General features: G+C 39.5%; 5 protein-coding genes across 11 annotated transcripts in view; 4 read left to right on the forward strand and 1 right to left on the reverse strand.

The window, feature by feature from the left end:
* LOC113357931 (F-box/LRR-repeat protein At3g59190-like) overlaps nt 1–1152 on the forward strand; it is a 2534-nt gene extending 1382 nt beyond the window's left edge. For all 4 annotated transcript variants that reach the window (XM_026601424.1, XM_026601425.1, XM_026601426.1 and 1 more), the window contains 3 exons: nt 1–264; nt 447–611; nt 705–1152. The exon at nt 1–264 is cut by the window's left edge. Coding sequence is in view for 2 of the 4 variants with exons in the window: in XM_026601425.1 (XP_026457210.1) it covers nt 1–264; nt 447–611; nt 705–989 (714 nt within the window). In the remaining 2 variants the exon portion in view is untranslated. The remainder of the gene's footprint in view (nt 265–446; nt 612–704) is intronic.
* Nucleotides 1153–1918: 766 nt separating this feature from the next.
* Nucleotides 1919–4569, forward strand: LOC113361857 (F-box/LRR-repeat protein At4g14103-like). 3 transcript variants are annotated; one of them, XM_026604951.1, is made up of 4 exons: nt 1919–2484; nt 2614–3620; nt 3795–3962; nt 4058–4569. In XM_026604951.1, the coding sequence occupies exons 1-4, from the start codon at nt 2352–2354 to the stop codon at nt 4343–4345; spliced, it is 1596 nt and encodes a 531-aa protein (XP_026460736.1). In that variant the 5' UTR covers nt 1919–2351; the 3' UTR covers nt 4346–4569. The 3 variants fall into 3 exon arrangements, with proteins under 3 accessions (XP_026460736.1, XP_026460735.1, XP_026460737.1); XM_026604950.1 differs by having other exon boundaries at nt 1919–3620; XM_026604952.1 differs by having other exon boundaries at nt 1919–3620; nt 4062–4151.
* A 9821-nt stretch (nt 4570–14390) lies between these two features.
* Nucleotides 14391–16924, forward strand: LOC113357932 (F-box/LRR-repeat protein At4g14103-like). The gene is made up of 4 exons (XM_026601428.1): nt 14391–14631; nt 14954–16011; nt 16187–16354; nt 16461–16924. Exons 2-4 carry the CDS (start codon nt 15016–15018, stop codon nt 16743–16745), a joined length of 1449 nt encoding a protein of 482 aa, XP_026457213.1. The 5' UTR covers nt 14391–14631; nt 14954–15015; the 3' UTR covers nt 16746–16924.
* Nucleotides 16925–17777: 853 nt separating this feature from the next.
* Nucleotides 17778–26048, reverse strand: LOC113357933. Of its 2 annotated transcripts, XM_026601429.1 has the most exons (20): nt 25906–26048; nt 25278–25603; nt 25047–25167; nt 24874–24956; nt 24558–24781; nt 24298–24430; nt 23948–24030; nt 23540–23752; nt 22974–23333; nt 22392–22563; nt 22001–22192; nt 21448–21657; nt 21223–21315; nt 20762–20970; nt 20058–20621; nt 19843–19923; nt 19645–19730; nt 18795–19511; nt 18290–18443; nt 17778–18179 (listed from the first exon to the last, which is right to left on the reverse strand). In XM_026601429.1, the coding sequence occupies exons 1-20, from the start codon at nt 26012–26014 to the stop codon at nt 18113–18115; spliced, it is 4197 nt and encodes a 1398-aa protein (XP_026457214.1). In that variant the 5' UTR covers nt 26015–26048; the 3' UTR covers nt 17778–18112. The 2 variants fall into 2 exon arrangements, with proteins under 2 accessions (XP_026457214.1, XP_026457215.1); XM_026601430.1 differs by lacking the exon at nt 25906–26048 and having other exon boundaries at nt 25047–25170; nt 25278–25388.
* Nucleotides 26049–27021: 973 nt separating this feature from the next.
* On the forward strand, nt 27022–33831 carry LOC113360290. The gene is made up of 3 exons (XM_026603814.1): nt 27022–27044; nt 27129–27197; nt 33126–33831. Exons 1-3 carry the CDS (start codon nt 27022–27024, stop codon nt 33829–33831), a joined length of 798 nt encoding a protein of 265 aa, XP_026459599.1.
* Nucleotides 33832–70948: the final 37117 nt, after the last annotated feature.

Here is a 70948-nt window from a genome sequence, read left to right on the forward strand (position 1 = left end):
ACTGTTAAGTTATCCGCTCCAAATCTGACATCCCTTATCTGCAAAGATTATATGTCACAAGATTATTCTCTAGAGAACCTTTCTTCTCTAGTCACTGCTGATATTGGAATGAAAGCGAGTGATGATTATAGAGTGGATTTACCAAAAACTGTTTCAGAGCTCGCTACAGAGGTTAAAGAGTTGTATGGTGCTCAAATGGTAAAATTTATAAGAGCAGTCAGCAACGTAAGAGATCTTACATTGTCCTCACCTGGGTTCCTCGAGGTATGGCTCTTTATAAAGTTATAATTATTTGGTTCTGACATATAAAAAGTATTTTGAATAATTTGTGATTTTCTTAATATGCACTGGCCTGCTATATTTCACTATATGAATTTATGGTGCGTGATATTTACGATGCTATCTAACTTTTTAACTTTTGTTTTGCTACCTGTCTATGTTCCAAGGTTGTCTCGGAATCTCTCGACTTGCTAGGTGACCCCTACTTGCAGTTCAGTAATCTACGGTTTTTGAAGGTTGAAACATGGGTGTCAAGTAACTGCATAAATACGATAGCATACTTGGTCAGGATATTTCCTAACATCGAATCTATTTTCTTCACAATTGAGCAGGTACAACTCTCTTCACGGTGAACATACTTAGTTATGTCAGAACTTTTCTTTTTCTTTGTGTAATTATTGTTTTCGTTTTCTTGTGGTGTTTAGACAAAGTTAAATGCGAACAACACAGGAGGCGATTGGATAGTAGGGTCGTTATTTCCTTGCCTGCACTATCTCAAGTTTGTTCAAATACGGGGTATCCAAGGATGTCCCAATGAACTTAAGTTCTTGCAAGCTTTGTTAAAGAAAGCCATTGTCTTGGAGAAAGTAACCATTTTCTATTATAAAACAGACTCACCTGAGAGAGCTGCACAACTGATGGAATTCAAAGAGATGCTACTTGCATATCCTAGTGCTTCACCAAGTGTCTCAATCTCGATTCAGTCGTAGGCGAAATAAAACTTATAAATTTCCGTATCAAAACCTTACGTAGTATCTATGGCATGCCAAAGAGAACAAAAGAGAAAAGGAAAAATGTGTGGCTCGTTCTCTGAACAATTATACTTTAACTGACTCTTGAAATTAGATTTTCTTAAATCGTGAAACTGTAAAATATTCTTTATGCTTTTTCTTCGGTAAAACTGCATACGAAGGGAACTAAAACTGCATCTAGCCAACAAGACGCATAAGCCATTATCTAACACACAAAAATCACTCATCATTATCTCGACAAACTCTGACATTGTCGTTTCATCATTAGACTCACATTCTATTGAGAGGTTGTAACTGCAGCAATCCGCCTTAAAAGTTAAAATCATTGCTCTTCATCATCAATAAGATAGCGGCTATCTTCTTCTTGTCAAGTTTGTTACTCAAAAGTATTAATTGGTTGCAAGCTAAGGATCGATGTGAGTGAACTCTGGGTACCTCGTTTTTTTAGTGCGTCTTCGGCATTCCTCGCATCGTCAGGGTTGACTTGTTAGCCATTAAAATACTATCGACAGTTTCCGTGTTAGGGTTCTAGACCTTTGCACTGGAGAAAAGCTGTGAAGATAGTCTTCACAGGATAAAAGTTGTGAAGATAGGCTTCCGATAAACCCTTTGAATTGGGGATTAGCCCCCAGCTTTTAAGAAGAAGAAATAAAAGTAAACTTGAATTGTTATTGATTGATTATCTAAGCAAGCCGCGGCTAGGCTTATTTATAGCTTTCAAAGCCTTGAATAACAAGAAAAGAACTGAAGTTTAAAAACAGCCTAAACTAGGAAAGAGTTTAACTAATTATGGAAAGCTAGGAAACTATATACATCAAATAACTAACTGTGTGGTGTTGGCATCACAACATTCCGCGTCTGAAGGTCTCAGGCATTTGACTCTTGGATGTACTTGTCAGCCGGGTCTGTATAAACCAAGCCGAGCATAATCTCGTTCTTTATAGAAATCTCGTTCAAGCCAACGGAGAGCTGCAAAGCCTTTCCATACATTTTTCACATTCTTGGAAGGTGATCATCGAAGCTTCATGGTTTCCTCTTGCCCAACGCTGGACTTTTTAAACACTGAACCCTAAGTCCCTAACTTATTTTCAATGCTGAAGTGAAACCCGAAAATCCATCCTCCAAATGGACCAAATCCTTCTCATCCTCCCCACGACTCTTTGCACCCAGTGCTCTTTGAGTGACAAAATCTTTCTGCTTCAGTGGTAAAACAATTGCGTGGAGCGATTGTCTATTTCTTCTGCAAATACTTCAATTCATTCTCCGAATCTCTACGCTGCTTCTGAATCTCTTTCAATTTCTATTGTTACTGTGGTTGAAATGATTGATGATGATGACATTGATTTTGGTCCTGACCTTACTAATATTTTTTCTGAAGTTGGAGTTGATATGTTGCAAAGAACACCACCAACTCATGAATCTAATAGCTTGGAAACAAATTCAGACAATGAGGGTAAAGTGTTTGAAGATTTTACTGAATTAAAAGATGACCCACAAATCAATACTGGCTTTGAATTCATGGAAAGCTCAAAATTGCATTGCTCCTCTTATAATGAACAATCTCTTGGTTGTGCTGAATCAGGTGAAGGATCAGAATTATGGGGGAAGAAAGGAAGTGAAGATAGGATCAGTGAATTACCTGATGCGTTAATTCATCACATCTTTTCTTTCCTTGACATGAAATATGTTGTACAGACAAGTGTTTTGTCGAGAAGATGGAGGTATCTTTGGTCTTCTCTACGTACTATAGAAGTAGTGGACATCCCATTCATCAAAGCCGGAGACGCTTATGAAGTCACTTTCAATAGATTCATAAATTTTGTGGATAGGTTACTACTTCTGCGCGAAAGTTCAGATATCCAATCCTTAAATCTTGTATGGCTTACTGTTAAACTCCATCTTGATGTAATCGGCAGGTATGACATAGCTAGTCGTATCAGTACATGGATCATGGCTGCGGTTAAGCATAATATTCAAGAGCTACGTCTTTTGATCTTTGCGTGTGAAATAATTAAGTTGCCCGACTGCCTATTCACCTGCAAGTCACTGACGAAGTTTGTGTTTTGTGGTGCTGGTGTGGAACACACTGGCTTTCTTCTGCCTGATACAATGCATTTCCCTCACCTCAGATATCTGGCTCTTTCGGGAGTCACTCTTGCAGACGAAAACACTTTGATCAGTAAGTTTTTTTCAAGCTGTCCAGTTTTGGAGTCTTTGCTGCTAATAGACTGCAGTATACATTTCGATTTTTCTTCTCTTAGTCTTAAACACTTCCAATTGGACAATTGTGACACCTCTGGGCCCACTGATACCACTGTCAAGCTATGTGCTCCAAATCTCATATCCATTATCTGCAAAGATTATATGTCACAAGATTATTTTCTGGAGAATCTTTCTTCTCTAGTCACCGCTGATATTGGAATTAGAGTGAAATATGCTGATGAGGATCCTAAACCGGAAATGCTGAAAATATATTCAGAGCTTGCTACAGATGTAAAAGAGTTGTATCGTGCTCGAATGATAAAATTATTGAGAGCAGTCCGTAACGTGACAGATCTTAGGTTGTCCTCCTCACCTGTGCTTCTTGAGGTACGAATCCTTATAATTCTGTTGTTCATAAAAACTAGTTTCAATGATTTGTTTTTTTAATATGCACTGGACTGCAATATTTCATTTTATAAATAGATAAAAATTATGATATGAGGTATTTACAAAATTATCTAAGTTTTCAACTATTGTTTTGCTTCTTATCCATGTGTCAAGGTTGTCTCGGGATCTCTAGACTTGCTCGCAGGTGACCCCTACTTTCAGTTCTGTAATCTAAGATTTTTGAAGGTTGTAACATGGGTCTCGAGGAACTGCATGAATGTGATAGCTTACTTGGTCAAGATTTCCCCTAATATCGAATCTATTTTCTTAACAATAGAGCAGGTAATAATTAAATGAATGAGCTCTTTTTTGTTGACTTCATTTACAACTCTGATCACTATGAACGTACTTAGTTTTCATTTTCTTGTGATGCTTAGTCAGAGTTAAATACAAACAACACAGGAGGCGACTGGATAGTAGGATCGTCGTCATTTCCTTGCCTGCACTACCTCAAATTTGTTCAGATTCAGGGTATTCAAGGATGTCTCAATGAACTCAAGTTGTTGCAAGTTTTGTTGAAGAAAGCCGTTGTCTTGGAAAAAGTAACCCTTTTCTGTTCAGAAACAGACTCACCTGATAGAGCTGCACAATTGGTGGAATTCAAAGAGATGCTACTTGCATATCCAAGTGCTTCTTCAAGTGTCTCAATCTCGATTCAATCGTAGGCGACGCTAAAAACTTAATTAAGTAACTCTAGATCCCTTGTTTTTTGAATACTTCGTCGGCATTGCTCACATTGTCAGTGTTGACATAGTTAGCCAATACTATTGAAAGTTTCTGCCCTGAAGGTTTCAGGCGTTGACTCTGTGTTATACTTTTCAGACACTTTTGGCTCCTATATTTATGTGGTTAAACCAATCCAAGCATAATCTCACTGTTTTTAAAAAAATATAAGCGCGCTACTACTAGTCTCAAGCCAAATCCAATGCCTTTCCGTACATTTTCCCCGTTCTGTATTTTTCCTTTTGACCAGTGCCGGACCCTTCAATACTGAACCCTAACTTATTGTCAATGCTGAAGCGAAACTCTGAAAATCCATCCTCCAAATCCTTTTTCTTCCTCCCTACTGCCTCGTTGCGCCCACTGCTCTCCGAGTGGCAAAATCTTTCACCTCCAATGGTAAAGAAATTGCGTGGGGCAACTTGAAATTAGCGGCCACACTGTTTATCGTACTCGTCACTTAAAAGAATGTCAGATTTAGTGTAACATATCCGAGCATCCGCTGGTTCTTTAATGATTTGATTATATCTGTATCTCTATCTTTTAGTTGAACTAATCGAAGCTAAAACTTGAATACCGTAGTTATTAGAAACTAACTGAAAGTGTACGAAATACGCTCCTGATCGATCAATGTGGAATGTGTGACAGAACCCATATACTTGCATGGAAAACTGATCCAAGTCAAAAAAAAAAAAAAAAAAATCTACGTAACCTATAGTGTCCACTTAATTGCAAAAAAACAAGACTTGTGCAACAAACAAACCAAGGATAAAAGAGAAACATTCACAGGGAATTTGATGTGTGCATAATACAAAAAATGATGATTGAACATCGGAGATCACAGATATCTATTTGCAATAATGCTAGGTTTACCGGGAAGTAATCCCGTGAGAAACCCGGCTAATCACATCAACTGGGACCCACACCAGCCTTTCCGTATCCAAATGCAGAGAAGCCTTCCCCTCGTCCGTCGGATCCCCTCACGGGATTTTCCCCGGTAGAAACGGGCGTCAACGTAGCACTAAAAATGATACAAACACAATCGTAATTTTTATTTTCCTCAAATAATTTTTATTTTTGTTTCCAGTTTTGCATGATCCCGTCGGTCATGGTGGCCTAATATAAAACATCTTACAAAACTTAGGTACTATGAAATGCCCGTACCCGATCAACATCTTTTTTGTTTGCAGCTTACTCGGCGTCAGAGTCTGAGTCAATTCCTAACTCGCATTGAGTCAGCAGTCGGATTGTTTGTTTTCTACTAGAAATAACTCGTGTCGTAACTGCACGACATGTGACGGAATAGTTTTTGGTTATAATGGTCTTAATAATTACCACACATTATGAGGTTTAATTTGACCCATGAGAACTTCTAAACATGAAAATCTTAATCGGAATAATTATAAATTTGATTATGCTTAAATAATAGTTTAATAATTTCTCATGATACTCTTTAGACTTAAAGTAATAATTTTTTATAAAAATTTCATTCTATTTTTCCTTTATATAGTGAACTAGGTCTCAACCCATGCCGTAACGGAACGGGAAAGGATATGTGCTTCAAATGTATCCATCAATTCATACATGTCGTAATTGTCTGAGAAGAATCGAACCAATCGATCCAGATCTAAATTTTTTGAGGAGTTGGTTAATAAACATGTCCTTATCCTCGAATCTTTTGTATGTAAGTCGTACAACCCTTTGGGACAAACATAGTTAATCGTTAGAGCAAATCCTATGGGCAGTAGAACATTACTTTGTTGACTACTTCAAAAAAATATCATCAAAGGTCATTCACCAAACTTGTAACAAAAGTAAAAACACTTAAAATTACTTTAAAATCAATTAGATTAATCTTGCAAAATCTGTTAGCATTAAAATTTAATTTTTCTCTTTGATATAAATTGTTGGGTTCCTAGTTTACATAGATTTGTGTTTATTCATTTTCTTAAAATTTATAATAATATTTAATTCTTGATCCATTTCTTTTCTTGTCTCTTTAGCTATTATCATGAACTATTTCTCAAGCATGCATAACTACACGAAGTTAGGGAGAAATGACAAAAACACATATCATGACAAAAAAAAGGGGAATAAAGAGAGATGTGAGAAACTGAATCGATTATAATTAATTCACGCGTAGCCTGGCATAATCACATGAACTAGGGGAGAAATAATGACAGAAACAGAAACCATGACAAAAAAAGGGGAATAAAGAGAGATGTGAGAAACTGAACCGATTACAATTAATTCGCGTGTAGCCTTGTGTTTGGTCAATTTTTTTATAGGTTTCATTTTTGTTTTTGCCCCCTACCCGGCAAATCTTAAAACCACAACGTCTTCTATTTTGGAAAAATCTGGCCTTTGAAAATTGTTTTAATTTTTTTTAAAGTAATTTGAAAACTAAAATCAAATTAAAACAAACAAAGAAAAATTAACCAAGGGTAACTAAATAATTTACCTATCTTAGGACACCTTTTCTCACCCTACTACCACTACTTGTTCCCCCACCACATTATCATCGCCACTCCACCAGTCTCATCAATACCCACCACCATTATCCCCATCGCCGATCCACCACCACCACCCATCATCACAACCACCATTAGTGCTTAGCTTACCTATCTTAGGACCCCTTTTCTCACCCTACTACTACTGCTTCTTCCACCACCACATTATCGTCACCACTCCACCAGTCTCACCAATACCCACCACCATTATCCCCACCACTACCCACCATCACAACCACCATTAATGCTCACTGATATGGTTAATCTCAAATAAATTTATTATGGATCAACAAAAATATAATCATTTAATTAACTAAAGAAATATTTATTATGAAATATCAATTGAATACTTATTATTAAATTTTAATGAAACGTAACCATTTATAGCGGTAGATTTATGTCGCGCAAGTATAAATTTGATCATTCTTTATCTAGCCTAACTTGTCCAAACTTTGTTTTGTATATTGGAAATGTAATCAATTTTATTTTAATACTAAAAACCATGATTTATTCGATCGGGTGTTATAAATAGCTGGGATCCTATTTGGGAGATCCAGCGGTCATGATCATATTGTCTTATATGATTTAGTATCCTCCTCAAAATATTTGTGTTTTGTCCTTACCAGTTGTACTAAAAACAGCCAACTACATCTATCACAATAAAATGTTTCCCATTTTGTAAAGACACGTAACTATTATTGTCCACTACTATTCACTAACATCCACCACCGTACGTAAAAACCAGCTACGCCCACTATTTTTCCACCACCAGTAATGTTACCACCTCCACCACTCACAAATACCCACCACTGTTTCCACCACCCACTGCTTCTTTCACTACCATCATTAAAAATTATTAATATAATTTTTAACCGGGGTCACTGTAGTACAGTGGTAAAGTCATTGGGTGATGATACTAGTTACCTGAGTTCGAAACTCGCCAGCACCAAATTCTTTGCCGATCAATATATATAGTTTTTAATAAACTTATTTATTAATAAAAATATGTATTTATTAGATTCATTAAATTAACATTTATCATGAAAAATTAATAAATCATTTATCATGAGCAATTAATAGGACACTAATGAAAAAAGTATTTATAATGGTTAGTTGAAAAACCATGGTCGTAAATTTATCCCTCCTAGACAAATCCCGGCAGCTTTTTATCTAGCCTAACTTAGCCAAGCTTTGTTTTGTATTTTAGATTTATTTTCGATCCTCATAAATTCCTAGTCTATCATAATGATTTGTGTTGTATTAGGATTATTATGTTGAATCTTCATCTGATGAGCAGTAAATGTATTTACATCCTCCCGGAAATTCTTCCTCAATTGTTGGGACTATCGTCATGTTTTCTTTATCCATATGCAATATATGGTGATTTCATTCCGGTATGATCCCAAGTTTTTTCCCTTGCATGGTTTCGGCGCAACCTCAAATCCATTCTCTCATTCTCTTCCCGAATCATCAATAGTTACGCATACAGATGATGCATGGCTTTTCCTTCATATCCTCAAAGGAACATTGATATTCTCTCTTCGACAATGTCGTCTCAATTCCTCACGATATTCTTCAACAACCTCGATAAGTTGCATTGAGAACCATCCGTTTCATTTCATCTCGGTTCACGAATTCCAAGTGTCTATATGCCTCATTGTTCATTGCATACTCTGGGTCATAAATGTGTCGTCAACGCAGTTTTTTATTTGTTTTTTCCTGAATTCCTTTTCTCATCCTGGACATTTGGTTTGTTTGGGCTTCTGAACTATCACTGCGATCCATTGCCTTTCCTTAGCTGAGACACATCAAATAGTAACGGTCAGTGTATATCACGACCATCGTTCATTAAAAATGTTACGTATGGTTGGTTTTTCAAAGTATTACTGGAAAATTAAAAAAAAAGTATCTTTAATCTTACACGACTCAGTATGCTCGCGAAATGGTTTCTCCAGCCCACCTTTTTTGAGTTTCTAATCTTTTTATTTGTGTTGTTGATTAGGGGAAAAAACGATCAAGGTTTTTTGCTATTCTCTTTGTTTGAGTTTCTCTTTTTTTGGTTTGTGTTGCATATTTTGATTAAACTATTCATTGCATTAAGATCTGATGAAAATACAGTCATGATATTAATCAAGAATGCTCAAATGATCTCAAGAATGGTAAATTTGTTATGGGTGAAAACGGGTTCATTTTTCGATTGGTTAGATGTCTCAGTCGAAAATACATTTATTATGAATGCTAGAAAATTATTTGAAAGTTCTTTTTTCATTGGGTTTTGCACATTATAACTCTAATGATGAAGTTTGGATTATGCGATTGCGAACAATAAAATCAGGCCTACGACGTAAGCGTAAATATTTGGTGAGTCATTTTCTGGATATGCATTTGTTTTCGGTTATTCCCTTTATACAATGAGTACAATGAAAATTATTTTTTTTTCAATTGTTCCCTTTATTCAATGATGAGTATAATGAAAAATATTTTTTGTTTTTATTCGATGTTCTCTTTATAGAATGAGTATAATGAATTTTTTTTCGTCTTTTCCATAGTGAAAATTATTTTATTTTTTAAACAAGACGTTGTTTGTATTTTTCAGATTGGTGAAGGATGGCTAATTTGATTTTTTATAGATATGGTTTAATTTTTTTTTCTATGGTTGTAACATTTAATTTTCACTTTATTTTTTTAATGTCACATTTATTTTTTTCAATTGATGAGGAACCAATTATGAAGGTTATCAATATCTCCATAATGGAAGGAGGTTACAAATACCATGGCCGCTAGATGTCTTATGTCGGGATGAGACTGGGGTGGTCGGATCACATGTTTGTCTCTCAAAATGTTATCCGTCCGTATAAGGCTCAAAAACCCATCTTATTTTGTATTATAGATTTCGAGTCATATCTGACTCAAACATAATCTCTGAGTCGGACCCGTTTAAGTCAGGTAATAAAGTATCCCTGGATGATGGGACCAAACCACTGACTCATAAATTTTTGAGTCCGTTGAGTCAAATCTGACACAAAACAAACATAGAGCCACATCCAGATGAGTCAGGTAATTTCATTCAGATCCGAACAACTCAGATCCAGACGACTCATATGAGTTAGGAGTAAACAAAATTTTATAAAAGCATTGGGCCAACTTGATCATCTCCGGATGCGCCAAGAAAATACGAGTCACTTTGCCTTCCAATATCTGCTTCCTCATTGTGTATCCGTGTTGATCGTCTAACCACTGAGATTGTTCCATAACCTCTCTACCATCCCATTCCCTCTTACTAAAGGCTTCTCTTGCCGTGTAAATTTACCTCAAAGTGGACAAGTTATTCTTATCATCCTCCTTCATCTTCCTAAGGATGTAACTTGGTTTACACGCTTTCATCGACCTTACCATCTCCAATTGATGTGGTTTCAACCCACAAACGCCGCATGTCCAATAAGAGATTCCGGATCATCATGATTATGACAACCATTCATCACTTTAGAGAGCTTGTATACCTTACCATTGGGTCCCTTGGGTATAATCTTAAACGGACAACCATACTTCTTTGATTTATTAATGTATTCCCTTGTCGTCTTCTTCACGTATAGTCTGTCCTTTGCCCAGTGACTTTCTTGCTTTCCACCTCTCTCACAAACAAGTTCCAGACGATCTTGACTTGAACGACGGCCTAAAAGTAACACGCATTTGATCTCTATGCCTTTGTCTATGAACCATTTCTTTGCATCGTTTTTTTCTTTCCATTCCAAATCGGTGAAATAGTGGGCATAGGTATCAGGACCCAGTAGAGATACGGCTTTGGGATGATCTTCTTCAAACGCCACAACAATCTACAAAAAATATCAACAAGTTGAGGATTCAAAATCGGTTTATATGTTATAGTCGAGGCCACCGATCGTCAGTAATCGGTTTATATGTGCAACTATAAAGTCTGATTAAGGACTTAACGAAAAAGTTTCAAAGTTCACAATCGGTTCATGTCGCGTATCATGTAATCCGATTTTTGTTCTCATTTGTCCTGGAACTTTTTTTCTCCACAATCGGATTACATATACACGTAAATAATCCGATTGTGAACTTCGTGTGTTGTACGTGATTATTCAAGTGAGAAATTGGATTATGCACATCACCAACAAAAACCGATTTTCGTCATATACCCATCGCGCCTAGAGCTGCACAAGACCCGGTCCATTTTACCTGTACCGGTACGGAACCGAGAAAACCGGACTTGAACCGAACCGGACCCGGAGTTGCCGGTACATGTACCGGTTCTGAAAGTTGAGACCCGGAGTAGGCCGGTACAGGTATTGGTTCTGGGGGAGTCCCGGCCTGTACCAGACCAAATGTCTCGGTTAATTAGAGCCGTTGATATCTTTGTTATTTTTAGATCTTATCCGTCCCTCCTAGGTATAGGAATCCCATCTATCGAGAGTCGAGACCACTCGTTTCAGTTTACTTCTTCTTCGTTTTCTCTGAAGGGAAGAGCAGCAACCACTCTGGTTCGATTTGTTAAGGATTCACTTCCTTCTTTACCATCTCTGATTGAGATTTGTTCTTCTTCTTGTGAGATTTATTTCAATCTTTTGTAAGTTGTAACTCGTCTCCTTTTCTCTCAACTGAAAGAAAAACAACTGCACAATTCTTAATGTTAGATTGAGTTAGGTTTTTACTTTTTTTATGCGTGTTAGTAATCATAAGATGGATCTTGCTTTAAATTCGAAGTTGGCAGTGAATAAATGAAGAAATTGATATATTAGGGTTTAAGTGGAGAATAAATTGAGTGGAAATGGGAACTAGGGTTTGTATCAGAATCTGAAATTGAAGAAAGGGTTCTGGTTGATTGAAGAGATGAATTGATTCCGTGATGGGTATTAGGTTGATTCAAGAATTAGGGTTGATGTTTCTGGGAGTTGACTGATAATGGTGATATAATGGTGGAGTTGGTGTTGAAGTGAATCAATCACAGAGAAAGAATTGATCTTGTTTTAGAATGTTGAGTTGGCTACTTACCCTATTTGATTTTGCATGGTTCGAATACTCTTTAACTTGTGTTAATGAAAAATCCTTGTGATTTTTATTGCAGAGTGTTTGATGTTCTCTATTTTTACTTATTTAATTTGTAATCTATACATTCAATTGTATGTGAAACGAGTTTCTGCACACAACCTTTTTGTGTTAATGCCTCAAGCAAAATTTGGGTGTTGTCTGATGTTGGTATTACTCAATTTCTACTTTCAGTGTCATTGATTATGTTGTGCAACAAATATTGAAGGTAAAAACCCGGTCCCGGTCAGTACCGGACTGGTCTTATAGGTACAGGTACAACTCCAGGTACATGTACATGTAACGGTCCTCAAAATGAAGACCCGATCAACTCCAGGTACATGTACCGGGTTCATAAGAAACCCGGACTGTACCGTCCCGTGTGCAGCCCTAATCGCGCCCAAAATTTTACTACAATCGGTTTATGTGGTGACTAACAACAACCAATTTTTGTACCCAATTTGGGATTTTACCCAGAATCGGTTTATGTGGTGCTATCGAATAAACTGATTCTGGGTTAAAGTTTTGAAAAATTATCCCTTTTTGGGCGATTGGGACATGCAAATACATGTTTGTAGATCTTTACAACTCATAGCTGTCTATATGAAGCATTATGACCTTCTTCTTCCCGCAGAAATTGTTCTTGTGCTTGAATAATATCCTCAACCATTATTTGGTTGGCATTCTCTTCTTCATTCAACAAATTATCCAATTCGGTAGGATCGAAATCATGATTATCTGATGCACCCGTTTCTTCATCACTACTAGAGTCTTCATCGTCACTATAAAGTTTCATTTTTGCAAAGAAGATCACAAACTGTAGTTGTGTCATTTTTCGCTCTACTTCTTCTTTCCCTCCAAACCTTAAAAGAGGAAATGAATTTATATTCTAATCCTCACATCATAATCAAACTCAAACACTAATTAATTTTACTAATACTAACTTAATTAATCATACTAATGAATAAGGGCATATTAGGCATTAATATAAGTAGGAGGATAAGTGGTTTCTAGAGATTACTTCCTAATGACCTTTTTTGTTTTTTAGTCATAGGCCCCAATTAAGTGGCATAGTCCTAAATTTAGGGAGGTTTTTCTATCCAATATGCCACGGTGAGTAGAGCTGCACAAGACCCGGTCCATTTTACTTGTACCGGTCCGAAACCGAGAAAACCGGACTTGAACCGAACCGGACCCGGAGTTGTCGGTACATGTACCGGTTCTGAAAGTTGAGACCCGGAGTAGGTCGGTACAGGTATTGGTTCTGGGGGAGTCCCGTCCTGTACCGGACTAAATGTCCCGGTTAATTAGAGTCGTTGATATCTTTTTTATTTTTAGATCTTATCCGTCCCTCCTAGGTATAGGAATCCCATCTATCGAGAGTCGAGACCATTCGTTTCAGTTTACTTCTTCTTCGTTTTCTCTGAAAGGAAGAGCAACAACCACTCTGGTTCGATTTGTTAAGGATTCACTTCCTTCTTCTTTACCATCTCTGATTGAGATTTGTTCTTCTTCTTGTGAGATTTATTTCAATCTTTTGTAAGTTGTAACTCGTCTCCTTTTCTCTCAACTGAAAGAAAAACAACTGCACAATTCTTAATGTTAGATTGAGTTAGGTTTTTACTTTTTTTATGCGTGTTAGTAATCATAAGATGGATCTTGCTTTAAATTCGAAGTTGGCAGTGAATAAATGAAGAAATTGATATATTAGGGTTTAAGTGGAGAATAAATTGAGTGGAAATGGGAACTAGGGTTTGTATCAGAATCTGAAATTGAAGAAAGGGTTCTGGTTGATTGAAGAGATGAATTGATTCCGTGATGGGTATTAGGTTGATTCAAGAATTAGGGTTGATGTTTCTGGGAGTTGACTGATAATGGTGATATAATGGTGGAGTTGGTGTTGAAGTGAATCAATCACAGAGAAAGAATTGATCTTGGTTTAGAATGTTGAGTTGGGTACTTACCCTATTTGATTTTGCATGGTTCGAATACTCTTTAACTTGTGTTAATGAAAAATCCTTGTGATTTCTATTGCAGAGTGTTTGATGTTCTCTATTTTTACTTATTTAATTTGTAATCTATACATTCAATTGTATGTGAAACGAGTTTCTGCACACAACCTTTTTGTGTTAATGCCTCAAACAAAATTAGGGAGTTGTCTGATGTTGGTATTACTCAATTTCTACTTTCAGTGTCATTGATTATGTTGTGCAACAAATACTGAAGGTAAAAACACCTGTCCCGGTCAGTACCGGACTGGTCTTATAGGTACAGGTACAACTCCAAGTACATGTACAGATACCGGTCCTCAAAATAAAGACCCGATCAACTCCAGGTACAGGTACCGGGTCTATAAGAAACCCGGACTGTACCGTCCTACGTGGTGAGAACACGAATTTCTCGTTTAAGATTAATGGGATTTCCGCATTTTAAAACCAAACCAAAAGTCGAGAAGATCTAGATGGCCATTATCCCATCTTAAGAAACTCTACAGTTTTAGCATTTTCGCTTAAGAAATGAAATGAACTGCAAGTAGGGTTTTTACCTTGACATTTTGCAGGGTGTGAAAGAGGAGAGAAAAATGGTTGATAATTAGTATTTCGTCGTCGTATTTCCTGACTCTCAAGTGGTGTTCTTCATAAATTCAGCGTTTAGACCATGATTCGTGAAAATCTGTAAGTATTTTGAAATCTAGCATTTATAATTTCTTCACTTGAATCACTTCTTTGTTTCTTTGGGTCTTATTATGAATGTGATAAACCAGAGCTTTACAAAATGGCTCTAGTATTCTCACTTGTAAATTAGGGTTTTAATATTTTTTTTGTGGGTTTTTTTGTTTGTTTGTTTGTTTAATCATGTTTCTATGGTTAATTTGAGTTTTGTTCATGATGGGTTTTAACTAATTTCAGCAATTATGATAATTTGGATGTTTAATTTGGTGTTAGAAGTAGTACTTTTGGTGTGGGATTTTGAATTTTTCTTTTTTAATGTTCACAGGAAAATGGGGTTTTAAGAGTTTATAAACCAAACTCAAGTAGCAGAAATTTGTTCACCAAACCATGGAAACAACGGATAGAATCAGTGAATTACCTGATGGGTTAATCCATCACATCTTTTCTTTCCTTGATATTACAGATGTTTTACAAACCTGTACTCTATCAAGAAGATGGAGGTATCTTTGGCTTTCTCTACCTACTATAAAAATAGACGACTTCAATATTTGGGATGAGGATGATGATTTTGTCTCATTCAATAGATTTATAAATTTTGTGGATAGATTGCTACTTTTGCGTGATAGTATTTCAGAGATCCAAACCTTCAAACTGGTATGGGGAAACGTTACTGTCTATCTACATGGCTTAGCATTGCAGTATGACGTATCAAGTCGTCTCGCCTCATGGATCATGGCTGCTGTTAAGCACAATCTTCAAGAGCTAATTACTTACATCTTTGTAGATCAGACGATTAAGTTGCCTGGCAGTTTATTCTCCTGTAAGTCATTGACAAAGTTAGAGTTTTCTGGTGGTGGTAGGTACTTGACAGACTTGGTTCTGCCAAATATTACAGTGTATAGTTTCCCCCGACTAAGATATCTGGCACTTATGAGAGTCTCACTGCTTGGCGATGAAAGCTTAACTAGTAAGCTTTTCTCAAGCTGCCCAGTTTTAGAGTCTTTGCAGTTAATAGATTGCAGTATAAAGTTCAATTTTTCTTCTCTTAGTCTTAAACACTTTGAATCCGACAATTGCACCGAATGGTCAACTGATGATTATGCCGTCACTGTCAAGTTATGTGCTCCAAATCTTACATCCCTTATCTGCAAAGATTATATGTCACAAGATTATTCTCTAGACAACCTTTCTTCCCTGGTCACCGCTAATATTGGAATGAGAGTGAAAAATACTGATCAGGATCCCACACCGGAAATGCCAAAAATTTATTCAGAGCTTGCTACAGATGTAAAAAAGTTGTATGGTGCTCGGATGGTTAAATTTTTAAGAGTAGTCCGTAACGTGACAGATCTTACGTTGTCCTCCTCACCTGGGTTCCTTGAGGTATGGATCCTTATAATTCTTTTGTTCGACATATAAAAATTACTTTGAATGATCTATTCCTTAATATGCATTGGACTGCTATCTTTCACTCTATAAATAGAAAAGTATATGGTATGGAGTATTCACAACTTTATCTCAGTTTTGACTGATTTTTTGCTTTTTTCCATGTGCCAAGGTTGTCTCGGAATCTCCAGACTTGCTGGCAGGTGACCCCTACTTTCAGTTCTGTAATCTGAGATTTTTGAAGGCTGTAACATGGGTGTCAAGAAACTGCATGAATTCGATAGCATACTTGGTTAAGATATCCCCTAATATCGAATCTATTTTCTTAACAATACAACCGGTAACGAATGAATGAACTCTTTTCTGTTGATTTGATATACAACTTTTTATCACTATGAACATATAACCTTTGCGTTATTTTGTTTTCATTTTCTTGTGATATTTAGACAAAGTCAAAGACAAACAGCACAGGAGGCGATTGGATAGTAGGATCATCATTTCCTTGCATGCACTACCTCAAGTTTGTTCAAATTCAGGGTATCCAAGGATGTCTCAATGAACTCAAGTTTTTACAAGTTTTGTTGGAGAAAGCCATTGTCTTGGAGAAAGTAACGCTTTTCTGTTATAAAACAAAGTCACCTAAAAGAGCTGCACAACTAATGGAATTCGAAGAGATGCTACTTGCATATCCTAGTGCTTCTTCAAGAGTGTCGATCTCGATTCAATCGTAGGCAACAAATAAATCTTAAAGCTTTTCTTATCAAAACTTTATATAGTATCTACCATCTATGGCATGCCGAAGAGAAGAAAAACATAAATGTGTGCGCATGTTGTCTGAACAATTATATTTCAACTCTTGAAACTGGCTTTTCTTTAAATTGATAGAACTTCATGTTTTGCTTCGGTAAAATTTCTGCTTCATATTTCTTAGTATAGTTTAGTGTGTCCCGAAACATAATCATCACCACAAAGTTTCAAGAGCTTCTTTACCGAGTTCCATGAGATTTGCTCCGTTGAAGGTTTCTGCTTTGTTGGCCTCTGGCAGCAATTAATGGTACCAGTATGAGACTGCATAGCCCAAACAACTTGTACGCATATTCCTTATAGTGCAAGTAATTCCCATTATATTGATCAAAAAAAAAAAGTAATTCACATTACATGCCACTTTAGAGATATAATCATCTTCCTAATTTCCTTCAAATACTTCTGTGATTTAGGTTGCTCTGACGGTCAGGTTATGGTTCGACTTTAGAAAAAGGTACTGGAAATTGAGTGTGTGATATTGCCAGTTAGTATTTTCAGCATCTGAATTTTATAGGGATAGAAAATTGTTTTAACGAACATCTACTCTGGAGGGCTAGATGAATCCCATCTCCCATCAGCCGTAGCTTTTGCCATGGATCAAGGAAATACTCAAATGGGGGGCTAGATGAATCCCATCTCCCATTAGCTGTAGCTTTTGCCATGGATCAAGGAAAAACTCAAATGGTTTGTTTGTGCCGGAGGACCATCAATCGGTATTACAGATATGATCTTTAGCTTTTCTGTACTTGGTTCAACACTTTGGTCCCTAATTCTGTTCGCGTCCAGCTTATCTATCAGAGACTTGGTGATCAATGTAGATTGTAGTACTTGATGGTTTCCTTAGTTACTGGGGAGGTGTGAATTAACAATATAATATTAGAAACATAAAAAAATAAATCTGATCCGTCTCTGTAAGTATTGAAGATGTATAGTATATGATACTTCCTTACCAGAGAATCTCAGGTGAAACACTAATTCGATCTGACCTAGCATAATTGTTAAGCTGAGAGTCAGGAAGTTTGTACAACATCTGCATAGACACAAGGTTACAGAACTTCAACCATAGTGTGCTTCTTCAACCCGACAAAGCACTCAAATTAAGTTGTGTTAAAAAATTGCTACATATGTTTTCGGTATGCCATGGAAGCATGCCTACCTTACATGAAGCCTAGTCATTGCTGTTACATGAAGCCTAGTCATTGCTGTTAGGAATAATAGTGTTGCTTCAAACTCTTACTTAAAACTTAGAAGCATTGAAACCCATCAGAATACAGGTCACCCTCGACACTCCATTTTAACAAGATGCAGAGAACTTAACCATCTGCATCCCCCTTCCAGCTACTGCAATCTGATATTCATTTCTAGGTTTGACCAGCGAAAAAACAGCAAAGGATTTCAGAAACAGTATTCAATAATCTGAAATTAAGTTACCAATCTATAGAGAAATAAGAGTGTAGATGATTCAGCTCACCTGCCAGAAGCTACTGCATCAAGAGTTTCTGGTTCTGGGACACTAAGGACCACATGTCCATGCTCAGTAAGTTTCCCCTGACCATTGCAATGCCAGCACCTGACTCGCTGATCAAGACCAGTGGTGAATGACCAAGTACCATCTGTCCAAACACCTACAGAGAATAGGTATGCAAAAGTTAATCTGAATTATTCTTTTGCTCGACAGCTTATTAAAAAAAAAACTTTTGCTTACATAAATTATGATATCTAATAGAAGTTCAGTATAACATTGCCTACAGAACACGGATATGATATCCCAATGACATGGAATCCAATAAGAACATATTGGCAATACTGGTGAAACAGAAAAAGTTTCTAATTAAACCCTGATATAATTTCCTTTTCTCGTGAAGTAAATTCCTTGCTGTTGAAAGAAGTGCGAACCAAAAATCATTTATTGTTTTCCATGATGAGTGAGGATGCTAGTCTCGCGTAAACTAAAATAAAGAGCAAGCAAGCAATACCTTTCACGGCAGAGGTATGAGAAGAAGCAATACTGTCACGAGACAGGATTTTAATTCTATATCCCCGGTCCATAACATTGTTTGTGCTGCCGGAGTATTTGTTACTTTCTGAAGCACAGTCTGTATGTGGCATTGCCAGTGTAAAGGTAAGACAATGGAGTGCTTGATCATCTCCCCCACTCAAGACACAATAAGCAGATGCACATTCAGAATTCTGGGAATCATTGATATGCGAAAGGTGAAGACAATTGACACCAGATTGATGGACCTTCTTCAGAACATGAAAGGGTGGAACTTCATAGATGTTGGAGAGTGAATTATCCGTGTGTGCTATACTAGTGAGGGTAGTAGCATCCACGGATTGAAGAGATACTGGTGCACTGTTTACGGGATCACTTCCAAGCTCTGATGAGGCTGCACTTGCCTCATTGGTGCCCGTACTATGGCCATTAGTCGCCTCTGAGGTGGCGTTTACTGTGTCCATTGTACACTTCGGAATTGTTTTAGACGATTCATTTCCTAATGACCTCCACCATCGCCCCCCTTGACTTCCTCTTCCTGTTCGGGGTCGTTTTTGAGAGTCGATAAACTTTTCAGGTTGAAGTTTTGAGACACGCTGCATAAAACCTTCTACACTTCCAGTCAGATCCCAGAAGGTAACATTTCCATCGGTCGATCCACTGACTACGATATATGCATTTCTCATTGGGAGTGTATCTGGAAATCAAAATTGTAAAGAAGATAAGAAGAGATGCTAAATTATGATTTATGCTTTTATCTTAAAGGAAACAGGTTATACAAACTTCTAATATTTGACTCTTCAAAAGCACGCAACAAATGCAGAACTCACGTTTAGAAGAGGTATGGATAGGAACTACAACATGCTGCAAAGCCAGGACAGGTGATGTTTGCGGAACCAACACTGCAACATCAAACCTACCAGAAGAAAAATGATAACCAGGAATGTGGTTAGAAAGGGTAATATATCAGCAATTCATATTTGTGAACAAGTTTGAAAAGAAAATAGTGATGACAGCCAAGTACATACCAGAGGCGATAAGGCAAAAGAAGAGCCCTTAAAGTAAGTGCGGTATCAGAACAAGCAACCACAATGAAACAAACTGTCAACCTGGATGCAGAAACCAAAAGAATAAGGATATATCATATAACATCACCATTTTGAAAATCGAGTGTTAATTTCCTCAACAAGTACACCCTTAACGACCAAAAAGAAGCAAAAAAGAAAAAGTTATCAAGTCACACCTGCAATCTGCACCTTTAACAAGAAATGCAGTAACAGCCATGTATCTCCAGTCATTTTCATTTTTATCCAAGATGTCAGATCTAACCTCCAACTCACAATTTTCAGAAAAAAGAGACCCAGATGGGGCACCAGATCCATTATTAGACGCATTTTCCCCAACTTCAACAGATCCCTGAGGGCCTTTACCTCCTTTGTGTGTACTGGAAAACCTTGATGGCATGTCGGTTGACAGCCACTGGAACGACATCGAAGAGAATGTTTTTGACTGAGGTTTAGATCTATTTTCAGCTTTCACTAGCAGGTCATTGACAAGTGTTTTTTCCTTGTCTGCAGATCCATTCTGAAGAAGCCAAGAAGTTAAGACCCGCTTTGCACCAACTGATATGAGCAACAACTGATTATCCCTGTCATCTACACTGGATCTGCACTCCTGAGTCATGTGGGTCTGATCTACTGCTGCAGAGTATATCTTTGACACAAAACTAATAGACCTCACTGCCGAACTCCCTACATGTTCTCCTAACAACTTCGATGGAAACAGACATTCAGAATCAGGAGTGTACCTGTATCACGATTCTCCTATTAGCTCAAGATCATACATAAAGTGTAGCTTCCAGCTACTGATGAAGATTATTGGAGGCCTTGAAAGCTTCTGCGGGAGAACCTTGGAGTAATTTACTTAATAGAAGAACAGCATGCGTACCTTGTCAGTCTGACTGTTCCATCTTCACAACCTGTAGCAATGCAGCTCAATCTATTTGAGTGATTGCTGCTTCCATTTGTGTATGTTTCTGATACATGAGAGACAAAACACAAGGAATGTATCTCTCTCCCATGATACTGCATATGCAGAATGCTAGGAAATAGCTTGCTGGTAGGTAACCAAAGTCTATGAATATGAATTGTTTGATCCTGAAAAACATCAATGTAAATTATTATATGGCAATTATAGGAAAAAGTATCGGGAAAGACAAACAGGAAACAAAATTGGAAGGCAAATTACAAAGTACTGCATGGAGATGCCAACTTAGACGACAGCATTTGACAATGGAAGTATTGCTGGCCCTAAAGTTTCACAGAATCATCCCCGGAAATAATTTAAGGCTACCCTTTCGCGTTCAAGAATTTCTACATTTGTTCAGAAACACTAGTGGAGACACTTACTTTGACATAGGCAAAGCAGTTGTGAATTTCTGGTACATCACCAAGATAATACGAATGAGGACGGCGCCATCCACCACACGGAATTTGAGTCACCTGTACATCACAAACCCTTCGGTAACTGGGACCAACGAAATAATAATGGAACATACATGATACAACTAAAATTTTGCAGGAATTAGGGATACTGAATCACTGATCAAAATATAAAGACAAGCAAAAGAATACCTTTGTCTCGTTTACCAAGTTCCATACTATAAAATCTGCTGAGGCAAAACCTATTGCGTAATTACCACCAGAAAGGTCCTCGTCGGAGTTGGGATCAGCAGAGACAGATTGAATTAAACTTAATTCTTTTACTTGCTTCATCCCTGTAAATTCTAAAGTCTTCCAGTCCCTGTCATATTTAAAATGGCAGATGCACCCATCTGCTCCATTCTGTAAAAGAATACAGCAATTAGAGAACTTAGTTATTAGAACCTTTCACTATTAAGTAAATCTCAAAATTCCACTCAGGATATCATTCATAATCTAACAACTGCCTAAAACTTTGTTTACAGTGTATACTTTTTTTGTCAAACAATTCTTTTCTTTCTTTGGAAAGCCTTAGAAGTCATGTCAAAATACCATACTGCTCAGGGAAGTGGAGTGTCATCGGTAGTTGGTAGGTAGACCCCAAAGAAAATATAAATTCACATGCCCAAAGAGTTAGTCATGTAAAGAGATTTTGTAAATAAGACTCTACTATGCTTTGGCATCTCTGTCATGAATTGATTCTTACCGAGCGTATTTGCACTTGGTTAAAACTAGATTTAGCAATCACCATGCTGGCAACACTAGATATACCATGAGCCCCCTTGAAATGATTTAGTGGAGAGATATTCACTTCTGAAGCAATAGAAGTATCAAGTAGCAAACTCTTTGAGAAAGGGAACACAAGAAGATTTCCACGTTGATCCCCACATACCAATACCTACATGAAATTAGCAAATTGACCAGTTTAAAGTAGCATGAATGCCAATTCAGATAAGTATACATTCATAATTGCAAAAACGAAGTGGTTTAGACAGAACTAAATGGAGGATCATGAATAGCTCATCTTGACAAAGACAGTGTATTTAAGTCTGGGAGAATTAGACAACGATTATGATGATAAGTGATGAGAACCTAACCTCTTCATCAGGCTTTGCATCCAAACACAATATTCGTGTACCAAAACTTGACTTGAATTCTGCGAGTAGAGATGCCTTTTTGTTCTGAATGATCTCACCGTCGTTAGATAATGAAGGATCAACTATTCTCCATAACTTTAATATCCCTCTCGGATCAGCAGTGAATACGTATCTGCCCGATTAAACATCAGAAAGAATGAGAATCATTTACTGCATTTAAACTGATAATATTCTAAACATGAAAGTAGCTCTCAATTGTACGCCAAGAATGGTCTAAAAACAGCACGATTGCAACTTATATGACCACCATGATGAAGCCTAGACAGATCATACCGAAATCTCTTAAGATAAGTCATTTTCGTGATTGACTATAACCGTCCAGTCCATCATCATTTACTTACAAGAAAGTCCGGTAAGCAATAGCTGTCCACTTAACCCACATAGATTGGATAGAAAAAACCACCGATGAGGAAATTTATTGGTGTCAGATAAATTTCACAAAAGCCAGCATGGCAGTTTTATGTGCACCATCAGGATAATACTTAAATATTCAAGTCATGGATATGTATCCAATTATCTTACCTGTGTCCCAGTGATTGGCACCAATAAGTTCCTAAGAGTTGTCTCTCCAGTCCCGCTGACCAAGTGAAAAGGAGGGCCACTTTAGGAGTACCAACACCGGCATGAACGCTAATAATTGTCACATTTCCCTTCCCATCTCCAACAGCAATCCAATCTTGAATTTTCATAGAGAGATCGTTTGCCTTTTCAGGCAGTATATCCATACATACAATTGGGCCTTCTACGCTAACTCGGAGAAGGTTAGTCCATCTCACATTCCCAGGGTCGGTAAGTTGAACATGGTGTAGATACCCATGATTGGTTGCAACATAGAGTGTATCTTCTCGAGGGAAATGCAAACAACGTACGTATTCACTTTTGCTGGAAATAGTCCCACCATGCATACAGTAACCAATAGCTAGTTTAGAAACTTGAATGTGAGTCAGAAAACAAAAACAATCAAAATATCCACTCTGTAGACCTAAAATAAAAACAATGAAATACTTTGGAATTCAGGAAGATGGCAAAATATTTTTAGAGCTCTTGTTGATGAAAAAACAAAAAACTTTAAGGATCGTCTACGTTACCTATCTGTGAGGCCATATTGATCTGAAAAACTTGGAGCAGAGATGGTAAAAATCTCTTTCCTACTGTTGAAGTCCTCTGATGCTCCATTCCTGACGTTCGAACCATGGGGATAAGAAGCATTCAGCAGATGGACTTTCACTGCAGAATCAAACCCAGCAGTGATCAAAAGTGAAGAGGTTGGATCATACGCACATCGCCATATGCCTCTACCTCTGGAAAAACAACAGAAGTGAGACAATGTCTTGAGTAGACAACTTCCCAAGACATCCGAACCAGCATAGAGTATAGCTCTAGTTAATTAAGAAAATGATCCTAGGACCTTCTATTATCGAAGATTTATAATATTATTTAGAAACAAGACACGCCATTCCACGAACTTTTACTTTGAGTTCTCACTTGAAACTTACACATGTTCCTTGATCATCATGAGCTCCTTCCCGTCCAAACTCCACAAACGGCAGGTACAATCCTCTCCAACAGTGACAATTAACTGTCACAGTCACAAATGAAAAAAGAGATTTGACCATGAAGTACTAAAGAAATACAAAAAAGTCAATCTAATACAGGAAATAGAGACAGATATAGACACAGGACCAACATTACAGATTCAAATTAGGAAACTCATCTCCAAACATACAGTACCTTGACAAAGGAAAGACCTTAATGAAAGAACAGGGATTGTTGGACTCATAACAAATAACTTAAGGTACTCCGGCAATTAGTCATACAAATGCAGATGTAGGCGGATATAACTTACAGAATCAGCAAAGAAACAGTCCCAAATCCTAGCATTGTGGCCAAATAGTATCACACTAGATGAATCGGAGCCAGAAACAACTATATGATCATCAGAATATATCCCATCAGGATCAACTGTCCATAAACGAGCACTGCGCCATTGGTAAATTAAGACAGCATTACATAATATCCAATGATAAAAATAGAGTTGAATAACGTTAATAACTACTGCTGGAAAACAGCATTGTTGAGAAATAACGATTCAAGAAGTTTATCCACCTACGATCATCAGATACAGACATCAATTTCAACCCATCAGAAGACCATGCTATACGAAAGATCGAACCTTCATGTCCAGCAAGTTTACTCATACAGGTAGCTGCATATTGCTGATCATTAAATTTGGTATTGCTGCACGATGAGATGCTCACCATTTCAGGTTCTTTCATTGAATCCGAATATAATGAGGTGTGATCCTGAGGAAGCAATTTCCAAACAATGACCTGCACACGCAAGGTTAAAAGCTTACTTGATCAGCACCAAGCAGTTAAGAAAGAAAAACAAGCAAATATGTGGAGTAAGGAATGTCAACCACCTCATTATAGATAGTACCAGATGCCACACGAAGAGCTTTGACACTATCACCCCATAAACGCATTGAGTATAGAAGTGTTCTTTCTGAATTTTTGAAAAGAAACACCAGCAAAATAAAAATGATTATACTTACAGAGACAATTGATTCTAAAACATTAAGAAAGTTGAACTAACCTGGATAGCTGACTTCCAGAACTATAGTAGATTTCAACATATCCCATAGGCAAACCGAATTGTTGCTTATTCCTACTGCAAGATAACTACTTCCATTACTTTCAGAAGTGACTTTGTCCTCCTACTGACCACCCACAATAAAGAAAACTATGATTAAGAATACATTCATATCACATTATCAGAATCACCAAATCAAGAAAAGAAATGAAACAAATACAACACACAGTGTACCTTTAAGAAACAAACATCCAATACCCAGTGACCAAATTTGGGCAGTAGATTAATCAGTTCCAACTCTATTTTACATGCATTCAGCTGAAATTCATCACATCCTAAATTTAAACCTAATTGCAGCCGAAACAATTTGACCTTCCTTTCTCCAAACACGACAATTTTAAAAATAAGGGATGAAGATAACCCTTCATTAACAACACCATGAATTGAAGTAAATTCAGGAGAGCAACCAATCCCATGAACACGAATTCCTTCAAAAACATGAAAAGAACCCAATAGTTTCCCTTCTTGTACATTGTATAGTAGTATCTCCGAACCAGTGCCTGTTACAAACAATACAAAAATCTCAATCTTTACATCAAAACAGAATCAATCAAGTCACAATTTAGTGTTTTAGGGCTAAAAATCTAATACTTTGAAATACAAATACTCGTACTAGTAATTGTAAACTCTGCAGGAGCCAAATGAAAAACCCTTTGTTGTGGGAGTAAACTAGTCGTGATGGGAGCAAAATCCCATTATTTTGGATCACACAAGCCATTGGAGGGGCATCTGCCCCTACCCCAAAACCCTAAAGCTCCCAGGTGAGAGTATTAACAACAAGAAGAGAAAAAGGAATACTAACCAGCAAGAAGAAAAGGGAATGAAGACAAGTGAGGAGGAAGAGGAACAAAACAGAGAGCTGAGATATCTCCTAAGTATTCCCCACTCTTCAAACTCCATTCCATCGCCATCTCTCCCTCTCTATAATTCTGGCTCTCTCTGTAGAATTTGTAAAACCCTTGCAAAGTTATTAGGACAGGCACAAGATTTAGTCTCGGGCAATTGGCCCCATAACCAAGTCCCGTGCCTTTTTATGACCACCAGGCTAAAGCCCTATTTAGGATTACGTTCGTTCTTGGAACCTGTTTTTGGGGCTCGTGTCTTTTTCTTAGAGGGGCTTCAAATACCATGTAAAATGTCTAAATTGCCTTGATTGATCTTTTTATCATATTATCTTTTTTCAATAACTAAATTATTTCTTTTCTTTTCTTTTCTTGTAAATTAGAGACTCATTGAAAACTTTTCTTGTAAATTAGAGACTCTTCGAAAACAACTAACTTAGGTGCTAGAACCCTGTGGTCTGGGCAGCACGAGCACGCCTAAAATGGTTGCATGTCCGCCTTGGGCAGGTCCGACACTTGGACGCACGCATCGATGACATCGCATGCATATATCATACGCTATTTTAATACAAATGTTTACTAAAACTGCCTGAATTTTTGTGCATGTACTATTTCATTAGTATATATGTTTATTCTTACACAAATTTACCATTTATCAACAATTTATTATCATTGTTGAGAAATCGCATTCATAATATATACATTTTAGTATGAAATATCACTAATTTCATAATGATTATGCGTCCAAAGTTTTTGAGAGTATGTTCGTGTCCGCGTCAGCGTCGAGTCGTGTCTGCGTCAGTGCTACCCAGCCTGTGGTACAATTGTAGTAGAGTCATCTAATGTGGGAAGATGATACCTTTCCTAGTATTTGATTTAACTACTAAAAGTTTTAAACGAATACAAATAGGGGGATAGTGTCCCATTTAACGATATAAATAAAAAGTTTTGCATGATTAGCTAAAGTTTCTGCTATCATATTAGCCTTCTTAGGAACAAAGAAAAACCTAGAAAATTTTGGACGGGATTAAGCTATCCTGCTTGCTTCTTTCAAAATTGCTTGACTTTACCTTAAAATGGTAGAGGAGATTCCATTCAGGTAATCAGAGAGATTCTTATTGTGGTCTTCTATGCTGAAATTGGTGATGTTTTTCTCTCTAGCCCGATGTGTTGCCTGCAATAGCCATATTGCCTCTGCATCTTTATATTATGTTGTTGAGGATGGACCTGCTCAAATTCGCTTGAAATTCAGGTAATCAGAGAGATTCTTATTGTGGTCTTTTATGCTGAAATTGGTGATGTTTTTCTCTCTAGCCCGATGTGTTGCCTGCAATAGCCATATTTCCTCTGCATCTTCAGATTCTGTTGTTGAGGATGGACCTGCTCAAATTCGCTTGTATCATCTATTAAGATTAATATAAACCCAGATGTTCATCTTTTGAAATTCATGTTTCATCAACATTTAATTATGATGATTTCCGGAAAGTAGTTCCTAGTCTTCTATAGTATTTTTCCTCTTAATATTATTGTTCTTTTTAGGTTTTACTTCAATTCTATTCCAAAATTGTACATATCTTTGGATCTCAAAAGATACTTGAAGTGGTGTTTTTTGTTTTCCTTTAAAGACTATATTGCATCTTTATTTTCAGCTAAACCACATATTTATCATTATTAATTCTAGCGAAATTGTGTTACAAGGTGTACTCAACCAATCTTTACAAACATCTAGGAATTTAACTGATTCATGAAAATGAAATTGGCTTGGGGTTGGGAAAAGAGCCCAAACCTATTTAGCAAAAGGGTAATGAAAGAAAATATGTTTAATTGTTTCATTATCATCATCTCCATAAAAAAATAAGGAGAGATTTCTCTAATTATCCCAAGAAGTCTAAAATTTGTAGAGAAAGCACTTTGTAAACATTTCTAGATACAACTTTTTATTCTTTGAGATTGTAGTTACCTAAAATAGGCGAGAGGCTAAAAGTGAGATTCTAGGGTTTCGAAAGTGAGTTGAAGGAGGTTGAGTGCGAAAAATATTCGCCTAAATGACGCACAGTGTCCATTTAAAGGATGCTTCAGTCAATGAGAGGTTAGGATAGTCTTAAGGAGGGAAGCAAAGATGAAAATAGAGATTAGAGAACAAGTTATTTCTCTTAGAGTTGATGAGAAAGTTGTGTGTTAGCTTGGAGAAATAGATGACCCACTATAGCTGAATTCTAATCTCAGGTAGGTGAAGATAGGGATTACTTGTCGTGCAGAGCACTTTTCCCGTTTCTTCAAGAATATATAAAGATAAATTAAGCTAAGTTTATCTCTTTATTCCACAACATTTACTCTCTTTTACGGTAAGAAATAGGTCGTGCATTTCTCACACGTTCCATAGACCGCCAGAGCAAAAACCTAATCGGTATCGCCCTCATTTGTGTGTCGCACAATCATCCTTTATGATGATCTGTTGAGAGAGAGAAATATTTTCTATAGCCAGTGTTGGCCAATATATAGAGATATTCTTTGATTTGTGATAATGACTAGGATGAGTCACGAGAAAATGCATGGAATACCTCATAAGTCATGTGTATAGTATGAAAGGAGATGAGATTATGCTCTATCTCTTTGTCGTCCGTCACATATATCATGTGGAGGCCGAATTGTTGTGGTACCTTTTTTTAACATGAGTAGCTCAAGGGAGTTTATCCACAGTTTTGGATAGACACGTGTAGGTCAGACACAATTTACTAGTTGTTAGTGTGTTTGAGACGCTGAGAAATAGGCTTGTGGCTAAGTCTTACGCATGTACAAGACTCTTCATACGATCTAGTTCATCTCGGATTAGCATAAGGCGTTGAGGCTTGACTTATGCGATTGAGTTTTTCTGCAGTCAGCTAGAATATGCTTGAGAAAAAAGGGAGGCTTGCATGCCTACTAATGTTTCTGCGAGACCTTAGCTCGCTTGTCTTTGACCGGTGTATCTTGCGGATATGTGCTAGTCGTCAATTATATCTTTATAATAGGGCCTATTAGAGTATAGCTCGGTTGAACTCACCAAGCGTTGGTATGTCAAGTTTGGTTGTCATATTTTAGTGTGTCAAAACTCATCTAAAGTCGCTTGATTATAAAATAAAGTCAACTTCATTTAGGTTAGACTAGAAAGTCTATGAATGTTGATACATACAAGTATTACTCCAAAGACCTGAAGAATGTCAAGAAGAAGCGGACTACAATGACAACATCATCCTTCCTCTTGAGGTTAGTAATATTGACTTGAACTGTTTCATTCCTAACATATCTTTCAAGTCGTGTTATATTGAAAACAAAAATGCGAAGGTGTATATACTGTACATATTGTATAATACTTTAGTGATGTGACATGGTCATATTTGTATGATCATAGTATTAGGTAATTATACTACGAAGTATAACGCTTATCTTTTGAACTTCGTAGATATGACATCGACATAATCTTGTATATACTGTTATGATTATGTGATTGGGTTATGGTGAAGATTTCATCCTAGGAAACAATGTTTTATATTTGTTTAAAGGAAGTACATTCATGAACTTTTTTTATGAATCGAAAGGGAAATCGTTAGGCTTATTGGTACGGCTATTCATTGCAAATCTTTGGATTACCAATGTGTGTGAGATGGTAAAACCAATCGTAATTTTGTTATGTATCTTGGTACAACTAATTACGAGTACTGCCTGACTTATGGTTTGGTATGACTAGTTTTTACTAATTAGTGTAATCGATCCTAAGTAATCACCATTACATGGTATGATCGATATTTGTAATTCGTGTGACCGATCCTAGTAATTGGTGTGACCGATCACAGAGTATTGTGTAATCGATCCTTGTAATTGGCGTAACCGGTCCTGGTAATTGGTGTAGCCGATCTTGGTAACTGGTGAGATCGATCACAAGCAATACCATAAGAATATGGTAACCGGTCCTGGTAAATGATGTAACCGATCCTGGTAACTGAAAAGACGAGGGTACCAAATATACCTCAAACTAAAACTTGTCCACCTATAAGTCCTTTCTCCGAGAGTGATTGTCTATGGACTGAGTCGAGACAATACAACAAATCGGTTCACACTTCGTGTGATCATCTACGGATACGAGATCGAGACAATACAACAACGAAGTATGTTTACTTGTGTTTATGGGTGAAAATCGTTTCTGTTGATTTTGGTAATTTCGGTGAGTGGGTGAGAAACAAATCTAAACCCTAAACAAATGTACTGCACGGGAGTACTTTAGATTCGAGAGATCAATCTATACAAATCTGGCCTAAACCAAGAAATGGTCGTTCCGGATTTGCTTCGGTCACAAAGAGGAGGAGAAGGGCTGGTTTAGGGAGGGAAGCGAAGAGAGTGTTGAGACCAGAGCAGTTCAGGAAGAGTAGTACGTGACTTGTATCAGAAGATGAAAGCTTTGAGAAAGCTAGCAAGAGTTGCCTTTTTGAGTGTTGTATTTTTCCCTGACCAAAAACTTGTGTCTTGGTGGAAATAGGTAAAACCTATTTATACAAGTCCAAGTGAAATGTACTCTGGCCCCGTAAGAAAAGAAACAGATCAGTTAAATGGGAAGAGGTGGTAACGCCTGGTATTGATGGAATTTGATGGAATTGATGTTCCATAATGAAAGAGTGTTTAACCATTACTTCCTGCATTTACTAACCGTTTTATTCTTATTACACTTTCTTGAAACGGGCATTTGTGTATGCCGCACGCTATAGACCGCCAAACCAAAACCCTAATGAGCATCCCCCAGTTTGTGACATACGTTTTGATGTCTCGAGTGTTTTTCGAGGAAAACATGTAGCATGTCGCTGGTGTTCGATAAGTTGAGCTTGAGAGACTTGTCGGCTCAGTGGCGACCTTCGACGGTTAAGATTTTGCATAAGAGGAATCGTGTCCTTTGATGTAGGCGCGGCATGCCAAAGTGCAAGGGTTGCACGGCATGTGCCAATGGTATGTGTGGCATGCCTCGGCCCTGGGTTGCACGTCGGGTGCAAGTGGAAGTGCCAAATTGCAAGTGTTGCATGGCATGTGTGGTATGCCTTGGCCCTAGGTTGCACGGTTTGCATGCCAGGTTGCAAGGGTTGCACGGCATGTGCCAATGGCGTGTGTGGCGGCTTTGGCCCTAGGTTGAACGGCTTGGCATGCCAAGTTGCAAGGGTTGCATGGCATGTGCCAATGGCGCGTGTGGCGGCTTTGGCCCTAGGTTGCACGGCTTGGCATGCCAGGTTGCAAGGGTTGCATGGCATGTGCCAATGGTGCGCGCTTTTGGCATGGTTGCCATTTTGTGCAATGGTGGTGCGTTTTTGAATTTTTGGCATGGTTAACGTGATGATTGCGCGTTGCTTTGCGGTTTGGAGTGGTTGCCATATTTAGCCTAACAGTTGCGCGTTATTTGTAGTTTTGGCATGGTTGCCATATTTTGCACAATGATTGCATGGTACATGCAATTGCTATGTTTTGTGTGATGAGTGCACGGTGTGTGCATTTGGCATGTTTTCCATGCTTTTGCGCAATGATTGCACGGTACGTGCAATTGCTATGTTTTGCGCGATGTTTGCACGGTACGTGCATTTGGCATGTTGTGTGACATTGTGTGAGTGGCATGATTGCCATGCTTTTGCGTAGTGGTTGCACGGTACGTGCAATTGCTATGTTCCGCGCGATGATTGCACGGTGCGTGCATTTGTCATGTTTGCCATGCTTTTTGCGTAATGATTGTGCGGTATGTGTGAACTTAGGGTTTCGCGCATAAGCGCGTAATTTAGTATTTGCACCATCTTAGCCTAATTTAGTATTTGGAAAAGGGTACCCTGGTAATTTTCACATAAGCGCGTTAAATGATCTAATAAATGTGCTAGTGTCACCGGTGACGTCATGCTATACGTGAGGTTTTTCGGTTTTACCCCTTGTTCAAAAACCACCATCAACATTAAGTCCCCTGCTTAGCTTGGAACAGGGGCCTTGTTGCGAGGTAAGAATAAGATGGTGACAGACGAGGATAGAACTGGGATAGTAAGTCGTAAAAGAGGGCTGAGGAGATTTGTCTGACCTTTTTCGAGATGTAAGTAAGAATCCACAATCCTCGCATCTGGTAGCTTTGCACAAATCTCAATATGACTAGGTGTCTTTGGGGCCAGGCTTTGGAACGCGAGGCGGAGATGCTAGCATAGACTTGTCACGAATGGGGCTTGTCAGTACAAATGGGCTTAGAATGGGCATGGGCCGTTTGGAAGAGCATGGCGTTTGCAAGGAAGGCATGGCTAGCGCAGACTGGCAAGGCTGGCGCGGATTGGCTGGCCGATGCGGATTTTGGCAAGCCGGCATTGAGCACTTGGTAGGGCCGGTGCTAGCAAGGAAGATGCGTGCGTTTTTGGGAAGCGGCCAAGCTTGCTATTGCGAGCCCGGCTGCCTTTCTTCATGCACGTCTTTGAAAAGGGAATCCTTCCCTTATTCGAGGTCCCCAACCATCACGCCTATAAAAGAGGTTATCCACCTTTTATTTTGTACCTTTGTTTCTCCATATCTTTGCGTTAGCAACAAAGTGGTAGGGCGAGTTAACATTCCAGGTATGTCTTCTGGCGCTTTTTCTCAAATTAATTCTTCCTTGTTTTTTTTTTGTCATGCAAAATTCTAGCTGTATATATGCTTCGCATGAATCCGTAGTAAATACTGTTCTTCCATATCTTTGTAGAACTTAGTCATAAATGTGATTCTCGTGAACCTGTAGATTTTCGTCATGAATACTGCGGCAGTGTGTTTGTGAAAACCTAGTTGCTTAGGGTTTTCCCTTATTTTGTTGTAGCCGTGTGTGGGTGATAATTTCTTCTTGTCCTGCCTTTTTGATGTAGATACCTTGTTAGCAAAACAACACAAGAAACTCCGGCAAGATGTCACCTGGGCAAAGTCTTGCTTTACAAAAAGACGTTAGTAGTTCTAATCCAAACATGGATGATGACTTCTTCACAAAGCCCCTTGCCGCAGTCCGAAAAAATCATCCCAATTTCGTGCCGATCCTCTTGACCGGTTCAAAAGATGAAAGTAGGACCCGTTCAGTCCGACCATAGAGTATAATACGGTTTTGTCTTCATAGAGGAGAGTATTCTGCTTCCCATATTAACTTTAGAATGTGTCAAAGCCCGTTGTGCTCCTTCGACAGGTGGATTGAGTTTATGGTGAGCCAGGAACACGTAAGTGCTAACTTGACCCGAGCGCAGATCATTGATGCTGTTACGGCATCTGCAAATCTTCAAATTAGGAAGGATATTCCTGGTTTAGTTGCCTTTATCTCCAGATGGTGTGCGGACACTCATACAGTCGTATGTAGGTGGGGTGAAATGACTTTCTCCTTAAAAAGTGTGGCTCTTCTGTTGAATCTTACCGTAACAAGAAACCTAAATATCCAACTGACAGAAGATGAAGAAAAGATGCGGGCCACTCTTGTTGCGAAGTCGAAGGATTTCGTTCGGAGGGAGAACGAAAAGTGCTTCTACAGTTGGTGGGTGTCCCAATGGTTCCCGGATGAGCTGGATCCGAGCCAAAAGAATAGTACACTTCATGTTGCGGCATTCTTGGTTCTCTGGTTGTCCAGGGATGTTTTCGATGACGGTTCGAGCAAGAAAAAGATAAGACAAGAGCTTTTGATGATTGCCATAAAGTTAGACAAAGGTGTAGTTCTCCCCATTGGTAGCTTGTTCCTTGGTTCTCTGTATACACATCTGGATCACCTGGTTGCGGACATGCGTGTTTCAAACGGTTATATGAAAGTGGACTTGTATGTCCATGTTACCTTCCTTCAAGCGTGGTTGTGGGAGCATTTTGAGAAATATGCTTCGAAGCCGTTGCCTTCACTTCCCGCGAATTAGGGTGGCATCAGAATTCTCCGATGGGTGAACAGGCGTCCTAGAGTCGGATCGAACTTGATTAGGTTCCTTGACAAGTCGTACGAAGTCAATTTTCGCCCATGGGCCCCAGTGCATGCGTCTGTATTTCAGGTTAACACCTTTGCTTCTGCTCCAAATATGACTTTGCTTTCCGAAGGTAACCTGAGTGTTGGTGAAAACTTGTTTATGCAGAGTTGCACGTCTGGTTGTATGTCGTCTTTCTTTAGGGGGTCTTTCCAAGTGGCTTCTTATAATATTGATCGTGTTGCCCGTCACATGGGTTTCGACCAAGTGACCCCCTTTGCTCGTCAGCCAGTTGCTTCAGAGAATCCGTTGCCGGTCATCTTCAATGCCAACGTTCTTGTACCGGGTACGCGTCTACCCTTCTTACCCTTGGAAAGAGTTTCTTCGACGACCTTAAAGTATAATGAGTTCTGGCAAGATGAGTTTCTTACTATCCGCGGCTTTGTGAATCGCATGGTGGAGAACGCCCGTTGTAGACCCTCCCCTAAGGTTTTGACAAAGAATCCAATGTTGAGGGATCCTTCTGCAACTAAGCGAAAGTCTCCTGGCAACATGGACAGTCCCCAGGTAAAGGAACGAAGGTCGAAGAATCGCGCTGGTGGATTTCAGTCGGTTTCGACAGACTCGGCGACCCCCGTGTCTTTCAATTCTTCCAATATTCAGGTAGGTGTCTCCCCTGGCTCAACTAAAACGTGTAAATCTTCATTTTATTTCTGAACTTTTGCATCTTGTTCCTACTAGGGTTTTGGTAGTGTGAACGCCTAAACTGCGCTTGCTCGTCGTCAGGAAATAACACCTCTTCCGATAAAGGACGGCAGTGTTGAGCCCTCTAGGGAAGAGTCTGAGAAAGAGAAGAGTTCAGAAGACGAAGGTAGCTCTTCTGGCAGCAGCACTGGATCTTCTTCGGGAAGCGAATCGGTGAGTCTTACACGTGTTTTTTTTTCCTTTCTTTCTTCTTTTTCGAAAACGTCTAACTCAAGATTACAGGAAGGATCTGATTCTGGAGACGGTTATGAGATAGAGGCTTGTGAAGATTTTCCTTTAGCTGCAGCGACTGCTATTGGTGCTTCGGAGATGGAGGTTGATCAGACGAAAGGCATGATGCGGCTCGAACAGCGGACAATGCTCTGACGACTGTCAACGAAAGCGTGGAAGAGAATCCCTTGCCGTCTCTGGGTCTGGTTGCATGCGCCACTTTCGATCCCCCGTACTTGGTTCCTTATCCAGGTCATGTGCTGGTCGGTGGCTTCAGCGTGCTGGCTAAGTACAAGGTGTTGTACACCAAAATCTGGGAAAGGTATGGACATACCGCCACAACCAGGAAGATCACCAGTCGATTTGCGATGGTCAAACGTGTGGAAGAAGCTCTGTCTTCCATCGAGGATATGTGTGAAGTGACCGACCATACCGTTTCTGAGGACGTCATCGTCAGTTGGAAGTATCGTCGTGATATGTGCATAGAAAATGAGTTCAAGGCTTCATGGTTCGTCAAGGGCTTTGCTGAGATCCAGAAATTAAAAACCGTAGTAGTCGAGAGTCTTTCTACAGATGAAATCGCACAGCAGGAGGCAGAAGTCGAAGAATTGTCCAAGACGTTGACTTTGAAGAGAGTGGCTCTCGGGGATGCAAGGGAGGCTTTATCCAAGAAGAGCAAACCCATGTTGGATAACTTTCCTTGAATATTTCTCTGTCTTTTCCAAAATTTCGCTTAGGTTTTCTCTTCTTTTTTTTTGAAAGGAAAAAAAGTGCCTATTTTAACGTTTGATTGATTTTGATAGATGGTTGGTATTTTATGAGGATATTGGGTTATTTTGAAATGAATTGTTTTAATAGTATTGCTCTGGTTGTGACTTGAAAATAGGATATTGCTTCCATGAAAGTGTGTGTCGGTAGTTTGCAAAAGATCAAATAACACGATGGTCTTATCGAGAACCTAAAAGAATAAATCGTATATTTCATCTAGTCAGGACTTACTCAGTTTTCTCGGGTCTTCTGATGAAAACAAGATCCTTCCCGTGTAAAACCGATTGTGTATGCAGTGTTGTCGTGACTGCGGGAAGTCCCCAGTCGCTTTTGGAGTTTCCTGGTGACCGAATCGTTTGCTTTCAGTTATTTTGAAGTCCCCAGCCATCTCTTGCGGCTTACGACTGGTAATCAGGTTGTCTGGCAGTCGAGTTGTAGATCCCTGAATAGATTGCTTGTTTCTGCCATCCTGATGTCTGGATCGAAGTATGAGATCGATTCTTGAAAGCTGATATTGTAACCGAAAGATCAATCTCCCATTGTGGTCGCCAATTGTTTATGGGAGAAAATCGTTTCTGCTGATTTTGGTAATTTCGGTGAGTGGGTGAGAAACAAATCTAAACCCTAAACAAATGTACTGCACGGGAGTACTTTAGATTCGAGAGATCAATCTATACAAATCTGGCCTAAACCAAGAAATGGTCATTCCGGATTTGCTTCAGTGACAAAGAGGAGGAAAAGGGCTGGTTTAGGGAGGGAAGCGAAGAGAGTGTTGAGACCAGAGCAGTTCTGGAAGAGTAGTACTTGACTTGTATCAGAAGATGAAATCTTTGAGAAAGCTAGCAAGAGTTGGCTTTCTGAGTGTTGTATTTCTCCCTGACCAAAAACTTGTGTCTCGGTGGAAATACGTAAAACCTATTTATACAAGTCCAAGTAAAACGTACTATGGCCCCGTAAGAAAAGAAACAGATGAAGTAAATGGGAAGAGGTGGTAACGCCTGGTATTGATGGAATTGATGTTCCGTAATGAAAGAGCGTTTCACCATTACTTCCTGCATTTACTAACCGTCTTATTCTTATTACACTTTCTTGAAACGGGCATTTGTGTATGCCGCACGTTGTAGACCGCCAAACCAAAACCCTAATGAGCATCCCCCAGTTTGTGACATACGTTTTGATGTCTCGAGTGTTTTTCGTGGAAAACATGTAGCATGTCGCTGGTGTTCGATAAGTTGAGCTTGAGAGACTTGCCGGCTCATTGGCGACCTTTGACGGTTGAGATTTTGGATAAGAGGAATCGTGGCCTTTGATGTAGGTGTGGCATGCCAAAGTGCAAGGGTTGAACGGCATGTGCCAATGGCATGTGTGGCATGCCTCGGCCCTGGGTTGCACGTTGGGTGCAAGTAGAAGCGCCAAAGTGCAAGTGTTGCATGGGATGTGCCAATGACATGTGTGGTATGCCTTGGCCCTAGGTTGCACGTCGGGTGCAAGTGGAAATGCCAAAGTGCAAGTGTTGCACGACATGTGTGGTATGCCTTGGACCTAGGTTGCACGGTTTGCATGCCAGGTTGCAAGGGTTGCACGACATGTGCCAATGGCGCTTGTGGCGGCTTTGGCCCTAGGTTGCATGGCTTGGCATGCTTGGTTGCAAGGGTTGCACGGCATGTGCCAATGGCGCGTGTGGCGGCTTTGGACCTAGGTTGCACGGCTTAGCATGCCAGGTTGCAAGGGTTGCATGGCATGTGCCAATGGCGCGCGCTTTTGGCATGGTTGCCATTTTGTGCAATGGTGGTGCGTTTTTGGATTTTTGGCATGGTTAACGTGATAATTGAGCACTGCTTTGCGATTTGGCGTGGTTGCCATATTTAGCGCAACGGTTGCGCGTTATTTGTAGTTTTGGCATGGTTGCCATATTTTGCACAATAATTGCATGGTACATGCAATTGCTATGTTTTGTGTGATGAGTGCACGGTGCGTGCATTTGGCATGTTTGCCATTCTTTTGCGCAATGATTGCATGGTACGTGCAATTGCTATGTTTTGCTAGATTTTTGCACGGTACGTGCATTTGGCATGTTGCGTGACATGTGTGAGTGGCATGATTTCCATGCTTTTGCGCAGTGATTGCACGGTACGTGTAATTGCTATGTTCTGCGTGATGATTGCACGGTGCGTGCATTTGGCATGTTTTCCATACTTTTTGCGTAATGGTTGTACGGTATGTGTGAACTTAGGGTTTCGCGCATCGAAACCCTAATTTAGTATTTGGAAAAGGGTATCCTGGTAATTTTCACATAATCGCGTTAAATGTTATAATAAATGTGTTTAGCGTCACCGGTGACGTCATTCTATGCGTAAGGTTTTAGGATTTTACCCCTTGTCAAAAAAACACCATCAACATTAAGTCCCCTGCTTAGCTTGGAACAGGGGCCTTGTTGCAAGGTAAGCATAAGATGGTGACAGACGAGGATAGAACTGAGACAGTAAGTCGTGAAAAAGGGCTAAGGAGACTTGTCTGACCTTTTTCGAGATGTAAGTAGAATTCGCAATCCTTGCATCTGGTAGCTTTGTATAAATCCTTGTCGTTTATATGTCTTTGTGGTCAGGCTTTGGAGCGCGAGGCGGAGCTGCTAGCATAGACTTGGTGTGAGAGGGACTTGTCAGCATCAAGGAGATTGAAACGGGTGTGGGCCATGTGGCTGGCATGGCGTTGGCAAAGGAGAGCATGGGTGGTGTTTGGAAAGTAGGCGTTTGGTAGAGCCAGTGTTAGAAAGGGAGATGCGTATGCTTTGGGAGTGGCGAGATTTTTCCTTGTGGGCCTGATTGCCTCCCTTCACACACGGCTTTAATCAAGACATTCTTTCATTATTCAAAATCCGGTAGCGTTACACCCGTCATTTCTTCTTTCCTTTCTTCTTTTTTAGGGTTTGTATAATATATATATATATATTGCTGGTGAAATTGCGTCGTCTTCCTCTTTCCAGTGATTGTGGGTAGGGTAAACCATGTTCTTCTCTTGATACCGTGATGGCGTCTTCTAGTAATGGTGGCACCGCCAGGTCTTTGGAGAGATGTCGTGGGGTTGATGGAGGCCGGTCCTCCTATCATGAGGAGTCGTTGGACAGGATCGGGTCATTGTTTTGCGGAATCAGAGCAATCATCCAGGATATTTCTTTAGTCTACCTATGCGACATGCAGGCGAAATCCCAGACTTCTATGGATTCCGACATGGGTGAGTCAGGGGATCTTCCTGAAAAGGCTACTGAGAAAGTTTCTGAGACGTACGGCGAAAATTTTTCTGGTGATTCTGGGGAAATCATGGTGGTGCATATCAAATCAACTGTTGGAGCGGAATCCAGGAAGGGATTGGACATCGCTGCTGCTGGGACGGTGTCCAGGTGGGACATGGAGGCAGTTGTTGTTGACACGCCTTTCTTGTAGACTCTTTGCTGCCCAATTGATTGATGGGGAAAGTGTCTGAAGCAGCTTAAATAGGGGCACCAGGGATTCGAGTCTTTGCTGGCGAATAGTTTTTCTCTTTTGCTGTTTTTTTTCTTATCGCTTAGTTGTTTTGACGTTTTGCAATCCTCATTTTTGTATTCATGCTGAACTTCTTGTGGCTTCATACTGAATAAAACTTATAAACCCGAGACTTCTATCGGAAAGGATTGTCCTGATTTCTGTGTTGTCTTTATTGGAGCATCCAGTTGACTGACAGTGGTCTTCTTGGTATGGTTTTGATTTCAGATTAGTTTGGATGGGTAAAAAAGAATTTTTTTTTTATTCGGAGATTTTACTGGAGGGAAAAGATAAGATTGCTTAGTAAAATAAAACTGGAACCCTGCTGGATAAATGCAAGTGGTGCATTTATCTCGGGGGAATACAATTGTAATGGTGAAAAGGGAAATTGCTGAAGGAAATATCAAAGAGTGGATTTCGAAAAGTGAGGTAGTGTGGCATTTCAGGTACTGAAAGGTTCGAGCCATCGTGAGTGGACCACCACACCTTCCAGTTTGTCCGTGTTGATGAGCTTGCAATAACCGCCTAGAAGGATGTCGGCCACCAGATATGGTTCGTCCTCTTTTCCTTCACGAGAGCTCTTTCGAACCGTCATATTCACTGTCATCTTTCCGACTTGAAACGAGGAAGCCCTGACCACCATATCTTCGATCTGGAATGGGTTTGGTTGTTGTGCAATCGCTCGGTTCCTGTTTTCGTCATCTTCGAGGGAAATTTTCAAGTCCTTGGCGAAACGCTTGAAGGGCCCGGCGTTCCATTCACACCTTTTGACGGCATCGCGCTCGGTAATCGTGCCGAGTCCCCATGACGGATTATGACGAGAAATGACTGACTATATAGAGGGCTATTCAGTCAGACTTACTTGAGTTTGGAGCTCGTGAGATAGCGCCGACAAGATTCCTCCAAGCAATTGAGTTTCTTCAGTAGGTTGTTGACACGGCAACAAGTCGGACGGTTTGTTGGATACTCGCGTCGATACGGGCAGAGGGGATGTCCCTAATTTTGTCTTGTTGTCGAGTATCCACGGGCATCCCAAGACCATGTCGTAACTCAATTCTTTGACAATGTGGAACCTCCCATATGTTGCAGTATCTCCCACGCTGGCTTCGAGATTGACGTAGTCGGGTGTGTTTAGGTTTTTTCCCTCAAGGTCCTTGATAACTGATGGGGAATGTACAACCTCTTGCTTTGTTATTCCTGCTGCTTTCAGGGTCTTGAAAGCAACAATGTTGATCCTGAGGCCACGTCGATTAGTGTGTTGTTGAACTCGGTGTTCTTCAAATGGACCGTAGTTTGAAGTCCCTAGTTGCGCTTCTCAGTAGCATCATTGGGGAAGACTTGCGCCTTTGGTGCGGCTTCTATAGCGGGAAAAAGCCATTTTCCAGATATTATGTGGTTGAGGGACGCGAAAATGTCTTGGCGTTGTTCCCTGGAGAAATAGTGGATTTCGCATACGTGCTGCATTATGGACTGCACGGTTTCATGTACGGAGTCCCCAGAGATTCCACAATTCTTTACGGGGAGCGGGTCCCTATGTACTCCTTCGTTTCCTAGACGAATCTCTCCTACTTCCATCTTTTCCTTGAAAATGTGCTTCAATTTGTTGCATTCGCTGGTCGGGTGACTGACGAATCTAAGGTAGTGGGAGTATTTGGGATTTGCCATTTCGGCCTCGGTTGGTGGGCGTCTGAGTGGTGGAAGTCTGATGACATCATCTTGAACTCACGCTTCTAAGAGTTCGACTACTTCCTCGACTGGAAACGGGAAGTCTATGTCGTCCTCTCTTGTTTCATGACGGGATCCGGGAGCCTTAGTCGTAGCTTCCATGACGGAGCTGCCCATCGTGTCGGGGTCGCGCGTTTAGGGTGTTGGTTCATCATCAGCGCCTTCCTCTTCCCTCTTTCGTCCACCACGCTAACAGATGAGGGGCCGGTGTTGTACGGCTTGTTGAGGAGGCGCGCTCTTCTCCGAACTTCACGCACCTCTTCACCTCTGGATGGTCTGGTTCTTTCTAATAAAGTCGGCTGTCGTGGATGATCGTTTGGCAGCTTCATGGAGTTCGGAGAACGTCTGGAATCGTAGGTTCTCCAGTAAGGCGCGGTAGATGGGAGTCATGTCGTTGATGCATGAATTCACCAGTTGATGTTCAGTCACATTCGGATCGTGGCAGTCCAGTGCTTGGATCCTGAATTTCTTGACAAAATCATTTGGATGTTCGTCATTTTGTTGGAACATCCTCCCTAGATCCGAGAGAGTGACTTGTTCAGACACGAAGAAATATTTCCTGTAGAATGACGTAACCATTTCACCCCAATTGCGGATGTTGCCTGGTGTGATACTGTTGTACCACGTGTATGCTCTTCCGGTAAGCGATTTTGAAAACTCTCTTAGGCAGAGAACGTGGTTGTACTCATGTTCTCCCAAGGCCTTCAGGAATCGCAAGATATGTTCCTGCGCATTGCCGGTTCCATCATATAAAGCGAATTGAGGGGACAAGTACCCTCTGGGGAGGGGAATTCTCTGGATCTCGATTGGGTAAGGAGGTTGGTGTTGATGCGTATCCGTCTCGTCGTTTTTGATCCGATTATGGAGAAGCCGTTCCAAATCTTCTCGTGTGACAAAGTTGGACGGATGATTTCTTGCTATTGAGGCTCCAACACGAATTTCTTCGCCTGTGTCAGTGCGCTTTGCTGAGGTGCCGGCTCCAGGGTCATTGGGAGTATATGTCCTTGACTCGGGTTGGCATAGTCCCCACAGGGTTGAGGTGTTGACCTCGGGGTTGTTGGGAGTGTTTGTCCTTGACTCGGGTTGACGTAATTCCCGTGACAGCCATTCCGTTAAGGCTTTGAGAAAAACAAGCACCTCTTTCTGGGTTGAAACCATGTCTGTCTGGGCCCTAACAAGAACCTCTTGTTTCTCCATAAAATCGGCGATGGTGATGTAAGGTCTGCCTCCCCTGTTTTCTCGCCCTACTGGTGGAGTAGACGTTTTTCGGGTGGCGGTCAGAGGTGTCGCGCTTGCTGAAGCGTTAGGGGTAGTAGCGGAGGCTCGAGCTCTGGTGACTGGTGGTGTAACACTTGAAGGAGTACCTTCTATACCACTCGGGTTAGCGGATTGCGCAGGAGCATTCGGAATGGAGGCGGATCTGTCTCTGGTGACGGGTGGTGTAACACTGAAAGGGGTGTTTTCCGTATTGCTAAGGTCGGCAAGTGAAGTAGCAGTGTCATTGGAAGAACCGTCAGTGCCAGGAGCGATCTCCATACTGATGTTTTCGGAGTTTGTCGTGGATCCAGACCTTAGTTCTACCATGCTGTAAGAATAGAACCAGGAAGGCAATATCAGAACCGTAAATTAACTTTGCAACTGAGAGATTGATCTCCCACTGGGGTCGACAATTGTTTATGGGTGAAAATCGAATATGTCGACTTTGGTAATTTCGGTAAGTGAGTGAGAAACAAATCTAAACCCTAAACAAATGTACTGCACGGGAGTACTTTAGATTGGAGAGATCAATCTGTACAACTCCGACCTAAACCAAGAAATGGACGTTCCGGATTTGCTTCGGTCACAAAGAGGAGGATAAGGGCTGGTTTATGGAGGTAAGTGAAGAGAGTGTTGAGACCAGAACAGTTCTGGAAGAGGAGTACTTGACTTGTATCAGAAGGTGAAAGCTTTTGGGAAAGCTAGCAAAGTTTCCTTTCTGAGTATTGTATTTCTCCTGACAAAAAACTTGTTGTCTTGGTGGAAATAGGTAAGACATATTTATACAAGTCTAAGTGAAACGTACTCTGGCCTCGTAAGAAAAAGAAACGGTTGTGTTAAATGGGAAGAGGTGCTAACGCCTGGTATTGATGGAATTTGATGGAATTTATGTTCCATAATGAAAGAGCGTTTCACCATTACTTCCTGCATGTACCAACCGTTTTATTCTTAATACACTGTCTTGAAACGGGCCTTTGTGTGCCGCACGTTGTAAACCGCCAAACCAAAACCCTAAAGAGCATCCCCCAGTTTGTGACATGTATTGATGTCTCGAGTGTTTTCGTGGAAAACGTGTAGCATGTCACTGGTGTTTGATAAGTTGATCTTGAGAGATGTGTCGGCTCAGTGACGACCTTCGACGGTCGAGATTTTGCATCTTGAGAGGAATCGTGGCCTTTGATGTAGGCGCGACATGCCAAAGTGCAAGGGTTGCATGGCATGTGCCAATGGCTTGTGTGGAATGCCTTGGATGTAGGTTGCGCATCAGGTGCAGGTGGTAATGCCAAAATGCAAGTGTTGCATGGCATGTGCAAATGGCGTGCGTAACGGCTTTGGCCCTAGGTTTGCACGGCCTGGCATGCTAGGTTGCAAGGGTCACTTGGCATGTGCCAATGGCGTGTGTGGCGGCTTGGCCTTAGGTTTGCACGGCTTGGTGTGCTAGGTCGCAAGCGTCGCTTGGCATGTGCCAATGGAGCGTGTGGCGGCTTGGCCCTAGGTTTGCACGGCTTGGCATGTGCCAATGGCGCGTGTGGCGGCTTGGCCCTAGGTTTGCACGGCTTGGCATGCTATGTCGCAAGCGTCGCTTGGCATGTGCCAATGGCGCGTGTGGCGGCTTGGCCCTAGGTTTGCACGGTTTGGCATGCTAGGTCGCAAGCGTCGCTTGGGATGTGCCAATGGCACGTGTGGCGGCTTGGCTCTAGGTTTGCACGTCTTGGCATGCTAGGTCGCAAGCGTCGCTTGGCATGTGCCAATGGCGCGTGTGACGGCTTGGCCCTAGGTTTGCACGGCTTGGCATGTTAGGTCGCAAGCGTTGCTTGGCATGTGCGAATGGCCCGTGTGGCGGATTGGCCCTAGGTTTGCACGGCTTGGCATGGTAGGTCACAAGCGTCTCTTGGCATATGCCAATGGCGCGTGTGGCAGCTTGGTCCTAGGTTTGCACGGCTTGGCATGATAGGTCGCAAGCGTTGCTTGGCATGTGCCAATGGCGCGTGTGGCGGCTTGGCACTAGGTTTTCACGGCTTGGCATGGTAGGTTGCAAGCGTCGCTTGGCATGTGCCAATAACGCGTGTGGCGGATTGGCACTAGGTTTGCACGGGTTAGCATGCTAGGTTGCAAGCGTCGCTAGGCATGTGCCAATAGTACATGTGGCGGCTTGGCCCTAGGTTTGCATGGTTTGGCATGCTAGGTCGCAAGCGTCGCTTGGCATGTGCCAATGGCGTGTGTGGAGGCTTGGACCTAGGTTTGCACGGTTTGGCATGCTAGGTCGCAAGCGTCGCTTGGCATGTGCCAATGGCGCGTGTGGCGGCTTGGCCCTAGGTTTGCACGGCTTGGCATACTAGGTCGCAAGCGTCGCTTGGAATGTGCCAATGGCGCGTGTGGTGGCTTGGCCCTAGGTTTGCACGGCTTGGCATGTTAGGTCCCAAGCGTCGCTTGGATGTGCTAATGGCGCGTGTGGCGGCTTGGCCCTAGGTTTGCACGGCTTGGCATGCTAGGTCGCAAGTGTCGCTTGGCATGTGCCAATGGTGCGTGTGGCGGCTTGTCCCTAGGTTTGCACGGCTTGGCATGCTAGGTCGCAAGCGTTGCTTGGCATGTTCCAATGGTACGTGTGGCGGCTTGTCCCTAGGTTTGTACGGCTTGGCATGCTAGGTCGCAAGCGTCGCTTGGCATGTGCCAATGGCGTGTGTGGCGCAATGATTGTGCAGCTCGAATTTGGCACGGTTGCCGTGAAGTGCAATGATTGTGCATCTCGAATTTGGCACGGTTGTCGTGAAACGCAATGATTGTGCGGCTTGGTTTTGGCATGGTTGCCATGATGCGCATCGATTGTGCGGCTTTGGTTTTGGCATAGTTGCCATGATGCGCAACGATTGTGCGGCTTTAGTTTTGGCATAGTTGCCATGATGCGCAGCGATTGTGCGGCTTTGGTTTTGGCATAGTTGCCATGATGCGCAGCGATTGTGCGTCTTTGGTTTTGGCATAGTTTCCATGATGCACAACGATTGTGTGGCTTTGGTTTTGGCATAGTTTCCATGATGCGCAGTGATTGTGCGGCTTAGGGTTTTGTGTGTTGAACCCCTAGTTTAGCATTTGAAAAAAAAAAGATACCCTGGTAATTTTTTACATAAGTGCATTAAATGTTCTAATAAATGTGTTTTGTGTCACCGGTGACGTCATGTTATGCGTAAGGTTTTACGATTTTACCCCTTATCTAAAAACCACTATCAACACCAGGTATGTCTTCCGGCGCTCTTTCTCAAATTAATTCTTCCTTGTTTTTTTTTGTCATGCAAAACTCTAGCTGTATATATCCTTTGCATGAATCCGTAGAAAATATTGTTCTTCCATATCTTCGTAGAACTTAGTCATAAATGTGATTCTCGTGAACCTGTAGACTTTCGTCATGAATACTGCGGCAGTGTATTTGTGAAAACCTAGTTGCGTAGGGTTTTCCCTTATTTTGGTGTAGCCGTGTGTGGGTGATAATTTCTTCGTGTCTTGCCTTTTTGATGTAGATACCTTGTTAGCAAAACAACACAAGAAACTCCGGCAAGATGTCACCCGGGCAAAGTCTTGCTTTACCAAAAGAAATTAGTAGTTCTAAGCCAAACACGGATGATGACTTATTCACAAAGCCCCTTTCCGCAGCCCGAAAAAATCATCCCAATTTCGTGTCGATCCTCTTGACCGGTTCAGAAGATGAAAGGAGGACCTGTTTAGTCCGACCAGAGAGTGTAATACGGTTTTGTCTTCATATAGGGGAGTATTATGCTTCCCATATTGACTTTAGAATGTGTCAAAGCCCGTTGCGCTCCTTCGACAGATGGATTGACTTTATGGTGAGCCAGGAACACGTAAGTGCTAACTTGACCCGAGCGCAGATCATTGATGATGTTAGGGCATCTGCAAATCTTCAAATTAGGAAGGATATTCCTGGTTGAGTTTCCTTTATCTCCAGATGGTGTCCGGACACTCATACAGTCGTATGTAGGTGGGGTGAAATGACTTTCTCCTTAGAAAGCGTGGCTCTTATGTTGAATCTTCACGTAACAAGAAACCTAAATATCCAACTGACAGAAGATGAACAAAAGATGCGAGCCACTCTTGTCGCGAAGTCGAAAGATTTCATTCAGAGAGAGAACGAAAAGTGCTTCTATGGCTGGTGGGTGTCCCAATGGTTCCCGGATGAGATGGAACCGATCCAAAAGAATAGTACACTTCATGTTGCGGCATTCTTGGTTCTCTGGTTGTCCAGGGATGTTTTTGATGACGGTTCTAGCAAGAAAGAGATAAGAAAAAGCTTTTGATGATTGCCATAAAGTTAGCGAAAGGCGTAGTTCTCCCCATTGGTAGCTTGTTCCTTGGTTCTTTGTATACACATCTGGATCACCTGGTTGCGGACATGCGTGTTTCAAACGGTTATATGAAAGTGTACTCGTATGTCCATGTTGTCTTCCTTCAAGCGTGGTTGTGGGAGCATTTTGAGAAATATGCTCCGAAGCCGTTGCCTTCACTTCCCGCGAGTTGGGGTGGCTCCATAATTCTCTGATGGGTGAACAGGCGTCCAAGAGTCGGATCGAACTTGATTAGGTTCCTTGACAAGTCGTACGAAGTCAATTTTCGCCCGTGGGCCCCAGTGCATGCGTCTGTAGTTCAGGTTAACACCTTTGCTTCTGCTCCAAATATGACTTTGCTTTACGAAGGTAACCTGAGTGTTGGTGAAAACTTGTTTATGTGGAGTTGCACGTCTGGTTCCGTCTATCTTTAGGGGGTCTTTCCAAGTGGCTTCTTATAATATTGATCGTGCTGCCCGTCACATGGGTTTCGACCAAGGGACCCCCTTTGCTCGTCAGCCAGTTGCTTCATAGAATCCGTTGTCGGTCGTGTTCAATGCCAGCATTCTTGTACCGGGTACGCGTCTACCCTTCTTGCCCTTGGAAAGAGTTTCTTCGACGACCTTCAAGTATAATGAGTTCTGGCAAGATGAGTTCCTTACTGTCCGCGGATTTGTGAATCACATGGTGGCGAATGCCCGTTGTAGACCCTCCCCTGAGGTTTTGACAAAGCATCCAATGTTGAGGGATCTTCTACAACTAAGCGAAAGTCGCCTGGTAACGTGGACAGTCCCCAGGTGAAGGAACGAAGGTCGAAGAATCGCGCTGGTGGATTTTGGTCGGTTTCGACAGACTCAGCGACCCCCGAGTCTTTCAATTCTTCCAATATTTAGGTAGGTGTCTCCCCTAGCTCAACTAAAACGTGTAAATCTTCATTTTGTTTCTGAACTTTTGCATCTTGTTCCTACCAGGGTTTCGGTAGTGTGAACGCCTTTACTGCGCTTGCTCGTCGTCATAAAAAAACACCTCTTCCGATAAAGGCCAGAAGTGTTGAGCCCTCTAGGGAAGAGTCAGAGAAAGAGAAGAGTTCAGAAGACGAATGTAGCTCTTCTGGCAGCAGCACTGGATCTTCTTCGGGAAGCGGATCGGTGAGTTTTGCACATGTTTTTTTTTCTTTTCCTTTCTTTCTTCTTTTTCAAAATCGTCTAACTCAAGATTACAGGAAGGATCTAATTCTGGAGACGGTTCTGAGATAGAGGCTTGTGAAGATTTGCCTTTAGCTGCAGTGACTGCTATTGGTGCTTCGAAGATGGAGGTTGATCAGACGAAAGGCATGGATGCGGCTAGAACAGCGGAGAATGCTTTGACGACTGTCAACGAAAGCGTGGAAGAAAACCCCTTGCCGTCCGTGGGTCTGTTTGCAGGCGCCATTTTCGATCCCCCGTACTTGGTTCCTTATCCAGGTCATGTGCTGGTCGGTGGCTTCAGCGTGCTGGTCGGTGGCTTCAGCGTGCTGGCTAAGTACAAGGTGATGTACACCAAAATCTTGGAAAAGTATGGACATATCGCCACAACCAGGAAGATCACTAGTCGATTTGCGCTGGTCAAACGTGTGGAAGAAGCTCTGTCTTCCATCGAGGATATGTGTGAAGTGACCGACCATACCGTTTCTAAGGATTCCATCGTCAGTTGGAAGTATCGTCGTGATATGTGCATAGAAAATGAGTTCAACGCTTCGTGGTTCGTCAAGGGCTTTGCTGAGATCCAGAAATTGAAAACCGTAGTAGTCGAGAGTCTTTCTACAGATGAAATTGCACAGCAGGAGGCAGAAGTCTATGAATTGTCCAAGACGTTGACTCTGAAGAGAGCGGCTCTCGAGGATGCAAGTGAGGCTTTCTCCAAGAAGAGAAAACCCCTGTTGGATAACTTTACTTGAATGTTTCACTGTCTTTTTCAAACTTTCGCTTAGGTTCTCTTTTTTTTTTGAAAGGCAAACAAAGTGCCTATTTTAACGTTTGATTGATTTTGATAGATGGTTGGTATTTTATGATGATATTGGGTTATTTTGAAATGAATGGTTTTAATAGTATTGCTCTGGTTGTGACTTGCGAATAGGATATTGCTTTCATGAAAGTGTGTGTCGGTAGTTGGCATAAGATCAAATAGCACGATGGTCTTATCGAGAACCTAAAAGAATAAATCGTATATTCCGTCTAGTCTGGACTTACTCAGTTTTCCTGGGTCTTCTGATGAAAACAAGATCCTTCCCGTGTAAAACCGATTTTGTATGCAGTGTTGTCGTGACTGCGGAAAGTCCCCAGTCGCTTTTGGAGTTTCCTGGTGACCGAATCGTTTGCTTTCAGTTATTGTGAAGTCCCCAGCCATCTCTTGCGGCTTACGACTAGTAATCAAGTTGTCTGGAAGTCGAGTTGTAGATCCCTGAATAGATTGCTTGTTTCTGCCATCCTGATATCTGGATCGAAGTATGAGATCGATTCTTGAAAGATGATATTGTAACCGAAAGATCAATCTCCCACTGTGGCCGCCGATTGTTTATGGGTGAAAATCGTTTTTGCTGATTTTGGTAATCTCAGTGAGTGGGTGAGAAACAATTCTAAACCCTAAACAAATGTACTGCACGGGAGTACTTTAGATTCGAGAGATCAATTTATACAAATCTGGCCTAAACCAAGAAATGGCCGTTCCGGATTTGCTTCGGTCACAAAGAGGAGGAGAAGGGCTGGTTTAGGGAGGGAAGCGAAGAGAGTGTTGAGACAAGAGCAGTTCTGGAAGAGTAGTACTTGACTTGTATCAGAAGATGAAAGCTTTGAGAAAGCTAGCAATAGTTGCCTTTCTGAGTGTTGTATTTCTCCCTGACCAAAAACTCGTGTCTTGGTGGAAATAGGTAAAACCTATTTATACAAGTCCAAGTGAAACGTACTCTGGCCCCGTAAGAAAAGAAACGAATGAGTTAAATGGTAAGAGGTGGTAACGCCTGGTATTGATGGAATTTGATGGAATTGATGTTCCATAATGAAAGAGCATTTCACCATTACTTCCTGCATTTACTAACCGTTTTATTCTTATTACACTTTCTTGAAACGGGCATTTGTGTATGCCGCACGTTGTAGACCGCCAAACCAAAACCCTAATGAGCATCCCCCAGTTTGTGACATACATTTTGATGTCTCAAGTGTTTTTCATGGAAAACATGTAGCATGTCGCTGGTGTTCGATAAGTTGAGCTTGAGAGACTTGTCGGCTCAGTGGCGACCTTCGACGGTTGAGATTTTGCATAATAGGAATCGTGGCCTTTGATGTAGGTGCGGCATGCCAAAGTGCAAGGGTTGCACGGCATGTGCCAATGGCATGTGTGGCATGCCTCGACCCTAGGTTGCACGTCGGGTGCAAGTGGAAGTGCCAAAGTGCAAGTGTTGCATGGCATGTGCCAATGGCATGTGTGGTATGCCTTGGCCCTAGGTTGCACGTCGGGTGCAAGTGGAAATGCCAAAGTGCAAGTGTTGCACGGCATGTGCCAATGGCATGTGTGGTATTCCTTGGCCCTAGGTTGCACGGTTTGCATGCCAGGTTGCAAGAGTTGCACGACATTGCCAATGGCGCGTGTGGCGGCTTTGGCCCTTGGTTGAACGGCTTTGCATGCCAGGTTGCAAGGGTTGCACGACATGTGCCAATGGCGCGTGTGGCGGCTTTGGCTCTAAGTTGCACGGCTTGGTATGCCAGGTTGCAAGGGTTGCACGGCATGTGCCAATGGCGCGTGTGGAAGCCTTGGCCCTAGGTTGCACGGCTTGGCATGCCAGGTTGCAAGGCTTGCTTGGCATGCCATGTTGCAAGGCTTGCATGGCATGTGCCGATGGCGCGTGTGGCGTCTTTGGCCCTAGGTTGCACGGCTTGGCATGCCAGGTTGCAACGGTTGCACGACATGTGCCAATGGCGTGTGTGGCGGCTTTGGCCCTAGGTTGCACGGCTTGGCATGCCATGTTGCAAGGGTTGCATGGCATGTGCCAATGGCGCGCTCTTTTGGCATGGTTGCCATTTTGTGCAATGGTGGTGCGTTTTTGGATTTTTGACATGGTTAACGTGATGACTGCGCGTTCCTCTTCGGTTTGGCGTGGTTGCCATATTTAGCGCAACGGTTGCGCGTTATTTGTAGTTTTGGCATGGTTTCCATATTGTGCACAATGATTGCATGGTACATGCAATTGCTATGTTTTGTGCGATGTTTGCACGGTACGAGCATTTGGCATGTTGCGTGACATGTGTGAGTGGCATGATTGCCATGCTTTTGCACAGTGATTGCACGGTACGTGAAATTGCTATGTTCTGCGCAATGATTGCACGGTGCGTGCATTTGGCATGTTTGCCATGCTTTTTGCGTAATGGTTGTGCGGTATGTGTGAACTTAGGGTTTCGCGCATCGAAACCCTAATTTAGTATTTGGAAAAGGGTACCCTGGTAATTTTGACATAAACACGTTAAATGCTCTAATAAATGTGCTAGTGTCATCGGTGACGTCATGATATACGTGAGATTTTATGGTTTTACCCCTTGTTCAAAAACCACCATCAACAACTTGATAAAAGGTTCGGACTTAACCAAACACAATAGGATTACTTATCAAGTAAATAGGAATTAACGTTTGTGTAATTTACTTTAAACTGAGAGGCCGTAAGAGATTTTTCCTAATTAGGTTACTCTCCTCTCCAAATAGGCGGCTTCACCAGTAGCAGCACAACTGAGATAGTTTTGCTGTCTCTAAGGATTGGTTTGCTCGAAATGCAAACTTTGATATTTATAGACCGAGGAAGTTTGGGCACCAAGGAATTTCCAAAACCGAAAATATTGTCAAGATATGATATATTCCAGATTCGGTTTCCATAATTCCTGGAAATGCTTTGCCCAAATAATGACCGAAAATCTCTTAGAAAATCTCCAACTAGTAAATGCACATTACTAATTTTTCATTTTCCAAAAATAAAATTAAAAACCTTAAAATAAAAGATCCTCAATTTATTTTATTCGATCCAGGATTTTCTTCCTTTAGCTATTAAGGAATAACTTTGAACAATTAAAGATAAGCGTAATTGTACATGTTCAAAGTATGTCGACATCCTTACTTTGTAATTCCTCTTTCATACTTACAACCTTGAAACCGATTTGCCACACTTCCAAACAAGTTTAGAATTGGTTCATCTGACTTTCAAGAACTACGTGATTGATCAAGGACACTCAATCACCAAACATGGGTTTCACGGTTCTACCAAAACAAGTTTCGGTTCTACCTCCATGTGAGTACTTTGCATAGTCACGCTAGTTACCAAAATTCAGTTGACTAGGTACTAGGATCGGTTCCCCACATATATATGGTATCTAACTTGTACTTGTTGCACATGTCCATAGGATCGGTTCCCCTTTTCCTAAAAACGTGTTGCACATGTCCATAGGATCGGTTCCCCTATCTACTAAAAACTTGTTGCACCTCATACAAGGATCGATTCCCCTTTGTGATAGGTTGCACCTCTTACTAGGATCGGTTCCCCTTTACCCAGAGTCGGTCATACCAATAACACTAAATCGATCATACCATATCAGGTGATTACTTAAGATCGGTTTCACGAATAAAAGTCATATCAATACAAAAGTCAGGCCTTTGTGAATAGTTTTACCAAGAACATAAACATGTCATGAGCGGTTATACTAGTCACACATATTGGTAGTTCAAAAGATATGATTTGAATAACAATACCAATAATGCCTGGCTATTTCTCTTTAGATTCACAAAACAAGTTCATGAATTTACTTCCTTAAAAAAATGTAAAACATTGTTTCATAGGATGAAATCTTCACCTTATACCCATACATAATCACAATAGCATTCAAACAATTATCTCGATGTCTTATATAGAAAGTTTAATGTTTAAGCAATAAACCTCGTATTGTATTCCTTAATACTATGTCTAACTAGAGTATAATCATTCATGCTTCGCAATTTTGTTTTCAATATGCACGACTTGAAAGATACGTTAGGGAATGAAACAGTTCAAGTCAAATATCACTAACCTCAAGTGGAAGGATGATGTTGTCGTTGTAGCTCCTTACTTCTTCACTTCTTCAAGTCTTCGCAATACTTATAATGTCTCATATCCTAATATTTTCAAGCTAACCTATATGAAGTTGACTCTAGTACATAATCAAGCGACTCTTTAAATGAGTTTTCGCTCACTAAAATATGAAAACCAAACTTGACATACCAACGTTTGGTGGGTTCAACCGAGCTATGCTCTAACAGTAACTGATGTAACCTGTCCAAGTAACTTGTGTGATCGATCACAAGTATTTCGATATTTTGAGGTATAACTGATCCTGGTGATTGGTAGAACTGATTGAACCCATGTATGTGTTTTGATCAAACACATAGTAATCTTGGAATACAGGTGAACCAATTCTAGACTTGTTTGGAAGTGTGGTACAACCGATTCCAAGAATGTAAATCCATGTAAATATGAATGAGGATTTACAGTGAGGAGATGTCAACATACTTTGAACACGTACGGTAACTCTTATCATTTATTGTTCAAAGATATTCCTTAGTACTCAAGGAGATCTTGTGCCGAAATAAATTGAGAATATTTTAATTAAGGTTTTTGGTTTTATATGCTTTAATTACCAGTAATTAAATGCATATCTTAGAGAATAAAAATTAGTAATGTGCATAATTGGAGATTTTCTATTGAGAGATTTCGGAAATTTTGTACAAGCATTTATTAGAATTACGAAAACCGACTTTTGCCATTTATTGCATATCTTGAGAATATTTTCGGTTTTGGAAGGTGTCCAAACATCCTTGGTCTATAAATACCTAAGTTTGCATTTCTAGCAAACTATCCTAAGAGCCAGGCAAACTTCATTCTTGTTGTTTCTGGTGGAGCCGTCTAATCGAAGAGGAAAGTATCCTAATTAGGTGAAATCTCTTACCCCCCCCCCCCCCCCCTCGTTTAAAGACTTTCACGGGATCAATAAGATCTACGAGTATCGTTGGTGGGAAACTAGATAACTGCACTGTTATTAGTTTTCGATTGATTTGATTGGCTAACGGTTGTTGAAACTTTAATTGCACTTAGTTTGTTTATTCTTGAGAATCTTCTCTTCTGATATAAAATTCACTCAAACTTGATCGAAATATCGACGGGATCTTTAGAACTGTTTGTAGATCTAAAGACATCTTGTGATAATCCATTGTTAACAGACTCCGTTCTGTGTGTGATTGATCACAAGAGATTCAAGTGGTGTTGTGCAGATGTTTATTGAAGATCAAAGAAGATTTGAAGATGAAAAAGATTTAGTTCTCATATCTTTGGTGTGCACAAACCTTGATCGTCTGGGATCCAACTAGAATCGGATTTATTCGATTGATTAGTTGTGTGGGATCGGCATTCTCAATATATCTCTTTGATATTTATTTGGATTGAGTGTAAATCTAAACTTGACTACTTTTTAGTTATTGGATAGATTGATCTAACCAGGCAAAGGAGTTTATTAGATTAAAAGGAAGAGCCTTTGCGTATGACTTGAGATATCTTTATCTTGAAAGAATCGAAAGAGTTGTTACCAAACAGATTTGTTGTTCCTTTACTGTTTGGAATACGGTCCAAAGGAATTGTTCCAGACTAGTGCATGCACCCATCGAAGTCGGAATCGCGGGGATACTGAGGAAACTAAGTGAACTAGGGGTAGTTGCTTGGTCTCAACTATACGAAGTTGGTTTAGATTTTGTATATCGGCTTAATTCTGAGAGTATTCAATTATGGACTTGGTCTCGGTGTTTTTCTGCATTTGCAGTTTTCCTCGTTAACAAAATCTTATTGTGTCTTTTACTTTTCTATTTCCGCAATTATAATTGTTTATTATAATTAAAAGTAAAATACACAAATGTTAACTCCGATATACTTGATAGTGATGCCATAGAGTTTGGTTAAGTCCGAACCTATTATCAAGTATCACACTTTGGTAGTCGTATTGTCTCGATCTCGTATACATAGACAATCACACAAAGTGTGAATACCTATTTGTTGTATTATCTCGACTTTGTCCATATACAATCACTTTCGGTAAGAGGACTTATAGGTGGATAAATAAAAGATTGTGGTGTATTTAGGTATCCTCATCTTTTCAGGACCGACATGACCAGTGTATCTCGAAAGGATGTTCTAGGAATCTGTCGTAAGGGCCAGAAGAAAGAATAACCGGTGCATCTAGAGGGGATTTCTATGAATTATTCGGAAGCCTCGGTAAGTCAAGTCGGGGCCTAGAGTAGATGTGACCAGTGTGTATCCCGTAATGATATACAAGTAATCATTCTTTGATCTCAAATGGGGGCGAGTCATGCTTACGAGAGACACGAATGTCTCTGCTTTGGGTCATAAGTCCGTCGGGGACATTTTTGCACATTTGCGGAGCTTACATGACCAGTTGTATCTCATCGAGGATGTATACTAGGAATCATGGTATCATAATTACCAGTTGTGTCTCATGAAGACATGCTGAAATCATGGTTGTTCTGGGTCATAAGTCAGTCGTGGACGTTTTTACGCTCTACAAAACCTACGCGACCAACAGTATCTCATCGTGGATATGCCCTAGGAGTCACGACATCACGACCAGCAGTGTCTCGCCGGGACGTATACTAGAATTTGTGGCTGTGGGTTCCTTGAGTACCAAGGACCGAGCCTCCCCCGTGAGAGTTTAGTTTTGTCCTATGGGGTTGAGCTTGTATTTTGGCGATGATGATTGATTTTGCCTTCATAGCTCCCTTTTCACGTTCAATTTTCTCTCATTTTAGCTTTGCTGAACTTTTGAAGACAACTACTGGCTCAGAACAACGACTTACCCCTAGATGTAAAGCTACCATTTTTTCCTTTGGTGTTGAAATGACACTTTTACCCTTCATCCAAATTTCACCATCTATAAAGTATGTCTAGTTTCCACGAATCTTTCCAGAATTGGTCTAGCATATTAAGATTGTTGGAATTAACTCTAGGTTCATTCAGCTTATTATACATGGATTTAATTGTGAACTCTCCATAAGAGGTCAACACCCATCCAAGAGTATCAGGTTTGGGCTTGTTGTCTTATGATAATAAAACATTTATTTTAGAAAGAAAAAAATTAAAATGTTTTTTATTATTGAATAAAGAGTACTTTGACAATAAACTAGTTGGAAGCCTAGCAACAAGCTGAGATCCAACAACGTACTAAATAAGTGAACAGGTTGCCATGCTAGCCTACCAGCGAGCCCAATGATGAACCAGCCAAGGAAGCCGAAGAAGATAGGGTGGTTGATTATGTTGCAACGGGGACAAGCTAATTCTACCTTTCATGTCGAATTATACAGTATTGCACCATCGAGGACTCGAACCTAGGACTTCTTGAAGCACGTGAAACCTTTGAAGCGCGTCAAATTTTTTACAGCAATATGGTTAGGAAAAAGAGAATGAATCCTTGAAACCTTCCACTTTTTGTAACAAAATCTAAAAGATCATCTAAGTGTTAAAGAATTGTTGTTGTTGTTGCATTATTGAAGAAAATTACATTCTAGTCGTCCCGTTATCTACTAATCCTCCCAGATATTAATGTTCCATCTCCAACTTCTTAGATGTTACATTGTTCTACTAGTTTAATTTATTTGCTAATGTATTTCCATATCCAAGAGATAGTGAGAGAAACTTTGACTCTAAAAACAGGTTTTCCCTGAAATATTTATCATTAAGATTTGATCACATAAAGATTTTGGTTCCTTAATTAGTCTCTATGCCACTTTAGCTATCATGGTTGAATTAACTCGGCAGAAACAGTCTGATTCAGGGAATAACTTTTAGGAAGGTTCATTAAAAGGAAAACTTATCTTCTCTAGGACTGATTCCGATGCTTTCGGTATTTGAGTCCAAATCAATTGAGTTCCTTGTGGTTAGTTGGTGAATCTCTGGACTTTGGGATAGGTTGGAGTTATTGAAGTTTGATTGGGCCTCGAAGTAAGTTTGATAAACTTGAACGATTTTTTAGGGACTATAGCTTTTTTTGGGGGACCATGGTCTTATTAGGCTAACCTCCCTATACTTATAAGGGGTGTCCCAAAGTTAGGTAAATACCCATTTACCCTTTACTTTAATTTTAATTAAAACTAACTTAATAACTATATTAATCTAATAATATACATCTAATCTAAATGAATTTATTAACCAAAATCAAAATCAAAATCAAAAGAGCAATCGAAAATTTTTAGTTTTGAAAAAAAGTTTATTCTCTTCTTCTTCTCTCTTTCCTTAACGTTCCTCGTTCGATTGAAAAACCCATCAATCTTTTTAATTCGTTTTTGGATAGGAAAATTGAGTAGTTATCATCAAAATATGGTTTAAATGGATGTTAAAGTGGCATGTTCGGTTAGGAATAGTTTAAAAAAAACTAGTTTTGTAATCAAACATTCTGAAACCAAGAACACGAAAAACACTTCGGTTATCACGAATTTAATTTTTCATAACCGAACTCGAAGTTCGGTTGGTTCGCAAAAAATTCTAAAACTAGTTAGTAACCGAACTCTACCCATAATACAAAAAAAATGTAACCGAACTGTGTTATTTTTCCTACTATGTTGAGTTATGATATAACCGAACTTTACCTACCTTGTTCGGTTGGTTCGCAAAAATTTCTAAAACTATCTAGTAACCGAACTCTACTCATATTCCAAAAAGAATTTTTTTTCCAATGTAACCGAACTGTGTTATTTTGCCTACTATGTTGAGTTTCAATTTAACCGAACTTGTTCCACTATGTTCGGTTTGTTCGCAAAAATTCTTGACAAACCGAACTCTTCACTAATTGCATACATGTGGAGTTCGGTTAGATATGTTGTTGGGTTAAAGTTTGCGAACCAACCGAACATTACTCTGTAAGTCCTATAGACAAAGTTCGGTAACCCGTGTGTATGGAAAAGGTAACCGAACAACTAAAAACCTCCATTAAAGAACGAGTTCGGTAACCTGCGTATATGGAAAAGGTAACCGGACTACACTTTCAGATGAGTTCGATAACCTGTTCTTCACATAAGGTAACCGAACAAGCCCAAATCTACCCTAAAATTTTTTACAGTTTTTTGAAAATTTGGAGCAATTCAACCAACATTATCTAAGTTTGAAACATACCTGGGTACCCAAATACTCTTCCTCCGATTGTGGTTGGTAAAATCCTTTGTTTTTCATGTTTTCCTTCTTCATCTTCTCCAACTTTACTCTCTCAATAATTCTGCTTCTTTTAAAAAAAAACCATCTGATTTTTTAATCTCATTAATTATCTTTAACTTAATCATTTTAGTAATCACTATATAACTATTATTAACACTAACTAACACTAACTAATCATTACCAAAAAAATTAATCAAGAGGATAATTTAGGTATTAATATAAATATCTAGATAAGGGGTGACCTAGATTTACTTCTAATGTCTTTACCCAAAATAAAATCATGGTCCCCCAAAATAACCATGGTCCCAAAAGAACCGTTCATAAACTTCTCTTACATCGGGTATATCCACGAAGAAGTCAGTTGAGTGAGAGTATGAATGAGGATTATTTTTACTAGTAGGGTTCCAAATTTGCAGTTGATTATTATTGAGAAAACATAGACCATCCCCCGAATATGGCAAGCCAACAGATGTATCTTAGATGTCTTCTAAAGGTCTTTTTTTTATAATAGAACATATTTCTGTTTTATGACCTAACCTTAGACAAGAATCACATAAACTTGAAGGCAGATTGAGATAGTTGATGTATATCTTAGTTATCGGGTATTTGCCTACTTTTGCTAGTAGTTTATCTATTAGAGATTCTTCTATATTGAATCTAACCAAGGCTTTTAGATGGAAATCCGAGTTAAACAATGTACTACCTGCACAAACTATCATGACATTTCCCAAACGGATTGCAACTACTGAACGCTGGCATACTTTGGCTTTTATGTTCATGCTTCAAGTTAAGAAATGAATCCCATAAAGGTATTATCTCTGACTATGCCAGTAGAAATGTTCATTCCAGAAAAATATTTTGTCGTAGCAAGAACATTTTCGAATGGGTACCTAGGGACATTAGACGAGAGCCAACAGAAATCTTCAAAAGAATAAAATGTAATGATAAAGAGGTTTCAGTCAATTGCTCTAATTTGGAAAGGGATGAAACACTCCAGAAATATGATACGCTTCTCTAATTTCCCAAGGCTTGAAAAAACAAGCTTGTTATAGGGGCGGCATGATTTATTAGAGGGGCGGCATTGTGATAATAATGTCCCTTTAGTTGGTTAGGGGATGTCCTAAAGGGGATGTAAATTGACTAGATTATCCTTTTCACCTTAAATCAATCAAAATCAAATCAATTTTTTTTAAACCTAATGAATCAGAAAAATCAAATCAGTTTTTTTCATCATCTTCTCTTCTCCTCCATCAACCGTAACCTCCATTAAAACTGAAAATTTCATCGTCTTCGATTAATCGGCGATTCGAAAAATGTTTGGAAAAACACAGTTAGGGTTTAATTTATCGTGTTGGATTTAAGTTAATTTTGTATCAAAAATTAGAGTTTTGTATGAAAATTGAAATTGAAATTTCTGGTTGCATGTGAGTTACAGTTGGTAATAACTCAAATACGAACCGTAACTGTAGATTGGGTTGATGTTACGGTTGGTTTTAACTCAAATACCAACCGTAAGTTCTTAGTTTTGAGAAATATGTTCAGTTACGGTTTGTATTTGCATCATATTTATCAACCGTAATTGAGTTACGATTTGATACTCAAACAACCATACCAGCCGTAAATAATCATCTGTCTTAAGAATTTATCAAATAATGATTTACGGTTCAAAAGTTAAGTTGACACACCAACCGTAGGGTAGTTACGGTTGGTCTCGATTCATTAGTTACCAACGGTAATTTAGTTACGGTTGTTGTCCAAATTTAATTACCAACCGTAACTGGTTTTTCAATTGGATCTTCCCCAAATTTAACCAGTTACAGTTGGTATTCGATAACTTACGAACCGTAACTAAGAGTTACGGTTGGTCACGAGCAAAATTGCAACCGTAAGTTCTTCTGAAAATTTAAAAGTTTTGATTTTGTTACGTACTTTAGATAATTTTGAGCGAGAAAAAGCTAATGGGAACTAATTTAGAAGTATACCGGGTCACTGGAATCACTCATTTTGGTTGAGTGAATTAAAATTTAGGGTTTCACAAATATAACAAAAGTTTTTCTTTTTCTTCTCCTCTAAACTTTTTTCTTTTTAACTCTAAAACTCTGATTTTGTTTTGATTTTGAGTTAATATAAGTGAAATTAATCATTAACACTAAACTTGATTATCATCACTAAACTAGGTTATCAATAATGAGGGTTAATTTGTCATTTCCAATTTTTTGATAAGGGACACCTTGAATGATCAAGTAATGACCCTTTTGTCCTATTAGAATGCCGCCCCTCTAATAAAACATGTCGCCCCTATAATAAGATTGTGAAAAAAGTAGTAGAAAAATTTTTGACTAAAAAACCATGGATTTTTATTCTATTTTTCTTAACCAGCTCAACTGGAGTTGGAAGTAAACCCCACAAATCTGAAATCTGCTAGTCTTTGAGATAGAGAAAGACCAGTCAGATGATGATGAAGATCATCTCCCGAGTTTTCCAAAGAGATCAAAACAAAGAAAAATGAAAAGAAATACCTATAAGAAGAAATATGATCGTCGGAAGTACTAAAATCACGGAAATTTTGAAAATCAGAGACTCAAAGGATTAAGTGGAGTCGACAGAGAAAAGCATAATATAAAGAAATACAAATGATCAAAAATATAACGGGGAATCCAGTCTCGTGACTGAAAAGCACCTAACAGATGTATATGACAAAAGAAAACTCGGGTAATGTAAGGCCAACACGAGTAAGGCATGAGGCCTAATTGGTATAAACAATAATAATAGAGTAACATGTTTTAAGGTACGAGGTAATGAGTTTTTTACTGAGATGGAATGTTAGAGCATTGTTCAGTTGAACCCATCAAACATTGGTATTGTTAGAGCATTGCTTGGTCGAACTCGCATGCATTGCTATCTCAAGCATGTTTGTCAATGTTAGTGATCAAAATTATAAGTCTTGATTTCTAGTCTACTATATCTAAGGTCTCGGACTAGGATAGAAAGTGTAGTTGAGCTCAAGAACTCCATGTAAATCATCATACAAGACGAAGGACTACTCAAGGAACCGGTGGATCTTCATCGACTAAAAAGTATGTGGAGACTTGAACTTATCTATCGCTCAAAAGTCTATTTATCTCCTATCTTGAGACAAAAGTCGTTTTGCTATATAGACTTAGATTATACACATTTGCTATTTCGAACCGAGTTTATCTCGCCTGTCTATTTCTTGAAATATGTGTTGGTAATCTTTCTCTTTATCCAAGTTCATCTTTACCTAGTGACGAAAGTCATGACAATTTTCAATCACTTTGAAAATTGCTTACTTTGACGAAAAATAGTTTGTGAATAACAACTATAGAATATCAACGTCCTCTAAGAATGTTTCAATGATTGAAATGAGAGTTTAGATTATATAACCATTGGAGGATATAAACATTGTTGTAGAAACGCATATATGTATAAGTCCTTATTCCTTGAACTGAAGTTTGCGAACTTTGTTGATCAAGAGAACCGGAATGGTGGCGTGAGCCAAGTCCGCGAACTGGCGGAAGTTCTCAATTGGTTTATGAGGTGATTGATAATACTAGGCTGTTCTTCGGGAATATAAGTCCGGGTTATCAATTGGTTTATGTTCACCTTGATTTATCAAAAGACGGAACAAAACTCGTAGGTATATTCGTGGGAGACGGATTTATCTATTACCGTAGACTTTTCTGTGTGATACAGATTTTTTTATTGAAGTCTTCGACTTTGGGTCGTAGCAACTCTTAGTTGTGGGTGAGATCAGCTAAGGGAATCAAATGCGTAGCATCCTGCTGGGATCAAAGACGTAGGAGCGTAACTGTACCTTGGATCAGTGTGAGATTGATTGATGTTCAATTACAGTCCAGACCGAAGTTAGTTTGAAGTAGGATAGTGTCTGTAGCGGCTTAATACAATATATGTTCAGTCTGGACTAGGTCCCGGGGTTTTTCTGCATTTGCGGTTTCCTCCTTAACAAAATTCTGGTGTATGTGTTGTTTCTTTTCCGCATTATATTTTGTTATATAATTGAAATATCACAGGTTGTGCGTTGTTCAATCAATTAGAATATCCGACCTTTTGGTTATTGATTTAAATTGATTGACACTTGGATATTGGTCTTTGATACCATCCAAGTTATCTCTAATATTTGATAAAGACTCGCAGATTTCTATTTGCTTGAGTATATATCAAATCGAGAGATTGAGATATAAACTCTTTGATATACTTTTTATCTAGATTGAGTCTGACTGTCTAGTTGATTCTCTAGAAAGTATATTGGAGTTTGTCCATACAGATTGCTGAGCGAAATATTGGGTGTGGTTGTTGTACCCCCGCTTTTTCAGGTATGTTAAGATTGGTTGTCATATTTTAGTATTAAAACTCAAAGTCGCTTAGTTAGATTACTAGAATCAACTTCGTTAGGTTAGACTAGTAAGTCTAGAAATATTGAGACATACGAGTATTACTCTGAAGACCTAAAGATTCTGAAGATGTATCAACATCAACGGAGACATCATTCTTTTACTCGAGTTTAGTAATACAAGACTTGACTTGTTTTCATCTCTATCTACATTACTTTCAAGTCGTTTATTGAAAACATAACATGCGAAGTTATATATATGAAACTCTAGTATTAGATACTTGATCATCTTATTATGATCAAAGTGTCAAGGAAAAATATACAAGTTATTTCACAACTAATGTATACTGAATTACGAAGTATAACGCTTATCTTTTGAACATAAGCACTACCTTTATAATTGTTACTAGATTTTGTAATGAACTTATGATTGATTTCATGCCTATAAAGTTATGTTTAACTACATGAGTTTAAGGAAGTAAACTTACGAACTTGTTTTTTAGTTGAAAGAAATCAATGGATTGGTGGTCTGGTTCCTATTGGGGATATATAGCAGGATCGATCCCTATGCATTGGGGATCTCTAGTAGGACCAATCCTATTGGGGATCTCTAGAAAAACCGACCCCCATGCCAAAACCTATTTCTGATCTCACGTACACTTTAGAATTTGTGTGATTTTGGAAGTTTGGGTTTGCAAAATAAGAAAGTTCAAGATGTCGACATTGTGAGTAATTTGAACATGTGTATAAATCTTATACTTTATTTCTCAAAAATATTCCTTGATACTCAAGGTGAGATCAAAAACTAAAATGTTTGAGAATCTTTTTATTAAGAATTTCGAATATTTTTTTTTCTTTTTCCACCAAGAAAACCATATCTCTAGAAGATATATTAGGTACGTATCTTGTATGATAGCTAATATTGAGTTGTAATCCAAGAGGGATTTCGGTATGAAAGTTGGATATTGGTTGGAATTAGACATTGTTAGAGCATTGCTCGGTCGAACTCGCATGAGTTTCTATCTCAAGCATGTTTGTCAATGTTAGTGATCAAAACTATATGTCTTGATTTCTAGTTTACTTATGACTAAGTCTCGATCTAGGATAGTTATGAATAGTTGAGCTCCAGACTCCATGGCGATTATCTTAAGATGACGAAGAACTACTCAAGGAACCAGTGAAACTTCATCCGACCAACGGGTATGTGGAGACTTGAACTCATCTGTCACTCAAAAGTCTATCTACTCTATCTCCTACTCTTGAGACAAAAGTCGTATAAGTATGATAGTTTTCATACATACACATTTTCTATTTCGAGCCGAGTTTACTTGCCTATCTTTTTCTCGAAATATGTGTTGGTATGCTTTTGCTTTAACCATTTTCATCTTTACCTGTGACGAAAGTCATGATCACATTTCAATCTTGAAAATATCTTTGATGACGATAGTCGATTCTTTATGTCTAACGACTATTATAACATTATAGATGAATGTTTCGATGATTGAAATGTAGAGTTGATATTAAGTAACCAATTATGGATATAAGCATATATAGTGTGTTCGCACATTAGTGCATAAATCCATGTGCCGGAAACCAAGTGCGTGCATATGTGTGCATGCGGTATTGGTGAAGGAGACAGGTTGGGTACGCGTACCCGTACGCGTACTGGCAGAACTTTTCCTCCCGGAAAATTCTGCTGAGTTTGGAGTTTACGAACTCATAAACCAGTCACCTTAGGTACGCGTACTGAGGAAACTTTTCTAACCGAAAAGTTATGTTGAGTTTGGAAACCAAAACCAACTCAAATCCGGTAGCTAAGGTACGCATACCCGTACGTGTACCCAAGATGGTGCTCATATGGCTAACCATTGGTTAACTATTTATGAACCAAATAGAATATGGATATAAGCAATTGAACAACTCTTGAACTATTTCTTATGAGTCATTTGAACTAGTTATGAGAAATATGAATACGGTTAATATGAAAGTGCTCATATGGATAACCATTGGTTAACTATTTGTGAACCAACTAAGTGTACACATTTAGGTATGGTTACTCAAACCTAAATGAATACATTTCATTTGTGTGTGTGACAAGCTAAGTTTCGATCTAACGGTTGAAAGATATTAGCTTGGATAAATCAGGTTTTTCATCTAACGGTGAATATTGAATGCTTTGTTACCAAGGTAACTTGGATTGCAAACCCTGATTTGAAAACTATATAAGGAAGACGTCTAGCAACTGGAAAAACTAATCCCCACACCTCCTGTGTGATACTAGTTAGTTTTGCTAGAGTCGATTCTCCTTTAACCGTAGGTTTCTTCTCGAGACCCTGTCGGTTAACGACTTAAAGACTTTATTGGGATTGTGAAGCCATCCGAAACTACTTCTTTTGTAGTTGAGCGATCTGATCTTGCCATTTTATATCGTACGAGTTCAATTGTAAGATTGGTCTTTGGTACCGTCCAATTTATTTCGCATATCAATCAGGCTCGCAAATTTCTATCTGTTTGATTTTCTGATTGTATTGAGAAAGAGATATAAATTCTTTTATTTAACTCTTGATTGGGTCTCGCTTTTAAGTTTGTGCTCTCAGAATTAAGTTTTAGTTTAGTCCATACAGATTGCCGAACGAATTATTGGGTGTGGTTGTTATACCCTCGCTTTTTCAATTGGTACCATAGCATGCAAACACGCTAAGACCTCATAGATTTGTGTTTATAGCAATCAGACTCTATGGACAGAAGTGTTATCTCTATAAACGTACCGCCGGACTTCGATGGCTCGAATTACTTATGGTGGAAATTTTCTATGCGTGCCTTTCTTCAAGCGCGTGATTTTCAATCATGCTTTCGTATTGTTAATGCATATAATCCTCCATTAGTTACAGTAAAAGGTGTAACTGTTGCGAAGGATATTGGTGAGTATGATCCTATCGAGATTCTCGCTTCAGAGCAAAATTCTGACTGATTAAATGCTATCATCGATGCATTACCCCAGATCTTCAACACCATGTGACTATGTGCACTCGGTCTAAAGATGCTTGGGATATTTTAGAAACCATATTTGAAGGGAATACCTCTGAGAAAAAAGATAGGTTTCAAAACCTAAATTTTGATTGGGAAAACCATCATATGGATGAAGAAGAGTCATTTGATGAGTTTAATCACAAAGTGTCTAAAATTGTTAATGCAACTTTTGCATTAGGTAAGATTATTCCTGAAAAGGACATTGTGATGAAAATTCTCAGATCATGCCATCGTTGAGGGAAATAACCTTGAAACACTTTCCATAAATACACTTGTTGGAAAGTTAAAGATCTTTGATCATGAGCATTCATCCAAAGTTGGAAAGGATGTTTCTTTCAAAGCACAAAAGAACACTAAACTACTTGATAAAGGTAAAAGTGTTGGCAACTCTGTGGATGATCCTATTGAGACTGAATCATCAGGTGAAGATCTTGATAACTCGGTTTCACTGATCACAAGACAGTTTAGAGATCTTCTTTTGAAGAGAAGTAAACGATTTTCACCAAAGATAAACCTAGATCATCAGTTAAACCCCATGATCGTGCCCCTCCTAAAAACAGAGATACTGCTGACACTGATGATGAGGATATGCCACAGTGCTTCAAGCATAAGTGTTTTGGTAATTTTTCCAGTGAATGTCCAAATCGGAGAAAATACGCTGTGAATAAGGGTCTTGCTGCAACTTTTGATGAAGCATCTGATCACTATGATTCAACTGAAGATGAAAAATCAAGTGTAGCACTTGTTAGAGCACTGCTCGGTCGAACTCGCAAGCGTTGCTATCTCAAGCTTGTTTGTCAATGTTATAGTGATCAAAACTATAAGCTTTGATTTCTAGTCTACTTATAGCGATGTCTCGAACTAGGATAGATTGTGAAGTTGAGCATTAGCCTTCACGTCGTTCATCAATTGAAGACGAAGAACTACTAAGGAGAGCTTGTGGAACTTCATCAACAAAAGGTATGTGGAGACTAAAACTCATCTATCACTTGGGAAATCTATTTCTACTTTATCTCTTATATAGAGACAAAAGTCGTATTACTATATAGTTGTCGATTATACACATTTGAGATTTCGAGCTGAGATTAACTCGCTTACATATTTCTCGAAATATGTGTTGGTAAGCTTTCTCTTCAACCAAGTTCTTCTTATATTCTTGACGAAAGTCAAAAGATGATCATGTGAAAATCGTTGAGTAACATCTTACATGGTTTGTGTGATACAATCATTTGATGTAGACTTGGAATGTTTCGTTATGATTATTTCAATAACTTGAAATATTTTTTGATGCTAATAGTGTGTGAAAATGGCTATTTTCATCCTTTAAGAAAGTTTCAATGATTGAAATAAGAGTTTAGAATACTTAACCATCATTGTATTATAAACATAGTGTGCATTCTTGCATGTATGTGATCCATAATAGGAACTAAAGTATGCATACTTGTATGCGTACTTGTAGTTGTGAAATTTCGTGTACCAAGTACACATACCGGTACGCATACTTGCGTAAGGTATAGGTCCGAGAATTTCTGCTGGGTTTTGGAAGTGTACTTAAGTATGTGTACCCGTTCGCAAACTGGCGAACCCAAACTCAGACCGGCTACTTAAGTATGCGTACCCGTATGCGTACTTGAGTGGTTAAAGTTCTAAAATCGGTTGGCTCATGAACTGATACATTTATATATTAAGGAATGCATTCTTTGCAAACTGTGGCTATAATGTTCATGAATTGATTCGAGTGAAAGAAACCAATTTTGCTTCAGTTGTGTTCTTGTATACTTCTATGAGAATATAGAAATTGAAAAACTCTGTAACTAGTTTCATTTGAGTCATTTGAACTAGTTGTGGTTAAGATGAATAGGGTTGATATGAGAGTGTTCATATATCTAACCTCGGTTAACTACGGTTGAGCCAACATGGTGTACACGTTTAGGTACGGTTACTTAAACCTAAATGAAGGTACATTTCATTTGTGTATAACAAGCTAAGTTCTATCTAACGGTTGAAATATATTAGCTTGAATCTAATCAGGTTTTCATATAACGGTAAATATTGAATGCTTTGTTACCAAGGTAACTTAGATTGCAAACCTTGATTTGAAAACTATATAAATGAGAACTCTAGTAACTGGGAAACCTAATCCCCATACCTCCTGTGTGATACTAGTTGTATAATCTATAGTCTATTCTCCTTTAACCTAAGGTTTTTTACGAAACCCTGTAGGTTCACGACTTGAAGACTTCATTGGGATAGTGAAGCCATACCCAACTATTTTCTCTGTAGTTGTGTGTTTTGATCTTACTCCTTTTATCGTGTTGAGTAATATCTTCTCTAAGATTTACTCGAGATTATATCTCCGATACGCAAGATTAAAAGTAGTCACAAACATCTTCGTCTCATCGTTTGTGATTCCACAATATCTTGTTTCGCTACCATACGATTAAAATTATTGTGAGGTGATTGATAATACTAGGCTTTTTTTCAGGAGTATAAGTCTGGTTTATCAATTGGTTCTTGTTCACCTTGATTTATCAAAAGATGGAACAAAAATCGTAGGTATTTCTATGGGAGACAGATTTATTTATTCCAATAGACTTTTCTGTGTGAGACAGATTTGTGTATCAAGTCTTCGACTTTGGGTCGAAGCAACTCTTGGTTGTGGGTGATGTTAGAGCATTGCTCGGTCGAACTCGCATGCGTTGCTATCTCAAGCATGTTTGTCAATGTTTGTGATCAAAACTATAAGTCTTGATTTCTAGCCTATTTATAGATGTCTCGCACTAGGACATATATAGTGTAGTTGACCTTAGATCTCTCGACGTTCATCTCTTGAAGACGAAGAACTACTAAGGGTATCTTGTGGAACTTCTTCGACAAAAGGTATGTGGATACTTGAACTTATCTATCACTTGGAAAGTCTATTTCTACTATCTCCTATATTGATACATAAGTCGTGTTACGATATAGTTTTCTCTATACACATTTGAGATTTCGAGCTGAGTATATCTCGCTTACATATTTCTCGGAATATGTGTTGGTAAGCTTTCGCTTCGACCAATTTCATCTTATATCATGAGAAAATTGTCGAGTAACATCTTACATGGTTTGTGTGATACAATAATTTGATGTAGGCTTGGAATGTTTCGATAATGATTATTTCAATATCTTGAAAAGTGCTTTGAGGCTAATAGTGTGTCAAAACGGCTATTGTCATTATAGAAGAATGTTTCAATGATTGAAATAAAGAGTTGATGATGTAACCATATTTGCATATAAGCATATATAGTATGTTCGCACATTAGTGTATAAATCCATAAACCGGAAGCCAAGAGTATGCATATGTGTGTATACGAAATTGGTGAAGAAGACAGGTTAAGTATGCGTACCCGTACGCATACTGGCGGAAGTTCTTGAACCGAGAATTTCTGTTGAGTTTGGTTTTTGACAAACTCTTAACTAGTCACCTTAAGTATGCGTACCCGTACGCGTACTGGCGGAAGTTTTCGAACCGAAAATTTCTTCTGAGTTTGGAAAATTTACAAACTCAAAACCTGTTGCTTAAGTACGCATACTTAAGCTGGTTATTTTGTCAAATCGGTCAGTTCATGGACTCAAACATTTAAATCATAAGGAATGAAATCTTTGCAAATCGTGGCTATAATGTCCATGATTGATTTAAGTGAATCAAACCGATTTGGTTTCAATTGTGTTTTCTAAACAATTGAACAACTCTTTAACTAGTTTCATTTGAGTCATTTGAACTAGTTATGGTTAAGATAAATAAGGTTGATATGAGAGTAATCATATGGCTAACCTCGGTTAACTATTTGTGAACCAACCTGGTGTACACGTTTAGGTACGGTTACATAAACCTAAATGAGCGTACATTTCATTTGTGTGTAACAAGCTAAGTTCGATCTAATGGTTGAAAGATATTAGCTTGGTTGAATCAGGTTTTTCATCTAACGATGATTATTGAATGCTTTGTTACCAAGGTAACTTGGATTGCAAAACCTTATTTGAAAACTATATAAAGGATAACTCTAGCAACTGGGAAACCTAATCCCCACATCTCCTGTGTGTTACTAGTTGCATAACTAGATTTGATTCTCCTTTAACCTTAGGTTTCTTCTCGAGCCCTTGTAGGTTAACGACTTGAATACTTCATTGGGATTGTTAATCCGGACCCAACTATTATCTTTGTAGTTGCGTGATCTGATCTTGTTGTTTCTATCATTTTGAGTGCAATTGAAATAATTGGCTCGAGATTTTATATCTCCGATAGGCAAGATAGAAAAGTAATCACAAACAAACTTCATCTCATCGTTTGTGACTCCACAATAACTTGTTTCGCTAGTCGATTAAGTTTATTGTGAGGTGATTGATAACACTAGGCTGTTCTTCGGGAATATAAGTCTGATTTATCGATTGGTTCCTGTTCACCTTGATTTATCAAAAGACGGAACAAAAGCTCTTTGGTATTTCTATGGGAGACAGATTTATTCAATTCTATAGACTTTTCTGTGTGAGACAGATTTTTCTATCAAGCCTTTGAATTTGGGTCGTAGCAACTCTTAGTTGTGGGTGAGATCAGCTAAGAGAATCAAATGCGTAGTATCCTGCTGGGATCGGAGATGTAAGGAGCGCAATTGTACCTTGAATCACTGTGAGATTGATTAGGGTTCAACTATATTCCAGTCCGAAGTTAAATGGTAGTAGGCTAGTGTCTGTAGCGGCTTAATACAATGTGGTGTTCAATATGGACTAGGTCCCGGGGTTTTTCTGCATTTGCGGTTTCCTCGTTAACAAAATTCTGGTGTCTGTGTTATTTCTTTTCCGCATTATATTTTGTTATATAATTGATATATCATAGGTTGTGCGTTAAGATCAATCAATTAGAATATCCAACCTTTGGTTGTTGATTTACATTGATTGACACTTGAACATTGGTCTTTGGTACCGTTCAAGTAACTCCTCTTATATTCAATCAGGCTCGCAGTTTTCTATTTGCTGATTGCGGATTGAATTAAGAGTTAGAGATATTAAACTCTTTGATATACTTTATTCTAGATTGAGTCTGACTGTCTAGTTGATTCTCTAGAAAGTGTATTGGAGTAAGTCCTCTCAGATTGCCAAACGAATTGTTGGGTGTGGTTGTTAGACCCCCGCATTTTCAATTGGTATCAGAGCAGGCAAACACATTAAAGACTTTATAAGTCTGTGTTTGTTGCGATCTGAGTATGGACAATATTGTCTCTGATAAACGCATCGCCAAAAATAAAAGTTATGTTTCTATAAAGTCTATTAAAGAGAAAGATTTGTCAATCTCGAATATAGATGAACCTAGTGTTCCAATGAAACAGACGCACGGTCACAAGTGTTTCCCTAACTACCTTACTGACGAGTCTGACTCTGAAGTTTAAAAGGATGCATCCAAAGAGAGTGAAGTGATTCTAAATCTTGTTAGAATCCAGGCTGATAATGCCAACCGGTTGAGCGTGACTCTCGTTTAAAGATTCTTCAAGAGAAAAATCTCAAAAAGGATGCTTTGAAAATTGAACATCTCTTAAGTAAACTCTCATTTTAAGGGTGTTCAAAAGAGTCCGACATACCAACTACTTCTGATTTAACTGGAAAAATCTCTGGTTCAGAAGCAAAACCGAAAATCCTTTCTGTTGAAAAAGATGTGCATGTATCTTCCTCTAATCAAGGAAAGTCCACATCACATGGAAGGAAGAATTCTCCCAATGGTGTTAAGACTGTTTTATCTAATCACTCAGGTGATCAGAAAGTGTGTCTCCTTTGTGATTCAAAGGGGTCGAGTAAACAAAAGAGGAACTCTAGGTTG

Source organism: Papaver somniferum, chromosome 3 (assembly GCF_003573695.1).
Source record: "Papaver somniferum cultivar HN1 chromosome 3, ASM357369v1, whole genome shotgun sequence".
In the NCBI taxonomy this organism is placed as follows: Eukaryota; Viridiplantae; Streptophyta; class Magnoliopsida; order Ranunculales; family Papaveraceae; genus Papaver; species Papaver somniferum.

Bases quoted from the DNA above. Each gene is read 5' to 3' on its own strand.
- LOC113357932 (XM_026601428.1), top strand. From the start codon at position 15,016: ATGGAAACAACGGATAGAATCAGTGAATTACCTGATGGGTTAATCCAT. The intron at 16,012-16,186 runs GTATGGATCCTT...CCATGTGCCAAG, and splicing joins CCTCACCTGGGTTCCTTGAG to GTTGTCTCGGAATCTCCAGA. The intron at 16,355-16,460 runs GTAACGAATGAA...TGTGATATTTAG, and splicing joins TTTTCTTAACAATACAACCG to ACAAAGTCAAAGACAAACAG.
- LOC113357933 (XM_026601429.1), bottom strand. From the start codon at position 26,014: ATGGCGATGGAATGGAGTTTGAAGAGTGGGGAATACTTAGGAGATATC. The intron at 23,753-23,947 runs GTAAGTTTCAAG...TTGTTTTTCCAG, and splicing joins ATGATGATCAAGGAACATGT to AGGTAGAGGCATATGGCGAT. The intron at 19,731-19,842 runs GTATGTACTTGG...TTCTTCTGGTAG, and splicing joins CTTTTGCCTTATCGCCTCTG to GTTTGATGTTGCAGTGTTGG.
- LOC113360290 (XM_026603814.1), top strand. From the start codon at position 27,022: ATGGTAGAGGAGATTCCATTCAG. The intron at 27,045-27,128 runs GTAATCAGAGAG...TGCCTGCAATAG, and splicing joins GTAGAGGAGATTCCATTCAG to CCATATTGCCTCTGCATCTT. The intron at 27,198-33,125 runs GTAATCAGAGAG...CTCCTTCGACAG, and splicing joins CAAATTCGCTTGAAATTCAG to GTGGATTGAGTTTATGGTGA.
- LOC113361857 (XM_026604950.1), top strand. From the start codon at position 2,352: ATGATTGATGATGATGACATTGATTTTGGTCCTGACCTTACTAATATT. The intron at 3,621-3,794 runs GTACGAATCCTT...CCATGTGTCAAG, and splicing joins CCTCACCTGTGCTTCTTGAG to GTTGTCTCGGGATCTCTAGA. The intron at 3,963-4,057 runs GTAATAATTAAA...TGTGATGCTTAG, and splicing joins TTTTCTTAACAATAGAGCAG to TCAGAGTTAAATACAAACAA.